At 38.1% G+C, this 72,089-nt stretch overlaps 1 protein-coding gene and 2 long non-coding RNA genes across 4 annotated transcripts; all 3 read right to left on the reverse strand.

The window, feature by feature from the left end:
• Window positions 1-18,677: 18,677 nt before the first annotated feature.
• On the reverse strand, window positions 18,678-20,764 carry LOC26527991. Its single transcript, XR_004364701.2, has 3 exons — window positions 19,762-20,764; window positions 18,949-19,700; window positions 18,678-18,884 (listed from the first exon to the last, which is right to left on the reverse strand). It is a non-coding gene; the product is annotated as an uncharacterized LOC26527991 (long non-coding RNA).
• An 8,492-nt stretch (window positions 20,765-29,256) lies between these two features.
• On the reverse strand, window positions 29,257-55,803 carry LOC6586695 (nuclear nucleic acid-binding protein C1D). Of its 2 annotated transcripts, none has more exons than XM_002012269.3 (2): window positions 55,426-55,751; window positions 29,257-29,511 (listed from the first exon to the last, which is right to left on the reverse strand). In XM_002012269.3, the coding sequence occupies exons 1-2, from the start codon at window positions 55,687-55,689 to the stop codon at window positions 29,275-29,277; spliced, it is 501 nt and encodes a 166-aa protein (XP_002012305.2). In that variant the 5' UTR covers window positions 55,690-55,751; the 3' UTR covers window positions 29,257-29,274. The 2 variants fall into 2 exon arrangements, 1 of the variants encoding a protein (XP_002012305.2); XR_006357411.1 differs by having other exon boundaries at window positions 29,393-29,511; window positions 55,657-55,803.
• Window positions 30,212-31,262, reverse strand: LOC122757387. Its single transcript, XR_006357412.1, has 2 exons — window positions 31,043-31,262; window positions 30,212-30,983 (listed from the first exon to the last, which is right to left on the reverse strand). It is a non-coding gene; the product is annotated as an uncharacterized LOC122757387 (long non-coding RNA).
• Window positions 55,804-72,089: the final 16,286 nt, after the last annotated feature.

Below are 72,089 nucleotides of genomic sequence, written 5' to 3' on the forward strand. Positions count from 1 at the left end.
CCTGTTACATACTTTTAACAAAACCATTATACCCTGATTTCCCATTTTCAATGGGTTCAGGGTATAACAAGTAAGAAGGCTCCAGTCGAGACTGCTCGACTAGGAGATACCCTGAACCCTCCAAACTGATATTCTAATCATTCTGGACTTCTTTTATGCACACATACATACACATGCACGTATAAGCACGCGCTCTGCAAACTGCGCAGCTAGCAGCGCCTGCGCTTGGGCTGCACTGCAGTGTGGGCAATATTATGAGAATTTATTTGTTGAATAATTTCTTTTGTAGACATACGATCCTAATGAAACTTTTAGAGCGTAATCATATGGCTAAAAATTCCAAAGCACAAGTCTCTAGTACTTGAAATGCGTTTTTTACAAATTGGGAGCGAAGGGGGCGTGGTATCCAAAATCTATTAACTTTATATACAACGCAAATTTGAAGTCTCCAAGTCTAAAAGTGTTCAAATTAAGCTGAAAAAACAATGCCAATTTTTCGATTATTCTCGATAAAAAAGTTATCGGACGAGTTATCGAAAAAATAAAGCAAACTTGTACTGCCTATGGTATACACGAGTATGCATGCCAAATTTCAGCTCTCTAGCTCTTATATCTTCTGAGATCCTTTTGCTCATACGGACGGACGGACAGACGGACAGGGCTATATCGACTCAGCTCGTCGACCTGATCAAGAATATATATACTTTATGGGGTCTGAGATGATTCCTTCTGCCTGTTACATACTTTTCACAAAACCATTATACACACACACACACACACACACACACGCACGCACGCACACACACACATATACATATATGCTGCGCCAATATGGGCAAGAGCGATGGCAACGCCGAGCTACAGCCGGGGCATTTGCGCGATCTACAGACTGAGCGCAGTCAGAGTCGGCTGCGCTTTCAGGACTATCTCCGATGACGCCGCGCTCATCATAGCTGGTATGGTACCACTGGAGTACTTGGTCGCCGAAGCCGTGGAGCGGAATTCGCACGCGCCTGCGCGACTCAACGCTATCAGGGCGAACAGCATTGCATGATGGAAAAGAAAGTGGAATAGCTCAGCTAAAGGGCGGTGGACGCACAAGCTCATCCCGGAGCTTGAACCATGGGTCAACCGCAAACACGGCGAGGTAAACTTCTACCTTACGCAGATCCTCTCGGGACATGGATGCTTTCGGAGCTATTTGAAGCGCTTCAGCCACAAGGATTCTGACGAGTGCCCCTGGTGCGAGCGAGGGCATGTGGAAGACGCCAACCACATTCTTTTCGAGTGTGCACGGTTCCTGGAGGAGAGGCGTCGTCTGGAAGAGGCAGTGGGCCGCTCCATCAGAGCGGACAACATTGTCAACGCCATGCTGGAATCGGAGGAAGCTTGGAAACTAACAAGCACCTTCGCGGCCACGGTGATGATGGAGCTCCGCAGAGTCGAGCGACTGAGAAGACGAGCTGTCCCAGGCTAAGGTAGCGCATAGTGCTTGCGAAGCAATGCTTTACGGCCGTCCCGCAAGCACCGCGCGCTATCCTAGCCATCACGCAACTTGCAATTTGTTATATAATTTTGTCAATAAATGAATATCAAAACAAGTAAGAAGACTCTAGTCGAGACTGCTCGACTAGGAGATACCCTGAACCCTCTAATCTGATATTCTAATCAGTCTGCACTTCTTTTCGACACACATACATACACACACACGTATTAGAATGCGCTCTGCTAACTGCGCTTGGGTTGCGCTGTAGTGTAGTAACATTATAAGAATTTATTTGTTGAATAATTTAATTTCTAGATGTACAATCTTAATGAAAGTTTCAGGGCGTAATTATATGGTGAAAATGTATGTACATTCCAAAGCACATGTCTCTAGTACTTGAAATACGCCTTTTACAAAGGTGATGGTGAGGGGGTGGATATAGGGGTGGGGGTAAATTACAACAAAAATCGAAATTATATAAAATACATATAAGTCTACATTTAAAATTTGCAAGCTCTAGCTCTAAAGGTGTAGGAGATATAATTAAATAACTAGCTTTCGATAAGGTTTTTGATCGATAATAAAATATCGGGAGTAGTTATCGATATATAAAGAAAAACTTGATATGCGCGTGATATACACGGACCTAGCAAAAAAAATTTCAAGTCTCTAGCTCTTATATCTTCTGAAATCGACGCGTTCATACGTACGGACGGACGGACGGACGGACGGACGGACGGACGGACGGACGGACGGACAGACAGACGGACAGGGCCAAATCGACTTAGCTCGTCGCCCTGATCAAGAATATATATACTTTGTGGGGTCTGCCACGCCTCCTTCTGCCTGTTACATACTTTTAACAAAACCATTATACCCTGATTTCCCATTTTCAATGGGTTCAGGGTATAAAAAAAAAAAAAAAACACACACACACACTGCGAGTACACCTTCAGTCGGGCGGGATACGGATCTGTTATCGACATTATTTTTGTCACTTCATCCCTCTTTCGGGGAGCAACATGGAGCCATTGCGATAGCTATACGGGCAGCGATCATACGGCACTTCTATTCACAATAGGTGAGCCACCTGCCAGGGCATCAACCTTGTGAAGGGAGTCGTATCGGCTAGATACTTTTGATCCCGCGGTCTTTTCAGAGGCCATTCAGTCTCTGGGCACTGTTGAGCTATCGAGATTTTTCGAATAGCTTTAAATTATTAAACGATTGAATTTACTTAGTGATTAGTTTATTAGCGATTATTTGAGTTTACAGAGTTTATGTGATAGACGCGAGCAAGCGACTAGGCTGTCGTGCTGTCCGCTACTATGTTTGTAATAGTCAATCTAACACAGCATCTGCTCTAAACAAGAGTTAATTGCATACTAACTACAATGTACGCGAGCCGGCGGATTAAGCTGAGCCGGTGCGTGGGTGAAAGAGACAACGCAAAAGGGAGAGCGTGATCTCCGTTACAAATTCTCTTACATGATAACATACTCTATGAACTGCCGCTCTTAATTACAATGAAGCGATGATTGCTGAGCCCAACAGGCACAATTGGTAATGCTGAGGCCAGAGCATGCCAAATGGTAGCCCAAATACAGAGTGCCTGCAATAGCAGCATGTTACGCCGCAAGCAGATCACGCGACAACAAGAGCCTACGTATTGGTGGAATGCACAAATAGGTGACATTCGACGCAAATGCATCCAGGCGAGAAGAAGCTATCAACGGGCTCGGGGTAGGTCTACGTTTTTCGAAAAACAATTTGCTTACCAGGCAGCCAGAAGACAGTTGAAGAAGGCCATTCGGGCAAGCAAAAGAAAATGCTTTCTAGAGTTGTGCGACTCAGCCGAATATGACCCTTGGGGCAGGGCATATAAGATAGTAGTTAAAAGACTATACGCAGGTAAACAGGTGCAGCCGACGGATCGTCTGGAGCTTAAATCGATTGTGGAAACGCTCTTTCCAAAAAGAGTCTACTAATCAGGGCTCAACGAGCACTCAAATTGCTTTAGTTACAGACGAAGAAATCCTAGTAGCTCTCAGAGGTCCTAGAACCAACACAGCTCCAGGGCCGGACGGGATCCAATTCGTGCGCTAAAGCTAGCCCTCGCCTTGCACCCTAGTACGGTCGCCGAATTATCCAACGAATGTCTAATTCAAGAGACGTTCCCGGCAAAATGGAAAGCCCAGAACCTGGTGTTGCTACCCAAGGCTGGCAAACCACCAGATGAGCCATCTTCATACAGACCGATCTGCCTCTTAGACACCATAGGAAAGGTGTTTGAGAAATTGATCTGCTCTAGACTGGAGACTGCTATTGATAGCGCCGGAGGCCTTTCACCAAATCAATTTGGATTCCGGAAGGCCCGGTCAACAACGGATGCTCTAGAAAAAGTTTTTGGCCTGGCAACTTCCGCCATCCAAGGCACCAGATGGAGGCACGTGACGAAGTAATACTGCATCATCGCGACCCTGGACGTTAAGAACGCCTTCAACACAGCTAGTTGGGATATGATACTGAATGCGCTGTCACAATATAATATCCCTAAATATCTAAAAGAGATAATAAAGAGCTACATCACAAGAAGAACACTGGTATACAACACGAGTGAGGGTCCCCAAACTCATACAGTGTCAGCTCAGTGCTGGGGCCTCTCCTATGGAATATCATGTACACAGCGTACTGCGCTTGGACCCAGTAGCGACGACCTGAATGAGGTCTGTTGAAATAATGCATTACATACGAGAAAAAAGTAATGCATTACCTATGAACATTTTTTTCAGCGCATTTGTAATGTACATAATAACAAGTAAGAAAGCTCTAGTCGAGACTACTCGACTACGAGATCCCCTGAACCCTTGGAGTAATAGCTATTTCAATAATTTTTCGCGTCTTTCAGCTTACACAAGAAACACGCACACACACACACACACACACACGCACGCACGCACACACAGGCATACATAAACACACATACATACACACACATATACACACACACACACACACACACACATACACAAACAATTACATACATATACACACACAAGCAACAACACGCATGGGCGGCAGTGACCGCTTACTATGAGAATTTAATTGCTTAATAACTTTTTTTGTGGACGTACGATCTTCAATGGGAAATCAGGGTATAATGGTTTTGTTGAAATGTATGTAACAGGCAGAAGGAGGCGTGGCAGACCCCACAAAGTATATATATTCTTGATCAGGGCGACGAGCTGAGTCGATTTGGCCCTGTCCGTCGGTCTGTCTGTCCGTCTGTTCAATTTTTTTTTAAATGACCGTATATACAGCGCGGACGTCGAGTTTACTTTTAAAATTCGATAAATCATCCCGTTATGTTTTTATCTAGTAAAAACATTCAAGTTCAAGTCAGATACCACTATAGGTAATTGTGAAAGATTTTTCATTTTTGTAAATTTCTCAAATATTCAATATAATATGTAGACCATATGCTGAAAGTTTCATTAAATTCCGTTAAGTCAAAAATTAATAAAAAATAATCAAATATTTGGCCAATTAACAAACGCTCGTGCAGCAGCTACAACAGCATCGTATGCGTGTGCACACATACATTCAAACTTCTTCTAGAAACATTCTTTGAATCACATCAGCTGTTAGTTTCGTTTAGTTTTGGTAGATGGCGCTGCAGCAGTGAATCTATTTGAGCACTGACCATAGAAATGCAATTTCGTTTTGCTTAACGAATTAATTAATTCAACAGACTGGTCTATTTTATATGAGTCGGTTGATATTAATTTAGCAGCATCGTTTTTATACCCTGAACCCATTGAAAATGGGAAATCAGGGTATAATGGTTTTGTTAAAAGTATGTAACAGGCAGAAGGAGGCGTGGCAGACCCCACAAAGTATATATATTCTTGATCAGGGCGACGAGCTAAGTCGATTTGGCCCTGTCCGTCTGTCTGTCCGTCCGTCCGTCCGTCCGTATGTATGAACGCGTCGATTTCAGAAGATATAAGAGCTAGAGACTTGAAATTTTTTTTTCCTAGGTCCGTGTATATCACGCGCATATCAAGTTTTTCTTTATATATCGATAACTACTCCCGATATTTTATTATCGATCAAAAACCTTATCGAAAGCTAGTTATTTAATTATATCTCCTACACCTTTAGAGCTAGAGCTTGCAAATTTTAAATGTAGTCTTATATGTATTTTATATAATTTCGATTTTTGTTGTAATTTACCCCCCACCCCTATATCCACCCCCTCACCATCACCTTTGTAAAAGGCGTATTTCAAGTACTAGAGACATGTGCTTTGGAATGTACATACATTTTCACCATATAATTACGCCCTGAAACTTTCATTAAGATTGTACGTATAGAAATTAAATTATTCAACAAATAAATTCTTATAATGTTACTACACTACAGCGCAACCCAAGCGCAGTTAGCAGAGCGCATTCTAATACGTGTGTGTGTATGTATGTGTGTCGAAAAGAAGTGCAGACTGATTAGAATATCAGATTAGAGGGTTCAGGGTATCTCCTAGTCGAGCAGTCTCGACTAGAGTCTTCTTACTTGTTATACCCTGAACCCATTGAAAATGGGAAATCAGGGTATAATGGTTTTGTTAAAAGTATGTAACAGGCAGAAGGAGGCGTGGCAGACCCCACAAAGTATATATATTCTTGATCAGGGCGACGAGCTAAGTCGATTTGGCCCTGTCCGTCTGTCTGTCCGTCCGTCCGTCCGTCCGTCCGTATGTATGAACGCGTCGATTTCAGAAGATATAAGAGCTAGAGACTTGAAATTTTTTTTGCTAGGTCCGTGTATATCACGCGCATATCAAGTTTTTCTTTATATATCGATAACTACTCCCGATATTTTATTATCGATCAAAAACCTTATCGAAAGCTAGTTATTTAATTATATCTCCTACACCTTTAGAGCTAGAGCTTGCAAATTTTAAATGTAGACTTATATGTATTTTATATAATTTCGATTTTTGTTGTAATTTACCCCCCACCCCTATATCCACCCCCTCACCATCACCTTTGTAAAAGGCGTATTTCAAGTACTAGAGACATGTGCTTTGGAATGTACATACATTTTCACCATATAATTACGCCCTGAAACTTTCATTAAGATTGTACATCTAGAAATTAAATTATTCAACAAATAAATTCTTATAATGTTACTACACTACAGCGCAACCCAAGCGCAGTTAGCAGAGCGCATTCTAATACGTGTGTGTGTATGTATGTGTGTCGAAAAGAAGTGCAGACTGATTAGAATATCAGATTAGAGGGTTCAGGGTATCTCCTAGTCGAGCAGTCTCGACTAGAGTCTTCTTACTTGTTATACCCTGAACCCATTGAAAATGGGAAATCAGGGTATAATGGTTTTGTTAAAAGTATGTAACAGGCAGAAGGAGGCGTGGCAGACCCCACAAAGTATACATATTCTTGATCAGGGCGACGAGCTAAGTCGATTTGGCCCTGTCCGTCTGTCTGTCCGTCCGTCCGTCCGTCCGTCCGTCCGTCCGTCCGTCCGTCCGTCCGTATGTATGAACGCGTCGATTTCAGAAGATATAAGAGCTAGAGACTTGAAATTTTTTTTCCTAGGTCCGTGTATATCACGCGCATATCAAGTTTTTCTTTATATATCGATAACTACTCCCGATATTTTATTATCGATCAAATACCTTATCGAAAGCTAGTTATTTAATTATATCTCCTACACCTTTAGAGCTAGAGCTTGCAAATTTTAAATGTAGACTTATATGTATTTTATATAATTTCGATTTTTGTTGTAATTTACCCCCCACCCCTATATCCACCCCCTCACCCTCACCTTTGTAAAAGGCGTATTTCAAGTACTAGAGACATGTGCTTTGGAATGTACATACATTTTCACCATATAATTACGCCCTGAAACTTTCATTAAGATTGTACGTATAGAAATTAAATTATTCAACAAATAAATTCTTATAATGTTGCCCACACTACAGCGCAGCCCAAGCGCAGTCGCTGCTTACTGCGCAGTTAGCAGAGCGCGTTCTAATACGTGCGTGTGTATGTATGTGTGCCGAAAAGAAGTGCAGAGTGAATATCAGATTAGAGGGTTCAGGGTATCTCCTAGTCGAGCAGTCTCGACTAGAGTCTTCTTACTTGTTATAACCTGAACCCATTTTCAATGGGAAATCAGGGTATAATGGTTTTGTTGAAATGTATGTAACAGGCAGAAGGAGGCGTGGCAGACCCCACAAAGTATATATATTCTTGATCAGGGCGACGAGCTGAGTTGATTTGGCCTTGTCCGTCTGTCTGTCCGTCTGTCCGTCCGTCCGTCTGTCCGTATGTATGAACGCGTCGATTTCAGAAGATATAAGAGCTAGAGACTTCAAATTTTTTTTACAATGTTCGTTTATCATTAAAAATCGATAACTCATCCCGATCTTTTTTTATCGATAAAAAACCATATCGAAATCCAGTTATAAAATTATATCTTCTACACCTTTATTGCTAGAGTCTCCAAATTTTTAATGTATGCCTATATGCAATTTATACAATTTCGGTTTTTGTAAAAATTTACCCCCACCCTTAAATTCACCCCCTCACCCTCACTTTTGTAAAAAGCGTATTTCAATAACTAGAGACTTGTGCTTTAGCAATTACATGCATATCCATGTCATAATCATAATCTGAAAGTTTCATGAAGATCGTACGTCCACAAAAAAGTTATTAAGCAATTAAGTTCTCATAGTAAGCGCTCACTGCCGCCCATGCGTGTTTATGCTTGTGTGTGTATATGTATGTAATTGTGTGTGTGTGTATGTGTGTATGTATGTGTGTGTATGTATGCCTGTGTGTGCGTGCGTGTGTGTGTGTGTGTGTGTGCGTTTTATTGTGTAAGCTTAAAGACGCGAAAAATTATTGAAATAGCTATTACTCCAAGGGTTCAGGGGATCTCGTAGTCTAGTAGTCTCGACTAGAGCTTTCTTACTTGTTTTAATTCTTTTTATTATTTATTTATTTTTTTATTATTATTATTTTTTTTTTTTATTATTTTAAGAAATATTTTAATTATGTTAGATATAGTTAATAAATCTACATTTTAATATTTTATTTTTTAAGTTTTCTTACTAACACTTTCTTTTCATAGCTTCAATAGTATCACTGACCATATTTGGCTGTGAGACGTGGGCATAGCCGGCCGGACTGGCAAATAAAATACCCCCATCGGGTTGGTGTTACTATTGAAATTATATCCTGTACTTTGTATAGGCTTTTTTTAAATTAAAATTGACTCTCGTTTGTGTCAATAGCTTTAAGAAATAAATAAATAAATAGCCGGCATGGTGGCTCTGGAGGACTTAGTCGCCGAAACCGTGGAACGGAATGCACACGAGCCTCTGCGACGCAACAATATCAGAACAAACAGCAAAAAAAAAAAAAAAAGACACACACACACATACACACGCATATACACACACGCACATACACGCACACAAGCAGCCACGCCTAAACACGCATGATTTGCAGTGTGTGCTTACTATGAGAACTTAATTGTTTAATAACTTTTCTTGTGAACATACATACGATCTTTATGAAACTTTTAGATGCATGGATATGCATGCATTTTCAAAAGAACAAGTTTCTAGTATTTGAAATACGCCTTTTACAAATATGTGGGTGAGGGAGTGGATATAGGGGTGGGGGGTAAATTTTAACAAAAACCGAAATTGTATAAATTACATAAAAATTACTAAATTAAAAATTTGGACACTTTAGCTTTAAAGTTGTAGGAGATATAATTTTATTACTGATTTTCGATAAAGGTTTTATCGATAAAAATATCGGGAGGAATTATCGATTTTTAAAGCAAAACTCGATATCCGCGTGATATACACGGACATTTTACAAAAAAATTGAGGTCTCAAGCTCTTGCATCGTCTAAAATCGACGCGTTCAAACCAGTGAATCAAAATGCTATGCTACAACGGAGTATTTTTTTTTTTTTTGCTCTCGCTATTGCTCTAATTGCGAACGGCTACGTAGTATAGCAGAGAGCACAAAAACAAAACTAATGCTCTTCTGCTCTGCTCCATAGCGTAGAACCACTAACCAGAGAACACATAGACTAGACAACTAGTGGAAAGCTTTTTGCACGCTTTTTTTGAGGCTTTAGAACCCCAGACAGCTTTGGACTCGCTCGGCTCCTTACTTTTAGGTTCGAGCTACGAAAAAATACGAACGCACAATCATTTCGCTTCATGCGCTCGACCGAGATGGTCAACTTTTAAACAAAAGATCCCTCTATGCTTAATGTTTCCCTTGCTCTCTCTCTCTCTCTCGATGCTCTCTGCTCTCTCGAATGTGTATATGTATGTACGCATGAGAGGCTCACATTGTGAGCACAAGCAGCAGCTCACGAAAATTGAAATTTCGTCGCAGCAAGAACCCATGCCTTCCCTTCTGTGTGAAGAGTATACCGAACTTTTCAAAGCGTTTGCCATGCGTTTTCGTTATTATTTGTGGGAAGGGTATGAAAGCGTTGGTGCGCATAATGAAAATGTTTTCGCGACGAGCATGCACACACACACTGTCCCTTGCTACATGTACTATGTACTGCATGTGAGCACAAGTAGCGCTCACAAGAATTGAAATTTCTTCGCAGCAAGAACCCATGTCTTCCCTTCTGAGTGAAGAGTATTCCGAACTCTTCATGCCGTTTGCCATGCGTTTGCGTTATTATTTGTGGGAAGAGTATGAAAGCGTTGGTGCGCATAATGAAAATGTTTTCGCGACGAGCATGCACACACACACTTACAGTATGCTACATGTACTATGAGCATTTGTATGCCTGTGTGCGAAGCTCTTGCCGCCTGTAGCAATTTTACAGTCCAGCATTTGCATTTGGTCGATCTTGTGAAGTCCTCACATACATATGTATGTATGTATGTATATACATTTGATTGTGTGTACGCATGGGACATGAACATTGGCGTGTGCCTACCTCAACTTTTAATGGTGTGAACGATTTAGGGTTTTAATTGAAGATGCGCGCTTGTATTTAAGTACCTTTTATTTTCTATTACCAATTCATAAAAACAGTTGTTTTAAATAGGAATCTGTTTAATATTATTTCACTAATTTAATAAATATAAAAATAGAAAACATTAAATTTAATATAAAGAAATCAATAAAAACAAGGATAATTTAATAAAATTAACAAGATAATTCAAAAAATTTATAATTCAATAACATTAACAAGATAAATTAATAATAAAATTAGAAATATAAATTTCTATGTGTGTTTGCACGCACAAGCCAGTTACGTTCAAAAATTATGACTTGGCGACGATGTGTTCGTCGTCATTTCCTCCATTGCCATACTGTTGAGAGTTTACAATGATAATGTCAGATTTTAAGATTATTGTTATTATTTGTACTGTGCATAATGAGTATGTTTTTACTTACATGCATACACATCCAATTACATATGTATGTACATATGTATGTGCGAATCTCTAGTCATGCCTCCTGTGCAAAATTTAAGTACGTATGTATGTATATTATGTATGTGCATGCATACATATGTATGTATGTATGTATTTTCATAATACGTGAACATTGGCGAATGCCTGCCAAGGGCTTTTAATTGTGCGAGCGATTTCGAATTAAATCTGGAATGCTAACCGACCTTTTATTATCACTTCACTGTTTTCTACTGTTGAGAATTGTGCCAAAATTAATATAAAATCAAATTCCCTATTGATGTATTATTTTTAATTTTCTTTTACTTATGCTGGTATTACCAACAATTTTCTCAGTTTGCCATTTACAATTCTTTCTAATTAGAATTAAGACAAACTGATTAAGAATAGATTTTCTATGCTCAAAACAAGGGTGGGTGGGAGAAAACCATTCATTATCTAAAGATGATTTTGCTGTAGCGTGCATGCAGTACAGAACAATTTTCTCTTTAATGCGAGCGATGTATGGTTTCTTTTCGAAAATTTTTCTAAATGATTCGAAATGCAGCTTTATCAAATTGTAAAAATGGTCAGAAGGGGTCTTTAATTTAAGATATCTATTTATAAAATGAAAATTTTTATTGAGTATCAAATACTCAGAAGAACACTGCATTTCGTCTGATGATTTTAGAAGATTTGTACAAACTTCGCAATCAGTGTTTTGCAACAGTTTGTGTAGAAGATACCCAGCAAAATATCGCAATGCATTTTCATTAAAATCATTTTGAATATTGGCAATGGTTGTATCTAATGACAATTCTATTTCTAAATCATCATCTAAGGGTTCAATTTCTGTTGGAGTGTGACATGAATTACATTGTTCATGAAAAACAGATAATTGGGACCCGCTATCTTTTATAATATTGGCCAACATCAAATCTTCGTCTGGAATACAATTTCCAGATACCGAAGCTGATGTCAACATTTTCATGGATAGCATTTTAGATATTATTGTATTGAATTCGAATACTGTTGGATTACTATTTGTTCCTCCCCGACATCTAATCAAATAAAATAAATTCTCCAACGGGTCCTGATTTAATTTGGATGTGGCAACAAAGAAAATATCAGTGTTGTTATTCCAAATATCTTCCGCCAAAGCAATTACCGATGAGATTGTAATCAACATCCCATTAATGCAATATACTTTGTGTGGATAATGCAGATTTAGGAAATAATCACGCATTTCCTGAAGATACTCATGGACATTATTATTCTCCCTAAGGGCACATTTATAAGGGCTGCTATCAAATAATACATGACTATTTAAGCAATCAAAAAGATTATTAATTTTATCTATAAATATTGCCGTTGCAACTGCACTATCTTTGCAATCGGCAAACCCACCTGTTTTATACAACTGTGCGTATCGCAGCAGCTACACTGTGGCTAAAGATTTGTGTGGCAAATTTCACTCTCATTTTTTCAAAGCAATTCGGACTGACATGTTTTAAGGTCAATTTCGGACATAAACGTGTTAAATTCTTGGTCTCAGTTTCATATAATCTTCTAATTATTCCCCATGAAACCTTCTGGTGCTAAAATATTATTCTTTATAAGAATATTTCTAAGGGATTTTACAAGATGCGGTGCATCGAATATCGCAAAATTTTTTTCACCATTAACCTCAAAGCTATGATTGTTTAAATCAATAACCCATCTATTAAACACTGCTCTATTATTGGATCCCTGATCGCAAACAACGGCTTTGACATTAAGCCCCAATGCTTGCGATAGTCCAATATTTTCTTCAAATTTCTTTTTTAGGTCAGTATGATTTATGCCACGGGCTGAAACCGTATAGCTTAAAACATACTTCCAATTGTCAAACAGCCCCCTAACAAGGAAAACACAGACTTGCTGTCCTAAAAACTTAGTCCTTTTTATGCCATCGTTTTCAAATCCCTGTATCTCGTCAAGAGATGAATTATACTGAAGACCTCTCTTTACTTTAATTTCATCGCAAACTAATACGGTATATTTTTCCTTGGCGCCCATTTTTCCGACAATGTCCTTCAAGTTTTCTAATAGCTCTGGATTAAATCCAGGAACTAAATTTTTTAAAATCGCCCAGCGATTTAATTGTTTCTTACACGGGAGTCTTAAATTAAGAACATCCCTAAGGTAATCATATGCCCTAGCTGAGTAGAAATGCATATTTTGCGAAATAACTCTCTCAGCGCTGTTATAAACCTGATTTTTTAAAAAGCATTTTACATAAGACCTTTGATTGGTCTGAAAAATGAGGTAAATTGTTAATTGTCGTGAAGATATTAACATGCTTTTTCTCCTTTCTGGCTCTTTGGTAAATGTTTCTTTGCCTATGAGCATTTCTTAAAAATGAATACCTTTTTTTCAAATTATAATTCTCTTTCTGAACATTCTGAAGTGCTACTTTCATTTCATAATATTTTTTACGATAATATACCTCATTTTGCTCTCTTTTCAAACAATTTGAACAAATTGAAGACCTACCAGCGCTTAAATCTTGCCACAATTGATTTTGTAAACTATTGTCAAAGCTCAGAAAATTCTCTAAATTTTCTTCCCCGTCACTTTGAGTTTGAATGTTGCTGCTCTGATGCTGCTGTTCTGTATCAGATGGCTTCATAAAGTCATCCACTACTTTATTTAAGCATTTCTTTTGATAGCTATAAGGAGTAATAGCTTCCTCCTGTATGTCCAATGAATAAATGTCATCACTTACGTCAGCATTCTTATTTGAAATCAAATTTGAATTGCCCAAATGTAAAGTTGGAACTACATTGGCTCTTAAATAACGTTTCCCAATATTTTTTCGTTCAAAATGCCTGTTGCATATTCCAGCCCTTTTCCGGTCGAAATTATTAGGTAAATTGCATGCTATAATCCACTTGTTTAAATAAAATTCTTTAGACGGAAACGCAAATAAGCTAACCGGAAAATGAATGGAACTGTTCCTATAAATCGCGCCACACGTTTCAATAATGCATTTCCCGCCATTTCTCTGTGAACATTTTTTGACACCAACGGTTGATTTTTTTATAGCACTTGTTTCAGCCATAGTTTTAAAAAAAAACTTATATAAATTTTGGCAGAATTAACAATAGAAAACACTGAAGTGATAATAAAAGGTCGGTTAGCACTCCCCTTTGCAGATTTAATTCGAAATCGCTCGCACAATTAAAAGCCCGTGGCAGCCACACGCCAATGTTCACGTATTATGAACATACACACTTACAATATACCACAGGCAGTAAGAAATTCTTACTAAGAATTGTTTCCCACACTAACACATACATAATGGCAAATACATATAAAACGGGACTACAACGGACATTTGACGAACGTATTGAGAGAGAATTGAGTTTCGCGACGCATGCAGACAAAAGCCCATACTATAAATGTGTGTGTGCATGCTCGTCGCGAAAATGTATTCTTTATGTGTACAACAGGCAGCAAAAGCTTCCCTCACTGTCATACATGTACTAAGTGTGCAATTGTGTGTGCATGCTCGTCGCGAAATCATATTCTTTGTGCGCATCAAAACTTGCATACCCTTCCCACGAATATCCATCGAAACGCTACATTTTGTTTGCATAGGAGTGGCAAACGCTTTTAAAATTTCGGTGTAACCTTCACTCAAAAGGGGGATCGTCGCGAACAAATTTCATTTTTGTGCGATGCTGAGCTTGATGATTTGAGAGCCCATAGAGAGAGAGAGAGAAGGACAAAAAACGCAGAGGGCATCGAACTGGCCGGCGAGTAACTCATACACATACATATGTATGTACATACATGTATGTACATATATGTGTGTGGTATAGTGACTGGGTAACTCGCGCTTATCTTTAAGCACCTGATTTTATTTCAATGACTGTGGGTTTGCCTATCAGAATGCATTTTTATACCCTGAACCCATTTTCAATGGGAAATCAGGGTATAATGGTTTTGTTGAAATGTATGTAACAGGCAGAAGGAGGCGTGGCAGACCCTACAAAGTATATATATTCTTGATCAGGGCGACGAGCTGAGTTGATTTGGCCCTGTCCGTCTGTCTGTCCGTCTGTCCGTCCGTCCGTCTGTCCGTCTGTCCGTATGTATGAACGCGTCGATTTCAGAAGATATAAGAGCTAGAGACTTCAATTTTTTTTTTAAATGTTCGTAATTACAGCGCGCATATCAAGTTTATCATTAAAAATCGATAACTCATCCCGATCTTTTTTTATCGATAAAAAACCTTATCGAAAACCAGTTATAAAATTATATCTTCTACACCTTTATTGCTAGAGTCTCCAAATTTTTAATGTATGCCTATATGCAATTTATACAATTTCGGTTTTTGTTAAAATTTACCCCCACCCCTAAATTCACCCCCCTCACCCTCACTTTTGTAAAAAGCGTATTTCAAATACTAGAGACTTGTGCTTTGGCAATTACATGCATATCCATGTCATAATCATAATCTGAAAGTTTCATGAAGATCGTACGTCCAAAAAAAGTTATTAAGCAATTAAGTTCTCATAGTAAGCGCTCACTGCCGCCCATGCGTGTTTATGCTTGTGTGTGTATATGTATGTAATTGTTTGTGTATGTGTGTGTGTGTGTGTGTGTGTGTGTGTGTGTGTGTGTGTGTGTATGTGTTTGTATGTGTGTGTATGTATGCCTGTGTGTGCGTGCGTGCGTGCGTGTGTGTGTGTGTGTGTGCGTGTTTCTTGTGTAAGCTGAAAGACGCGAAAAATTATTGAAATAGCTATTACTCCAAGGGTTCAGGGGATCTCGTAGTCGAGTAGTCTCGACTAGAGCTTTCTTACTTGTTAAAGATAAAACTCAGTGGGAAAAATGGGATAAAATTTTCGATCCCCTGTACCCGTTCATATATGTACATACATATACAGGTGCATGCAAGTAAAAAACGTATCAAAAGTAATGGGAAGTGCACCTGTCACTTTAGTTAGTCCGCTATTTAAATATAAGCGCGCCTCTTCAATTAAAACCCAAAATCGTTCACACCATTAAAAGTTGAGGTAGGCACACGCCAATGTTCATCTCCCAAGCATGCAAACAAAGATATACACACACGCACATGTAAAGGCACATAGGCATACAAATGCTTCTACAAGTGATATCCCATAATTGTGAACAGCACATCCCATGCGTACACACAATCAAATGTATATACATACATACATACATATGTATGTGAGGACTTCACAAGATCGACCAAATGCAAATGCTGGACTGTAAAATTGCTACAGGCGGCAAGAGCTTCGCACACAGGCATACAAATGCTCATAGTACATGTAGCAAGCGAGAGTGTGTATGCATGCTAATCGCGAAAATATTTTCATTATGCGCACCAACGCTTTCATACCCTTCCCACAAATAATAACGAAAACGCATGACAAACGGCTTGAAGAGTTCGGAATACACTTCACGTAAGGGAAGAAACGGCAGTCTAACGCGAAGAAATTTCGATTTTCGTGAGCTGCTGCTTGTGCTCACATGCATACATACATATACATATTGAGAGAGCAGAGAGCAGAGAGAGCGAGAGAGCATCTTTTATTCAACATTTGACCATTTCGGTCGAGCGCATGAAGCGGAATGATTGTACTTTCGCATATTTTCGTAGCCCGAACCTAAAAAGTAAAGAGCCGAGCAAATACGAAATTGATAGGCCCTAGGAGACACATTTTTCGGTGTTGAAAAACTTTGTACTACATGTCTAGTCTATGTGTTCTCTGGTCAGTGGTATGGTATACACGAGTATGCATGCCAAATTTCAGCTCTCTAGCTCTTATAAGTTCTGAGATCGACGCACTCATAGGGACTGACGGACAGACGGACAGGGCTATATCGACTCAGCTCGTCGTGCTGATCAAGAATATATATACTTTATGGGGTCTGCGATGACTCCTTCTGCCCGTTACATACTTTTTCACACAACCATTATACCCTGATTTATTTGGAAGCGCCAGAGCATCTTTTTACCCTATTATCTCCCTGGAAGCAAACTTTACATAACAGGTTTAACATTAACTACTAATTTAAACATATATATTTAAGTAAAATTAGTTACTAGTAGCGATAAGTTTTTCGAACTGTCGTCTTTTTAATCGGCAAATGGGTCTCGAGTTTGGCAGCTTTCTTGCCAGCCGGTTGGCGTGGGTCTTAAGGCGGTCATTGTAACGACTCGAGTGGAAAGAGATCTGCTCTTCCACTGTATCCAGCTAGAGATCTCTATGCAGGCAAGAGTTTTGTACGAACGAGGGGCATCCAGTGATTTGGCGAAAGGCCTTGTTTTGTACTGTCTGAATCTTTTGCAGGTTACTCTTGGCGGCGACTCCTCAAACTTGCACACCGTACCTCCAGATTGGCGTGATTATGTGTGTTAGTATCTTGCGCTTATTTGCTAGGGACAGCTTGCTTTTGCTGTGTAGCAACCAAGACATCTGCTTGAGGCAGGCGCAACAGGTGCCAGGTGCCAGGTGCAACAATATCAAGCGCATACGACAAGAAATGGCGGAGCTTTCAGATATAAATGAAAGTTTGGGAAGCACTAGTGACGGCTCGTCTACTAGCGAAGTTGAGTTCGATTTATGGACCCACCACAAGGCACTGGCCCACAAAACCAGTAAGAAAGACGGTAACCATTTTCAAATTCAAGACGGACTCAGTGTTTTTTTAAATGCTCCTGTTTTTGAATTGAAGCGTAATGTCGTCAACGCCTGGGAGGAGATGCGTACTGTATACCCTAAGCTATATGTTATAGCTTGTCGGTATTGTTTCTTAATAGGCACTTCGGTACCAGCGGAACGTCTTTTTTCCAAGGCGGGTGCCACATTAACCGAAAAAAGGAACAGGTTAACAACAGAGCACCTTTCACAACTACTATTTCTTAACTCAATTTTAAATAAATAAACGTTTATATTCTTTACTGTTCTTGTTGCTATTGTTGCGTCTAACAGGAGTTCATAAAAAATAAATTAAGCGCATTCAAAAAAATCATTTGAATAATCGATTTTTCCATTTTTCCGCGATTAATTGCAATTAATCTTTAAAGCACCTAAAATAAATCATATGATTAAATAATCGAATAATGATTTTTTTTGCCATCACTACGCATAGGTTGCCACAAGGGTGCTACTGCTACGGAGCATTTGCATCTCTTTTCTCTTTTCCTTTTCTGTTGCTTTCGTAGCTGCTCTCATACCCAGTGGCGGAAATGCCCATTATTTTGTCCATTACTCATGGATTACTTGTCGCCTGTGTGCATGAAAAGATCGATTACAAGCTGCCTTACTTTTTAAGGAATGGCCGCTTTTTCTCCCGGGTGCATGAAATTATTGAATTTTGTAATGCAGAAAGTAATGAGGTGACGAAGTTTCCTTCGGCTCTCCATTACCCATGCGTATACTTTTTAAATATTGTAATGTAGAAATTCCGCAACCTGAAGAAAACGCCTTATACATTTTCAAAATCGCTTATGGGTTAGTAATCTGCGTACATTACAACACAATATACCTGCAACCCATTTTCCCACTATATAAAATGGCTTACTTCTTAATGCAATGTAATTGGAGAAATAATTGATTACTAATTGAAAGATAGAAATGCTTGAGTAATGCAGTATTTTTTGTTTTAATTTTTAAAAATTATTATTTATTATTTCTTAATATCTATAAATAAATGTATAGTCTTAAACTATGTATTATTACTATTTTATTATATCTATCTACATCTAAATCTAAAGCTATGTCTTATTATCTAGTTTGTCCTTATTATCGAACTTCTGATTTGCCAGTCGACCTTTCTGGACGCGAAAGCAGTTTCTTATTGTACTTATATAGGTCTTCTTAGTGGACCCTTCGGTTTTTATAGCATCTGTAAATTAAACAATATTAATTTTTTTGTCATTAAAAATACATGTAAGATGATGTATACATACCAGATACTTCCCTTTAAATTTACGTCCGCACGGCTCAACAATAGCAGAAAAGTGACGCGCCGCGGCGGGTAAAACGAAAACAGAAATCATCACACATATGCATTTTTGAACTTGTATTTACACTCATTAACACTATACACACAAAAGGAATAGGCATAGACAAAAAAACCAAACGAAAGAAGGCACGCATTCCATGCAAAAAACGGTAAAGTCCAAAACGAAATTCGGCGATTTCGTCGCGACGCAACGAAAGACGAAAATCGTTTGTTGGTTAGCGGGGAAGGGGCATACAGTAACGAAGTTGACAAGAGCTCGATTCTGTCGTATGAGTAGCACTTTTTATTTTGTACATTACAAATGCGCTGAAAAAAATGTTCATAGGTAATGCATTACTTTTTTGTCGTATGTATTGCATTATTTCAACAGACCTCATTCAGGTCGTCGCCACTGGGTATTTGCTTCCATAGCAGCTGTGTACGAAATATTGCCCTTTAAGACGTTAATTTCAAATTATAAGAATTCATTTATTTTCACATTGTGCTATAAAATATATACGATTCAAGCATTTAAAAAAAAAAAATAAATTTCAAACAAGCAGTAATTTGTATTTCTAATTCTGATTGTTTTCCTCGTCTTCAAATGAAGGGAAGCTGTCGATGGCACCGTCTAAATGGGATGAGTTTAGTCTGACAAGTAAAATATTTTCCAAAGTGTCGTGGTTTAACCTATTCCGATTGTCGTTCTATTGTGACCTAAATAAATAAAATAAAAATATATGAACATATGCCTTGCAGCAAAAACAATCCTATTTACTTGTGTTGGCGGAATGGCGAAGCATACTTTGCTCAGTGCATACAGTTCAGGATCAGTCGACTTTCTTTCTCTCCAGAATTTCAATACATTAACATTTGCTTTCATGTAAGGAAGCTTCAGTGTTTCGATTTTGGAATTAAGTTTCGGGTTATTGGTTTTAATTTTATCCCATAAAGTCTTCAAGAAGTGTACAGCATTTTTTTTCTGAGCCCCGGAGAGAATTTGTTGGAACCTCGGATCTAAGTATAGTCATGCATCAAATCCCACATTCGATATAAGTTTTTCCGTTCGAGTATCTAATACTAATTTTAAAACTAATTGAATGTTCGCCGTCTGACCGTGATAATAAAATTTGATTTGTAGTCAGCTTACATGTGAGCCACAAAGCGTAAAAATTGCCGAAGTGCAATTGCTCTTCTTGGAATCTTACAATAGTTTTTTGCAGTGGATTCATTATACAGGTGTAGCAATCTATAAACTCCCACAACAAAGAGCTAGCGTCGAAATTTTCATCATCCGTTTTATTTTCGATTGCTTCAATGTTACACAAAACGTCCTTTGCTATGTTCAGTCGATCGATCATTTTATATGTTGATCCCCATCTTGTGGGACAATCCAATTGAGGCAGTTTTAGTTTACGAAAGTCAAATACCTCACGATAACCATTTGATAACTTATGAATGTATTTCGTTATGTTGCGACATTGAAGTAAATAGCTTTTAATTTCTGCATTTTTTAAAACATCAAGTGCACAAAGTTGTGCAGTACATGACGAGCAAAACTGTAACACGAACTCAATCTTGCAACTTCAAGAGTCTATATTTTTGCTTCTACTCTATGGATGTTTAAGATCTTAATTTTATTTTGTTAGTATGATATTTAGCCGTGTTACCTGAAAATTTGAAATCATTCGCTTGGCTGGAATAATTATAAGAATTAAAAATGTAACAAGTAAGAAAGCTCTAGTCGAGACTACTCGACTACGAGATCCCCTGAACCCTTGGAGTAATAGCTATTTGAATAATTTTTCGCGTCTTTCAGCTTACACAAGAAACACGCACACACACACACACACACGCACGCACGCACGCACACACAGGCATAAATACACACACATACATACACACATACACACACACACACACACACACACACACATACATACACAAACAATTACATACATATACACACACAAACATAAACACGCATGGGCGGCAGTGAGCGCTTACTATGAGAACTTAATTGCTTAATAACTTTTTTGTGGACGTACGATCTTCATGAAACTTTCAGATTATGATTATGACATGGATATGCATGTAATTGCCAAAGCACAAGTCTCTAGTATTTGAAATACGCTTTTTACTAAAGTGAGGGTGAGGGGGTGAATTTAAGGGTGGGGGGTAAATTTTAACAAAAACCGAAATTGTATAAATTGCATATAGGCATACATTAAAAATTTGGAGACTCTAGCAATAAAGGTGTAGAAGATATAATTTTATAACTGGTTTTCGATAAGGTTTTTTATCGATAAAAAAATATCGGGATGAGTTATCGATTTTTAATGATAAACTTGATATGCGCGCTGTAATTACGAACATTTAAAAAAAAATTGAAGTCTCTAGCTCTTATATCTTCTGAAATCGACGCGTTCATACATACGGACAGACGGACAGACGGACGGACGGACAGACGGACAGACAGACGGACAGGGCCAAATCAACTCAGCTCGTCGCCCTGATCAAGAATATATATACTTTGTAGGGTCTGCCACGCCTCCTTCTGCCTGTTACATACATTTCAACAAAACCATTATACCCTGATTTCCCATTGAAAATGGGTTCAGGGTATAAAAATAGTCAAATGTTACAGTTTTGCACCCGAGTCATTTTTCAAGAAATATGTTTATTAATAATTAATGCATAGCTCTTTTGACTTTTTTTGGTCATTAATGTCATTTGCCATCATTTTTGTGTACCGTCGCACCATTTCAGCAAGAATCGCGCACCAAATGTCCTTGTTCCTATCCCATAGCTCTATCATTCCACTTGGAGCCACCTATAATTCGCAGGCTGCAATTTCAAATGTCTCCATATATTTTCAATGATATTCATGTCTGAAGAATATTCAAGACACTCAAGGGACTTGAATCCTTGCCATATTGTCCACTTTTTGACCAAATTAGACGTGTTCTTTGAGTCATTGTTCTGCATTTTTCAGTAGTAAAACCCATATGTTCACCTAATTCTCCCAAATTTTGTTGTAAAGTGATCAGATACTATCCCGAAACGTTATGCCATCGATTAAAACCAAGAGTCCAGCACAATCTTTGTTTATTCTCCCCTAAACCAAAAGAGAGCAGCCACCGCGCTTGACAGTTTGCCTTACTGTACTGTTACAGTCAACATACTGCACTGTGGGAGCTTTCAGCTAATGCCAGAATTGTCCATATGACTCCAAATGGTTGTTTATTGTTTTATCTGACCGTATTAACAGTTTCAAGTAGATGATTAACTAAAGTAACAAGTGCACTTTCTATTACTTTTATAGGTATTTTTTAATTGCATGATTTTTATGACATCTAACAGATGCACTCTTTAAAATGGGTCCATTTAGCCAGTATATGTATGTATGTACATGCATATGCTTCTTATTTTAATTTAATTTTAATTTATAAGGAACACTTTATTTTATATCAGTATTTACACAAGTGTGAGTGATTTACATGTGAAAGTTAAGAGTACAGGCCATAAACCTTTTCTGCTTAAATGTTAATATTATTTGTTCAGGAAATTTAATTACATTTAGAAACATTATTTTTGAAGGAAAAGTATAAACAAAAACCTCGTAAATTGACTTAAAGACTAAAAACTTAAAATTAAAATTAAGACTAATTGCTTATTGCTTATAAGGGTTCATTACTGTTTTGTAAATGTAGGTAAGATGAATAACTACAACGGGTTACAAAATTTGTGTGCAACTTAGTCAATCTATCTGACGCTAGTTCGACTCTGGCAATATAGTGTAGCTCCGCAGTAGGGTAATGCCACGGGAGATTAAATATTCTTTTTAATATTTTGTTTTGCAAGACTTGGATTTTACAGATATGAGTCTTAGCTATATCAGCCCAAACCGGAGCCCCGTAAAAAATTGTGGACTGGAAAATTGATCTAAATAGGTACATTTTATTTTCTAAACTTAGTCGAGAGTTCCTATTTATGAATGGATATAACACTTTAATTAATATATTTGTTTTTTTAATAATAAATTGGACGTGATCAGAAAAAGTTAATTTTTTGTCTAACAAGACACCAAGATATTTAACATTGTTCTCCCAGTTAATGTCTACTTGGCTTAGATTAATAGGATGTAGAGGAATATAATTATTTTTCCTATTTCTTGTAAAGTATATTGCTTGGGTTTTTTCCGGATTTATAAGAATTTTCCACTTAGTAAAGTACGCAACTAGAACGTTAAAGGCTGCTTGGAGAGAATCTGAGATATCGGTTGCCAGTTTACCAGAGCAAAGGATTGCCGTATCATCAGCGAAAATGGATGCCGTGCATCCACTTAAAGCAGGGAAGTCGGATGTATAGATATTATATAATATTGGGGAGAGGCAGGATCCTTGCGGGCAACCTGCAGGAATATAACTTGCACGTGAATGAGCATCGCCTATGTACACTGTAAAGAATCTGTCTTTCAAGAAACTGCGTATTATTTTAATAATCTGCAATGGGAAATGTAAGAGGTTCATTTTGTACACAAGTCCTTCATGCCATACAGAGTCAAAGGCCGCTTTAATGTCTAGCAAGACCATACCCGTAGATTTGGAACTACTAAAATTGGCCTTGACAATTTTTTTAATTCTACCCAGAGGTTGAATGGTATTGTGTTCACGACGGAAGCCATACTGAAGAGGCGAAAGGACATTATTACTTTCAGTAAAGTCAACTAATCTTTTCTTAATGACTTTCTCTAGGATTTTACTGACTGATGAAAGCAGACTTATTGGTCTATATGATGTAGGGCATTCAGAAGGCTTGTTTGCCTTTAAGATGGGAATGACTTTAGAGATCTTCCATTTATGTGGAAAATATCCGAGGCGTAGGCACTCATTAATAAGGAATGAAAGAAATTTGACTCCTTTACGAGGGAGGGCTTTTAGGCACACATTTTCAATGTTATCCAGACCTGGAGTCTTCTTGGATTTAAGCTCTTTTAAAATCGAAGATACCTCATGGACATTTGTCAGGTATGATTCGTCGTGGTCAACAGGCAGGGAGTCCAAAAACCCCGTGAAACTGTTGACCTCAGAGCTAGTGGATGGATCACCGAGGTTAGCTGAGTGCGAATGGTTCAAGGCGAACAATGATGCTAATAGTTCGACTTTCTTATCGGCACTTACGAAATTTTGCTGATTGTGTGTGAGTGTGGGTATTCCACTGTATTTCTTCTTGATGACTTTTGAAAGCTTCCAAAAGGGGGAAGAATTTTTTTCTAGCGAGGATAAGAGATTATTCCAGTTCTCGTTTCTGAGTTTGGATAATTCAATATTAACTAGTTGGCTGAACCATCTAACTAGAGTCAGATCACATATATTTCTGCGTCTCAACCAATTTCGACGGTGCCTGTTTCTAAGTTTTATTAGAGAGATTATATTAGGAGGTAGAGCTTTGGGAGAAGATTTGATTTCTCTTTTAGGAATACTGTGCTCTTTAGCTGCAACGATCACTAAGCTAAACAAATTTATTAAATTGTCTATGTCGTCCTGCGAACTAGCGGGGAAGGAGTCGCAGTCTGGTAATAGTCGGTTGATTGTTCTACCAAACACAGTCCAGTTTGCGTTTTTGATATCATAGAAGAATTTTTTAACTTTAGTGTAATTTGAGTGCAGTATTGTTTGGACAGGGAGATGATCCGAGCCTAGATCATTTATTGCTATAGTATTGGATAACAGTTGACAGTTGTTTGAAACAAATAAGTCTAGCGTAGACGATTGATATCTAGCACTCGCTGGTACATAAGAGTGTTCATTAGGGAAATGAACTGCAAGTCCACGAGATAATGAGAAGTTGTACAGCAATGATCCCCAGACATTTGCTCGGTTACAGCCCCAGAGCCTGTGTCGGCTATTAAAATCTCCTCCTAACACTAAGTTTCCAGGAGTGCGGGTTAATAGTCGCAAATCATTTGTAAAGATTTGTTTTTGAAGGGGGTCCGCTCGACCACCACCAAAATAACAGCAAAACAGTGAAGTGCAGGTAGTTCCGTTAATGGTAATATTTATGCCAATAGATTCGATTAAATTTGTGTTAGGGAGGGGAAGCAGGGTATGGCGAATAGATTTTTTAATAATAATGGCAACCCCTCCTCCTCTTCTACTAGATCTGTCACATCTGTAACAAAAGTAATTATTGTTTTTAATTGATAATGAGCTGTTAAGCCAGGATTCAGTTAGTAGACAGATATCTACATTTTCTCTATTTAAGAAAGCAAAAAGCTCATCTTTCTTATTTTTAACGCCTCTAGCGTTCCAATGCTTCTTATTAAAAAGGTAAATTTCACCTGTATATGTGCAGGTACAAGGGATCGAAAATCGCATTCCAATTTGGCCACTGGGATTGATCAGGTACTACATTTCTAGCAAAAATCATTCTGATAGGCAAACCCACGATCATTGAAATAAAATCATCTACTTAAATATAAGCGCGCCTCTTCCGGTCAAACCCAAAATCGTTCACACAATTCTAAGTTGTCGTAGGCACACGTCAATGCTCATGTCGCATGCATATACTTATAAACATACACACACGCACATACATACAAAGGCACTGAACTGCTTCTACAATGATAACCCCATCATTTGTGAGCATCGCGGCCCCTGCGTACACAGAATCAAACATATTTATGTAAGTGTGAGCACTTCACAAGATCGACTAAATGCAAATGCTAGGATTTCAAATTGCTATAGCCAGCAAGGGCTTTGCACACAGGCATACAAATGCTCATAGTACATGTAGCATACTGTAAGTGTGTGTGTGCATGCTCGTCGCGAAAACATTTTCATTATGCGCACCAACGCTTTCATACTCTTCCCACAAATAATAACGCAAACGCATGGCAAACGGCTTGAAGAGTTCGGAATACTCTTCACTCAGAAGGGAAGGCATGGGTTCTTGCTGCGACGAAATTTCAATTTTCGTGAGCTGCTGCTTGTAATCACATGCATACATACATATACATATTTGAGAGAGCAGAGAGCAGAGAGAGAGAGAGAGAGAGAGAGAGAGCAAGAAAAAATTGAGCATAGTAGCTTCTTTTGTTCAATATTTGACCATCTCGAGCGCATGAAGCGAAATGATTGTGCTTTCGTATATTTTCGTAGCCCAAACCTAAAAGTGAAGAGCCGATCAAATAGGAAGTGGTCTGGGAGATAACTCCCGAAAAAAGTGTGCAAAACGCTTTACACTACTTGTCCGGTCTATGTGTTCTGCGTTTTCTAAGAATCTCGATTGCGATTGATTTGTCTTTGCATTGTTTTTGAATTTCCAGCCGCTACTCTGCCTTTTTTTTTGCTACATGGCGTCATAACAATAATCTGATTTCGTTTTAACACTACCAACATTACCAGAACACATACGTCGACTAGACATCTAGTAAAATTTTTGTCAAAGACGACGTATGTACATACATATGTACAAATTAATGTTTTTCTCATTCCCGCGTCGTCGCTGAAGTTCGTAAGAATTCCCAGGTGTCTTCTTAGGATGTTTACGGTGGTGGCTTGACTTCACTTCAATCACTGGCCTTGTGGCTCAGCAATATGTTGAATATATGAAAACGATTATTTACGGCTGTCGCCGGAGTAGTATAGTTTATTTTGAACTTTGTCAGTAAACATCAAATACAAAACTGAATTCAGACAAAAGCAGAATATTATGCTAAACCTAAAGCTGAATCCATACGCTGCAAAACTACAGAGCTACAGCCGGCAGCCGACTCAGCAAAAATGATAACGCAAACACTTGCAACATAGTCAAGTATCATGTTACCATGGTTGGTCAAGCCACTGAACTCATGCGTCAGCGGAATGTATTTAGAGCGATGGATTCGTATGAATAATATTACATAGTTATACAACATTGCTATAAGTTATTGTGTGCGATACTTATGTGTTAACTTACATATTTGCTCGGTCTTTTGAGGCTCGAGCAGTGAAAATAAGGCGCTACGAGCGCTGGCACATTTAAGCTGTTTCAGGACAATGGCCCTAAGCTTAAGGCCACAAAACCGAGTCCTGTCTACATTTCAGTTACCCAAAACTTTTGGAAACACCTCCCCAGCCCCCAGACCTGACCTCTATAAAAAAATTTTGGAGCCAGGTAGACTGCCGAGATCACAAAACATCGATATCTTCAATATTTTACTTAAAGACATGGCTACAGGAAGAGTGGGCCAAAATCGGCTCCAAGGACACAACAAAAATTGTAAACACTTTATAAAAACATCTAAGGGACACTCTAAAATATAATTAAATTTAAAATTTATTAATTTCAACTATTATTACTTGTTTTATGGGCGGTTGAAGTTGAAAAACAAGTAAGAACGTTGCAGTCGGGGGTTACCGACTGCGGAATACTCATTCACATCCCATCAACAATTTAGTAGTTAAGTTTCACTCTAATAGTGTAGAAAACACCGATTTGCCACGCCCCTACTGGTCAGTTCTTAGAACGTGACACCGGTACCCTAACTGCAAAGTTTGAATGCTTACCCTCAAAAAATGTTAAAATTACAGGGTATTTTTCGATATGCCACGCCCCTAAAAAGGCGTAAAAATTATTTTTGGGTCATCTATAGAGGAGGTTACTGGTAACTTAACTATCTAAATTTGAAGCTCTTAGCTATTATACTTTAGGAGATATCAACTTTTGCGGTTTGCCACGCCGCGTCCGTGGCGGACATATATCCGACAAAACTTTTTGGTCTTGGGTGATCAGCCCGAGTATATATACAAAATTGGAGGTCTCTGGCATCAATAGTGTCCAAAATATAGCAGAATTTAAAAAATCACTACATCTTCATTGCATTGCGTCTGAGCGAAACAGATTCTAAAGAAAACAAGTAAGAAGACTCTAGTCGAGACTGCTCGACTAGGAGATACCCTGAACCCTCTAAGCTGATATTCTAATCAGTCTGCACTTCTTTTCGACGTACATACATACACACGCACGTATTAGTACGCGCTCTGCTAACTGCGCAGTAAGCAGCGACTACGCTTGGGCTGCGCTGCAGTGTGGGCAACATTATAAGAATTTATTTGTTAAATAATTTAATTTCTAGACGTACAATCTTAATGAAACTTTCAGGGCGTAATTATATGGTGAAAATGTATGTACATTCCAAAGCACACGTCTCTAGTACTTGAAATACGCCTTTTACCAAGGTGAGGGTGAGGGGGTGGATATAAGGGTGGGAGGTAAACTGCAACAAAAACCGAAATTATATAAAATACATATAAGTCTACATTTAAAATCTGGAAGCTCTAGCTCGAAAGGAGTAGGAGATATAATTAAATAGCTAGCTTTCGATAAGGTTTTTAATCGATAATAAAATATCGGGAGTAGTTATCGGTATATAAAGAAAAACTTGATATGCGCGTGATATACACGGGCCTAGGAAAAAAAATTTCAAGTCTGTAGCTCTTATATCTTCTGAGATTGACGCGTTCATACATACGGACGGACGGACGGACAGACAGACGGACAGGGCCAAATCGACTCAGCTCGTCGCCCTGATCAAGAATATATATACTTTGTGGAGTCTGCCACGCCTCCTTCTGCCTGTTACATACTTTTAACAAAACCATTATACCCTGATTTCCCATTGAAAATGGGTTCAGGGTATAAAAAACGAGGAACTCTCATTTGCAAGCTCTGCACACGAATGAGTCATTGCATTACGTCTGACCGAAACAGATTCTAAAGAAAACAAAGAGTGTCGCTCAGAGCGAGTCGTGTCTGCACAATTTTTTCGGTTATGATGCGAAGCAGAGCATAAACGAAAAAACGATCAACTCTCATTTGCGAACTCAGAAAAAACCCTAATATTAACGTTAGACTCTGTATGTAAATGTCACAATTTGGCATTTCAAATGTCGATTGCCACGCCCCTAGTGGGCGGATCCGGAAAATTTAAACACTTTATAAATCGGAGATATACGCAAGGAAGTGTTCCGAATTTCAAGTCTCTAGCTTCAATAACGCAAATTTCGTTCATACGGACAAGACGGACATGCACAAAACCAATATACTCATTTCATTTTCGTAAATAAGTATAAAAATGAGAATTACACATGGTAAAACTATTTAAATAATTTTAAAAAATTGTACAAATTTTGTCTTCATATTTTTTTTTTTATTAAATTTACATATGTTTGCATTATATATATTTTGTATAGTACGAGGTATATATGTATATATTTCGTCCCATGTATTAACAGTTCAAAATGATTTATTGCGTTGATTCATTGTTTCTTTGCTTTTTAATTCCTGCATCTCCTACACTACTCTTATAATGAGCTTCGGTCACCATAACACCATCCATATCCACAAAGCGTGTATGTATTCCAGCAGCAATAAAACGTTTTGTTGCAGTTATATCCAAACGATGTGCAGATAAAGAACAGGTAATTTGCATTTCACGAGCTAGCAATTCCTTCGCTCGACTCAAATCGTGTAAAATATAATGCTACGAATATAAATAAATGGTTTTGGTAATAAATATATAAATAAATAAATATATGTATACATATATAAGTTAAGCGCTCCCATACTAAAGTACTAGTGATTGGGGGACGCTGTGTTGGGTTCTTGTGAATATATAACAACTTTGTGTTCAATGAAATAATATATTTTATATAATTTGGAACAATAGGTCTAAACTCTCTCTAGTCCGAATATAAACAGAACTAAATCTGTTCAACTGGTTGAATGTCTGACTGGACTCTCCAGCCTCCTTAGATTGTCGAAAGTCTTAACTCTTCCCCATCTAAATATCTGCGTCCCGCAGATCAGGGTGCATATGTCCATTATAATGATATTCATCCAATATAAATTGTCCAATATAATGGTATTTATCCAATATAAATTGCCCAATATAATGATATTTATCCAATATAAATTTACTATCCATATTCGATAGTTCCAGAGTCCATAAATTAGCAACTAGGAAGGATATACTACGTGTAAAATGCTGTGAATGCTATGGGTGGTAAGGAAGTTAAGGAAGTTAAAAGAGGATTATTACAATTTAATTAATTAAAATGTGCATTTTCCTTTTTTTTTTCTATTTTCTTAAGTGTGATTTATGAAGAATTTTTCCAGTTTTTGTTTTGATTGTCACATTTCGGTTTTCCTTTACTTCGTCTTTTGCAAATCTTTTTTTGACCTTAGTCTCAATTTGATTGTTTCTTTTATATTATTTCATTGAATTACTAATTGTATTGAATTACGTGTGTTATGTGTATTACTACGTGTGTTATTGCGTTGTCTGTTATATAATTGCTTGAATTACCAATTACTAGTTGTGTTATCTTTTGTTACCGAACCGGCAAACAGTTTTTATTATTTTATATGGCTTGGGAAGCCCTCAGGATCCTTTTTGGTGTAAGACCTACTTAGGCGAGGGTGGTTCCACAATCATCTGGTCTCTCTCTTACTTTCATTTCATTTATTTATTTATTTTACTTTTTTCTTTTATATATTGTTGCCAGACTTATTCTTTTCCGAAAGGGAAGCCCAAAGTATTCCTCTTTGGTTCTAAGACCTACTAGGGTAAGGGTTATTCCACGATCGAATAGAAGGTCTGCTACAATTCATGTTTTTATTTTTGCATATTTATGCTTTGCTTGTTGATTAGAGATTTCCAGACAACCGCCTTTTAATTTTGTTATATAGTTAATGCTTTAAACTTAACTTTGACCACTAGGTTTCTTTTAATTTATACGGAAACCCATCATTCAACACTCGTGGAAATTGTGACGTTTATTTTTTATGACATTTGTCTTACGGCATGGATTTGACCACCATTATGCCTGCAAATTTCTTGTATTTTCGTTTTAAGAGTCGTCTCGGCACGGATTTGAACCTAGGTATTGCCAATACCACCATTTAGCCACGATTTCTTTTATGTTATAGAATTCTCTAGTGCACCAACACTTGCTAGAAAGTATGTTATTATTTATTGTATTATGTTATGGCAAGGATTTTCACCCCATTACTTTGCAAATCGCAGAAGTACTTCGTAATTTTGCCAACAATTGCCCAATTGGATTGGAACAATTTATTTGTACTTGCTTTTTTAATAAGTTATTTTTATAGAATTATTGACACGTCACCATTTCCCTTTATTTCCGTGAAGAATGTGGGTCCCTGCTCGGGCGCCAGTTAAGCGCTCCCACACTAGAGTACTAGTGATTGGGGACGCTGTGTTGGGTTCTTGTGAATATATAACAACTTTGTGTTCAATGAAATAATATATTTTATATAATTTGGAACAATAGGTCTAAACTCTCTCTAGTCCGAATATAAACTGAACCAGAGAACTGCAACAAGCCACCGGTACTCAAGGTGCACCGGGTAAATGTTGGGTGATTTTGACACCCGGGTGTTTTCAAACACCGTACAAATGAGTACAATCGCTCGCCTCACAAAAATATTTGAGTGTTTGTGCACACTAGCTGCAAAAGTGAGTAGGTATTTCTTTTGCATATGTGTGTGTGACATATGCCGACGCTTGAGCGTCGAAAGAAAGTTGGGTGAAAAGAGATACACAAAAATTGAAGCATACAATGTGTGTGTGTGTTGAGGTTTCTTTTGTGCATGCCTTCGGTTGAGATGTGTTTTTTTTTTTACGTTTGTACTTGTTTACGTACGTGCTGATGGAAATGCGTGCACAATAGGAACAAATAGAAAACCAAAAACAATATTGAAATCAAAAATAACTTTTTTACATTCATTTAATATATTAAATAAACATTATAATGCTGCAGTGCATTCATTTAATTAACAAAATGAAACACGAAGTAAACTAGGAAGCTAAGAAAGGAGCACATACCATGGTACCTGTAAAGCACTTGGGTGTCATACATGTGTTTTGTCTACTTGTGTTTGTTACTCATTGCTCTTTTCACACTTTCGCTTTTTTTCTACGTTCGCTGTAAGTGTAAGTGGGACCGGCAAGCGTTGACGAAAAATACTTGGGTGACAAGCAAAAAGAAAACGACACATTGTTGTGAGTGACAGCAAGATATTGCCTACATGAGCAGCACTCATACAATTTTTATAAGTGTGTGTTTATGATTTGCTGAACCAGTGTTGATTAGCACCGGCACACAAATTTTATTGAGTGTGAGTAAGGTGGCAAAAATTGGCACACTTGCAGCTCTCTGAACTGAACTAAATCTGTTCTACTGGTTAGGTTCTCCTCTTGAATGTCTGACTGGAATCTCCAGCCTCCTTAGATTGTCGGAAGTTTTAACTTGTATGTATGCATGTGAGCACAAGCAGCAGCTCACGAAAATTGAAATTTCTTCGAGTTAGACTGCCGTTTCTTCTCTTCTGTGTGAAGCGTATACTGAACTCTTCAAACCGTTTGCCAAGCTTCGTATTTGCGTGTTCGTTATTATTTGTGGGAAGGGTATGATAGCATTTGTGCTCATAATGAAAATGTTTTCGCGATGCTCACAAATTATGGGGTAATCATTGTAAAAGCATTTGTGTGCCTATGTGCCTTTATACGTTTTAAAAGTTTTTTTAATTGCATACAGCTGTATACGAATGTACATATATGAACGGGTGTTAGGGATCGAAAATCGCATCCCACTTTGCCCACTGAGCTTAATCAGGTACTACATTTCTTTAAACTTAATCAGGTAAATAATTTCTTTATCTTTCTGATAGGCAAACCCACAATCATTGAAATGAAATCAGATGCGATAAGCGGGAATTACCCGCCAGTCACTATACCACACACGTATAAGTTAAGACTTACGACAATCTAAGGAGGCTGGAGAGTCCAGTCAGACATTCAAGGGGAGAACCTAACCAGTAGAACAGATTTAGTTCAGTTTATATTCGGACTAGAGAGAGTTTAGACCTATTGTTCCAAATTATATAAAATATATTATTTCATTGAACACAAAGTTGTTATATATTCACAAGAACCCAACACAGCGTCCCCAATCACTAGTACTCTAGTGTGGGAGCGCTTAACTTATATATATTCAACTGAGTTGGTCGTCCTAATCAAAAATACGCATATATATATATTTATATATATTATGCTTAAGTTTTTTATACCCAAAACCCATTGAAAATGGGAAATCAGGGTTGCATTTCCGTTCTTGCCTTCCATCATTACTGCGCGTACCAACGAGTTCACGATGTCGTTTAATTCTCTTTACCAAGCTTTTTCTTGCTTAATTGTCTTTGACCAAGTGATTTCTCTCTCCTGTCAAAATCTCTAATTCTGGTCTGGGCGTCTCTCTCTCTCTCTCACCCAACGACACCCGGGATCATCCAGTGGAGACGAGCTAAATGAGGTTGGTCGAAATAATGCATTTAATACGTGACGTAAAGTAATACATTAACTATAAGATTTTTTTCAGCGCATTTGTATGACCGAAATTAAAACGACTACTTGTTCGAAAAAATCGTGCTGTTGTCAACTTCGTTTTTGTATGCCCTTCCCCTCTAATCAACCAACGATTTTCGTCTTCGTTTTGTTTTTTTGTCTATGCCTATTCCTTTTGTGCGTATAGTGTTACTGTGTGAAAATACAAGTCCATAATTGTATACACATGTGACACGCCACTTTTCAGATTTTATTGTGCTATGTGGACGTAATTTTGAAGGCAAGTATTTCGCAGTGAGCTATTAATATAAATATGCTCTATCTGGTATGTATAAATCACCTTAATTTTATTTTTATACCCTGAACCCATTTTCAATGGGAAATCAGGGTATGGTTTTGTTGAAATGTATGTAACTGGCAGAAGGAGGCGTGGCAGACTCCGTAAAGTATATATATTCTTGATCAGGTCGACGAGCTGAGTCGATTTTGCCCTGTCCGTCTGTCTGTCCGTATGTATGAATGCGTCGATTTCAATTTTTTTTAAATGTCCGTATTTACAGTGCGGATATCGAGTTTATCATTAAAAATCGATAAATCATCCCGATCTTTGTTTATCGATAAAAATCCTTATCGAAAATCAGTTATCAAATTATATCTCCTACATCTTTGGAGCTACAGTCTCCAAATTTTGAGTGTATATTTATAAGTTATTAAACAATTAAGTTCTCAGTAAGCGCACACTGCAGCCCATGCATGTTTATGCGTGGGTGCTTATGTGTGTATGTGCTTGTGTGTGTGCGTGTTTCTTGTGTAAGCAGAAATACGCAAAAAATGATTGAAATAGCTATTGCTCGAAGGGTTCAGGAGATCTCGTAGTCGAGCATTCTCGACTAGAGCTTTCTTACTTGTTAACTAATAATTTTGAATTAACAGATGCTATTAAAAGCGAAGAGTGGACCAAAAAGAGATACATCACAACTATTAGGAACTGCTTTCGGGTTCAGAAAGGTCGTCTGGCGAAGCAAAAATTTGACCACAAAAAAATAAAACAATTAATTAACATGTAGTTATGTAAATATAGACTAAGTGAATTTAGATTTTAAGAATGTAAATAATATTTACCTAATACGACATAATAAATTATAATTATTATTAATTTAAATAAAAAATGCGTTTTTCCTGAATCGTTAGTATATTTCAATTAGTTATCAATTATTTCTGCAATTACATTGCACAGATGTAAGCCATATTATACAGTGGGAAAATTGGTTGCGGGTACATTGTGATTTAATGTACACACATTGCTAACCCATAAGCGATTTTGAAATTGTATAATGCGTTTTTTTCGAGACTGCCTCCCATTTTCAATGGGTTCAGGGTATAATAACGTATGTTCTGAAATGAATCAAGACTTCAAAACAAACATAACAGAAGTTGTTCAGGAAACAATAAAATCAATTGTACTAGCCCCAAAATTGATTTACTCTTCGATTATTTCATAATCATTCACGGCTTCCAAATAGTCCATGATGAATTCCCCGTACCATGCACTATGGGTCAAAAGCCCGATTTTTTTGAAAAAAGTCTTATTTTCAAGCTAAATAAATTTACATAATTTTAATGTCAACGCATTAGGAATACCCTAAATGTAAATGTTACATACCCAGAATTTTAACAGAGGCACGATCTGCTAAAAAAAAAACAGCAGTTAAACAGAGCTGTTATGCATGATAACATGCATAAAAATACATTTTTTTTTAAACTTTATGTGAATTTCAATCGCCGATTGAAATAAAAATAATAGCAATTAAATTAAAATTTTTGGTGGAAAATATGGAATTGGGCTTGTTCTTTGTGTTTACGTATTAGCGTTGTCCAAAATCTGTATGTGATGTGAATTAGTTTTAAGATCTTGAATTCGGCCAAATGTGGAGTTGTTTTTATGTAACGCTCTAACATTTTGGTCCTTCGGCGCTCTCTGTGTTTTCCTCCACCCGTGGTAAGAGACACAGAGAAAGGAACCAGCGTCTTAATGCTGATAGTTTAAAAAAAAACACTCAGCTTAGGACAAAATATATTATATAGATTATACAGATATATAGTATATTACTCTGTTTTCCCCCGCCAGAGGTAAGAGACAGAGTATATATACATATACATGAAAAGTGGTGCTCAAATTAAAAAAAAAGAAAATTTGTAGTGCTGGTGGGTCTGCATTCCCAAAAAGTGGATCAGACAGAGAAAAAAAAAACCCTATGTGTTTCTGCTCTCTCGCGCTAAGTACGGAGAGACGGAGAAAAAATCAGCAACAAAAAGTCGAAGTGATTTTGTTTTCTCGCGCAAAGTGCGGAGAGACAGAGAGAAAAAACAAGTAAGAACGTTGCAGTCGGACGTTACCGACTGCGGAATACTCATTCACATCCCATCAGCAATTTAGTAGTTAAGTTTCGCTCTAATACTGTAGAAAATACAGTTTTTTCCGATTTGCCACGCCCCTATTGGGCGTAGACACATCATTTTTGGTCAATTCTTAGGAAGAGATAACGGTACCCTAACTGCAAAGTTTGAATGCTTACCCTCAAAAAAAGTGAAAATTACAGGGTATTTTTCGATATGCCACGCCCCTAAAAAGGCGTAAAAATTATTTTTGGGTCATCGATAGAGGAGTTTACTGGTAACTTAACTATTTAAATTTGGAACTTCTAGCTATTATACTTTAGGAGATATAAACTTTCGCGATTTGCCGCGACGCCTGTGGGCGGACATATATCCGACAAAACTTTCTGGTTGGGTGATTAGCCCGAGTATATAAACAAAATTTGGGGCCTCTGGCATCAATAGTGTCCAAAATATAGCAGAATTTAAAAAATCAAATAAAAATATCCTCCATAGCTCGTCATCTTGGGTGGTCGACGCGGACCTACATACCAAATTTCTGCATTCTAGCTCTTCAACTAACATGATTTCTGGTATATCGGAAAATGCAACAACAAACAGCAAATTTCGACGAAAGAGGGCGACTCTCATTAAAACCGTCAGTGGCCAACGGGAAGACGAATCTCATCTAAATCTTCATGATGAGGGCTGAGAAAGAAGAAAATAAAGAAGATGTAAAGCAGGTTAGAGCAGTTACAGTTCACAAAAGTTCTGAAGAAGAAGCAGAGTTTGAAAGCAAAGTCGAACAGCTAAAACTATATTTGGTAGAAGTATATCAGAACATTGCAAAAGGAAACGTAGGAATCTTCGATATTCGATAGTTCAGGAGATAAAAAACGAATATGTGTCAAACAAAATGTTTGACGAAGAAATGAATGAACTAGAATTTTATGTGCAAAATGCAATCAGTGCGTCAGAGGCCAAAAATAGTATCCCAATTTGACCCATAATCCAAGAAAAGATGGATAACCTTCCGGGACAACCAAAAATTCAGGTCCCAATATTTTTTGTAGATGCCAAAGATTGGGATTTATTCGCTGAATTATTTGGCGACTTTATTGATAGAAGAGAAGATTTACTCCTATCAAATTCAGTTATTTAAAATTCTCATTACGAGGAGAAGCAAAGAGCATGGTTGCTCATTTGTTAACGGGGTCCGCAGATGTAAGGCTCAACTTTCAGAAGAAGTTGATAAAATTTTTGCACATATAATACTAAGAAAATGTAGTAAAGAGGCTTTTCAATTATACGAAAGCCAAATAAAAAAGTCAAAAGAAAGACCAATTACTGACTGACGTAATGGACTACTTAGATCAGCGACATTCTTAATTATCCGCTTCGAATAAGGAAGGGGAGAAAGTATATAACTCTGCTTACAATTGTCCAATATGCAAAGTAGTAGGTCATAGTACCACGCCTCATCATACCATGTTACATATAAATGCAGAAAGAGTTAATACGGTAGTAACAAAAGAAGAGGCCTTATTAGCCACAGCGGTAATTAAAGTTAAAGCAATAAAGAGGAATCATATTAACTTAAGAGCCTTAATAGATAGCGGATCTCAAAATGGTATATCTGAGGAAGCCGCTAAATTTACCCAGAACGAAAAATGAGACAGAAATAAGTGATATCTCATCAGAAAATACTTGTAGATCGAAATACAAAGTTAAACTAATAATAAAATAATAAAATAAAATAAAAATACCTAGATCGATTCTGGGAGTTAGAAACCGATGAAGAAGAAGATGTCAGAGAGATAGAACTTTCCGAGAAAATTTTTCTGAGTACAATAAGAAGAGATTCAATGGGTCGATATATTGTAACAATTCCGTTCAAAGAAGAAAATGAATTAGGAAAATCAAAGCCACAAGCTATAGCTCGGTTTCTTGGCTTAGAGAAAAAGCTGCAAAAAAATGAAAAACTAAGAAGAGACTACACAAATTTAATAAACGAATACTTGCAGTTAGGACATTTGATTTCTAAAAATAAAGAAGGAAAATATTATTTGCCACATCGGGCAGTGTTAAGAGATAGTAGTCTGACAACGAAACTAAGGGTAGTTTTCGACGCATCCGCAAAAACAACAAATAAGAAAAGTAAATAACATTATGTGGACGGGAGCTCAAAAGTTCAAAAAGATATTTTTGACATTATATTAAAATGGCGACGCTGGGAATATGTAGTATCATATATGTAGTATCATATGCATAGGCAAGTAAAAATAGTAAAACATTACCAGGAATTTCAATATATTGTCTGGAGAGATTCTCCAAGTAAAAAATTAAATTAAAAATAAAAGCGACTAGAGTTCATTTAGACATAGCCAATAATTGCGATAACGCAACCATTAAAGAAATAATTTAAACTGATTTCTATATGGACGATCTTATGACAGGCGTTGAATCCATATAAAACTGTAAAGTAATTGTTGAATGTGCTTCCAGTGAACTAGCAAAAGTAGGATTTAATCTGAGAAAATGAATTTCAAACAAACCAGAAATAATTGAAGAAATAGACAGAAATGAGGAAAATAAGGTGTTAAGAATGAGTCGATAAAAACAATAGGGAACATTAAAATGAATATAAGTATAGTTTCACTGACAACAATATTAAAACAATAAATAAATGAACAGTCTTATCAACACTTGCTTAAATATGTGATCCCTTAGGGTGGTTATCTCCAATCACCATAATAGGCAAACTGTTTATGCAAAAGCTATGGCCAATTGATAAGAAATGGGATGAAGAACTATCCGAAGAAGAAATCAAAGAATGGAAAGTGTATCAAGATACTTTGAAACATCTACAAAATATAAGAATAACAAGTATGAAAAGTCTAGTCGAGAGTGCACGACTGAACCCAACTAATAACAAGTAAGAAAGCTCTAGTCGAGACTGCTCGACTACGAGATCCCCTGAACCCTTGGAGCAATAGATATTTCAATAATTTTTCGCGTCATTCAGCTTACACAAGAAACACGCACACACACACACACACGCACGTACGCACACACGGACATACATACACACACACGCATACACACACGCATACACACACGCATACACACACACATACACACACACGCATACACACACAAACGCATACATACACACACATACAGAAACACATACACACACAAGCACCCACGCATAAACACGCATGGGCTGCAGTGTGCGCTTACTATGATAACTTAATTGTTTAATAACTTTTTTTATGGACGTACGATCGTCATAAAACTTTCAGATTATGATTATAACATGAATATGCATGTAATTAACAAAGCACAAGTCTCTTGTATTTGAAATACGCTTTTTACAAAAGTGAGGGTGAGGGGGTGAATTTAGAGGTGGGGGTACATTTTAACAAAAACCGAAATTGTATAAATTGCATATAAGCATACATAAATTTGGAGACTCTAGTAATAAAGGTGTAGGAGATATAATTTTATAACTGGTTTTCGATAAGGTTTTTTATCGATAAAAAAAGATCGGGATGAGTTATCGATTTTTAATGATAAACTTGATATGCGCGCTGTAATTACGAACATTTTAAAAAAAATTTGAAGTCTCTAGCTCTTATATCTTCTGAAATCGACGCGTTCATACATAGGGACAGACGGACAGACGGACGGACAGACAGATGGACAGGGCCAAATCAACTCAGCTCGTCACCCTGATCAAGAATATATATATTGTGGGGTCTGCCACGCCTCCTTCTGCCTGTTACACACATTTCAACAAAACCATTATACCCTGATTTCCCAGGGTATAAAATGTCCATTCAGTATGGCTAAAATTTCAATTTCGATGTATTTCAAAATATAAATGAAATACAAAACTCATTTAATAAAATATAAAAAATAAATTGAAACAATTAAAAAACTAACATCTGCTGCATCGCTCGGGATTCGAACCCGTGACTTCTCGACCGAGCGTCACGCAGCTACGCACTACGCCACCCCACTCCTGCTAGTGGCGCTGGCAAAACTCAAATAGATTCACTGCTGCAGCGCCATCTACCAAAACTAAAACAAACTAACAGCTGATGTGAATGTTCTGGAAGAAGTTTGAAAGTATGTGTGCACACGTATACGATACTGTTGTTGCTGCTCTACGTGCGTTTGTTAATTGGCCAAATATTTTATTATTTTTTATTAATTTTTGATTGAACGGAATTTAATGAAACTTTCAGCATATGATCTACATATTATATTGAATATTTGAGAAATTTAAAAAAATGAAAAATCATTCACAATTAGCTATAGGGCCATCTGACTTGAACTTGACTGTTTTTATTCGATAAAAACATAACGGGATGATTTATCGAATTTTAAAAGCAAACTCGACATCCGCGCTGTATATACGGTCATTTAAAAAATAAAATTCAAGTCTCTAGCTCTTATATCTTCGGAAATCGACGCGTTCAAACATACTGACAGACGAACAGACGGACGGACGGACAGACGCACAGACAGACAGACGGACAGGGCCAAATCAACTCAGCTCATCTGCCACGCCTCCTTCTGCCTGTTACATACATTTCAACAAAACAATTATACCCTGATTTCCCATTGAAAATGGGTTCAGGGTATAAAACTATAAGAATGAAATCTTAGCGTGGAGTCATTCCAGTCAACGTCAGAAATGGAATCATGTAAAATCAGAAGATAATCCAGCAGAAGATAATATAGCATCTAGAGCAATCAATACTTATAAATTAGTAGAATGCGAAATTTGGTGGAATGGGCCAAAGTGGTTAGCCAAATCAAAGAACAATTGGCCAAAAGAAGAAGAAAACTCAGAAAAGAATACAATAGGTGAATTGATCAAACGATATTCTTGTATGCAAAAATTACAAATAGTAGTAGCATAACCAAACAAGTAAGAAGAAAGAAAGCTCTAGCGAGACTGCTCGACTATGAGATCCCCTGAACCCTTCGAACAATATCTGTTTTAATAATTTTTCGCGTCTTTCTGCTTACACAAGAAACACGCACACGCACACATACATACAAACATACAGAGACACATACACATACACACACAAGCACCCACGCCTAAACTCTCATGGGCTGCAGTGTGCGCTTACTATGAGAAATTAATTGTCTAATAACTTTTTTTGTGGACATACGATCTTCCTGAAACTTTTAGATCGTAATTATAACAGTAATATGCGTGCACTTGCCAAAGCACAAGTCTCTAGTATTTGAAATACGCCCTTGAGGGGTTTGATTTAGGGGTGGGGGGTAACTTTCAACAAAAAGTCTCTAGCTCTTCTATCTTCTGAAATCCACGCGTCCATACATATGGACAGACGGACAGGGCCAAATCGACTCAGCTCGTCGCCTTGATCAAGAATATATATACTTTGTGGGGTCTGCCACGCCTCCTTCTGCCTGTTACATACATTTAAGAAAAGCCATTATACACTGATTTCCCATTGAAAATGGGTTCAGGGTATAAAAAGAGTTATAGGAGATAGCAATTTAACCTTTGAAGAAATGACAGCACTATTATGTCAGAACTAATGTGTGCAGCGACTTTAGAAGAACTTACTAAAGTGAACTTACTAAAGTGAAATCTTCGACCGACCTCTGACTACGAAGAAACACACGATTTTGGTAATGTTTGCTCCTGGGCTGACAGGTGCTACATTCTAGGACCTCAGTAAGCAGGAGTGACATCCTGCGGAAATGGCTCCTAGGTCAATGCTGCAGCTGCCCCCGTCCCGTTAAAACCTTAGCAGGCCTCCAAGTACGTTCGAAGATCGTCACCAACTGAATTTTCATTGGTGGTACAGGGTAAGTTAATATACATCCTTAATTTGTGCAAGATCCTGGCTCTGAACATTGGCTCCCATAAGGACCAACGTCAGCCCTCACATGGCCTCCCTGCTATGCACAGACAACCATGAGGATCGCTTGAGTGACTGTACACCCGATCTAAGATAGCGGCTTGGAGTCGGGACCCTTAAACATGGAAACTCGAAAGACCCCTATATAAAAAAAAAAAATAAATAATCAGTGGAACACCACAAGAAAATAGAGAAGCCCGTTTCACGGACCCAAGACTGGGCTTTGGCAAAAATTCAAAAATTGAAAGGACCCTGTAGCACAGGCGCCAAGAAGTGTGGAGGAAACTCCAAGGGACAACAAAATCTGTGGCAAAAATTCACCAGAAAAGGGGCTTCGAAACATAGAGCGGAAAATACTCCTTCGGCACCCGCAGAGAAGCCGAAAGTAGTAGCACAACCAACAAGAAAAGAGAATAAAAACCTCCCCGAAAAGAAGCAGTCCTCATAAAACCTGAAAGTGGACAAAGCTACGTAGATCTAACAGGACAAAAAGGCAAATGTGAGAGGTATAAGGAAAACCCGATCCGGGAGTTTCCTTGTAAAACTGAGCAAAGGGGAAAAGTTACAACCGGAGCTGATTGAAAAACTAAAGGCTACCGTTAAGAAAACAGCTACGGTAGCCGAGTTAAAGCCTACAGCGACAGTGGAGATCCGAGATCTTGACTCACTAACTGTAGAGTGTCAGGTAGCTGAGGAAGTGCAACAAGTCCTTGATAATTTATCAGCGGACTTGCGCATAAAAGTCACTGCCTCAAACAGTCGAAGGCAAGTAAGGGCTTTTGTAACTTTAGAAAGCCAATTAGCGGAGCCGTTGCTGAGCTCAGACATTAAAATTGGCTTTGTCAGGGCTAGGCCCAGGATGTGTAAACCCATCCGCAGATGCTACATATGCTTCGGGGTCGGTCACCTGCAGACCAACTGCACAGGACCGGACCGAAGTGGTGGTGGCATCTGAATTAAATGTGGTGAATCTTGTGACCTGATGAAAGACTGCAAAAAAAAAAAACACCAAAATGCTGCATTTGCACGGATGCAGGGCGCACTTTTGTTGATCATAGTGGACAACGGCCACTAGAAAGCAAGATGGGAAACTGCTACGTCTACGCACGCTTCAGAGAAGTCGCAGTAGGTAGTTGCTACCTAACTGGATGCAATCGAGGATCTGCTCGTGGATCGTGGATCATTGTGGCTGGCGATCTGAATGCACGAGCAGTAGACCGGGGAATGTCCTCTACTAACTCTAGAGGAAGGAAAATCATGGATATGGCCACTAGGTCCGGGTTAGTGGTAGCAAACCGCGGAAGCAGAGCTAGCTTCCATAGGCCGGGATGTGAAGGCATAATACCTGACGTAACCTTTGGATCCGAACACATCGTAGATCGGATAAAGGACTGGAAGATACTCGATGACTTCACGGGCAGTGATCACGAGTATATATCATATGATATCCAGAATACCAGTCAGCAAAACCCTCCATCATGCCCAAGAAAGACTTCCCACAGATGGGGCATAAGCAAGGTGGATACAGGCAAATTACTAGCTGAACTAGATAGACGAGAACGACAGTTCGACGGCACATTGACGTCGAAGCAAGTGGTTGAAAGAAGCCTAACAGCTATGGAAAGAGCGTGTAACGTTTCGATGCCAAAAACGCACAGCAAACAAGCAGGTAAACGACAAACGTACTGGTGGAACCACGATATTGCAGAAAAAAGGAAAGTATGCATACAATGTAGAAGAAGGCTAACAAAGGCACGACGCTCTGGATATTTTATGACGGAAGCGCTAGCAGCTAAGATTGCGGAAAAAGAACTGTCAATTGCCGGAGTACCTGATGAATATGCTCAAGAGCTATTTGCAGGATCGAATAATCCTGTACTCCATACAGACTGGTACGAAACGGTATAGAGTGACTGGAGGAGCTGCACAGGGGTCAATCCTGGGACCAGACCTGTGGAATATCAGCTATGACGACATCCTAAGAGTGGAAATGCCTAAAGACACATTCCTTATTGGTTATGCCGATGATATTGCAGCCGTTATTACTGCCAGAAACACCGTAGAGGTGATCCGCCCAAACATATGGCTCAGATCTCGAGGATTGGAACTTGCCACCCATAAAACAGAGTTACTTCTGTTCACGGGGAAGCAGATCCCAAGCGAAATAGAGATGCGAGTAAGCGCAAACCTTATAAGGACTCAGAGGACAGTGAACTATCTATAGGCGTTACTAGACATTAAATTACCTTCTGAGAACAGCTGAAGCATGCCACGTGGAAAACAGCGACAGCAACGAGGTCTTTGAGTAGACTGATGGCAAACATTGACGACCTGACGGCAGGAAAGCGAAGACTTCTCATTTATTTATTTATTTCTTAAAGCTATTGACAAAAACGAGAGTCAATTTAAATTAAAAAAGCCTAAACAAAGTACAGGATATAATTTCAATAGTAACACCGACCCGATAGGGGTAGTTAATTTGCCAGTCTGGCCAGCTATGCCCACGTCTCACAGCCAAATATGGTCAGTGATACTAATGAAGCTATAAAAAGAAAGTCTTAGTAAGACTACGAGATCACCTGAACCCTTCGAGCAATAACTATTTCAATCATTTTTCGCGTCTTTCTGCTTACACAAGAAACACGCACACACACCCACACACACACATACACGCACAAAAGCAGCCACGTATGAACACGGATGGGCTGTGGACATACGATCTTCATAACACTTTAAGATCGCGATTATAACAATGAAATGCGTGCACTTGCCAAATTACAAGTCTCTAGTATTTGAAATACGTCTTTTTCAAGCATGAGGGTGAGGGGGTGGATATAGGGGTGAGGTCTCTGGCATCAATAGTGTCCACAATATGACAGAATATAAAAAAACACTATATCTTCAGTTCTGATTTGCCACGCCGCTAATAGGAGTAGACTTATAATTTTGTCTTTAGACTTAATAGAATCATAACATTAGCTGACGTGCAAAATTTCAGCATTCTAGGTTTACAACTTTAAGAGATACAGTTTTATCCGATTTGCCACGCCCTTAATAGGCGGAGATATATCCGCCATAGCTCGTGATCTTGGGTGGTCGACGCGGACTTACGTACCGAATTTCAGCATTTTAGCTCTTCAACTAACATGATTTCTGGCATATCGTAAAACGCATTTTCCGATTTGCCACGCCCCTAGTAGGCGGATCGGGAAAGTTTTAACACTTTATAAATCGGAGATATACACGAGTATTTGTTCCAAATTTCAAGTCTCTAGCTTCAATAGCGCCAAAAAAGATTGCGTTCATACGGAACAAACTACACTTGCTCGCAGAACTCTGCGTACACTTGAAAACAAACCCCTATTTTTAAGTTTACATGTATATTGTATTTAATATAGAAGACTTTAGGCAATACTTCTATTCTACTATTTAAAAATATAAATTAAATAGAAAACTCATTTATGAAAATATAAAAATATTTTGAAACAATTAAAAAAAAAATAACATCAGTTGCATCGATCGGAATTCGAACCGCGACTTCTCGATCGAGCGTCATGCAGCTAACACACTAGGCCACCCCACTCCTGCTAGTGGCGCTGGCAAAACTCAAATAGATTCACTGCTGCTGCGCCATCTACCAAAACTAAACGAAACTAACAGCTGATGTCATTCAACGAATGTTTCTAGAAGTTTGAATGTATGTGTGCACACGCATACGATGCTGTTGTAGCTGCTGCACGTGCGTTTGTTAATTGGTCAAATACTTGATTATTTTTTATTAATTTTTGACTGAACGGAATTTAATGAAACTTTCAGCATATGATCTACAAATTATATTGAATATTTGAGAAATTTAAAAAAATGAAAAATCATTCACAATTAGCTATAGTGGCATCTGATTTGAACTTGAATGTTTTTACTCGATAAAAACATAACGAGATTATTTATCGAATTTTAAAAGCAAACTCGACGTCCGCGCTGTATATACGGTCATTTAAAAAAAATTCAAGTCTCTAGCTCTTATATCTTCGGAAATCGACGCGTTCAAACATACGGACAGACGGACAGGGCCAAATCGACTCAGCTCGTCGCCCTGATCAAGAATATATATACTTTGTGGGGTCTGCCACGCCTCCTTCTGCCTGTTACATACATTTCAACAAAACCATTATACCCTGATTTCCCATTTTCAATGGGTTCAGGAACGTTTCAGAACGTGCAGAACGTTTCTCCAAAACTGTTTCTGAGGAAACCGTTCGACGTACTTGGAAAAAAGCGGGCTATCATGGCCGCGTTGTACGTAGGAAGCCACATGTATCAGAGGTGAACAGGAAAAAGCGTATGGACTTCGCCAATGAGCACATTTCCAAGCCTTTTAGCTTCTGGAAAAGGGTAATTTTCTCAGATGAGAGCAAGTTCTGCCCTAAAAGGGAAGAAAATAGTATGGAGAAAAAGCGGAAAAGCCATGGATAGAGAGAGTTCTCAGTGAGAGTTAACAGACGTGTTTACTATTGTGCTCTTCAATTATTCTTGTTTTCTAAGTTAAATATTCTTATTAAATTTCACATAATTGCGGTTCGGTTGTATATAGCAAATATCTATATTTTCCTGTGTAAGGTTTGGACCGTTGTTCACTGTGTTTTTAATAATTTGCTTTTTTAATTTGTGAAGCTTTGTGTGCAGTGTCGGTTGATTAGTTTCATTATTTGCATTTTTGCTTTAGTGTTTCTGTTTGTTGGCGCTCTCCCCAGTTCACTCTTTCTAAGTTAGTGTGAGTGTGTGCATAAGTTGCTCTCACTATCTACTGTTGTTGTATTTGCCTCTCTTGAATCTTTGATTTTTGTGCTGTGCAAGTATACTCTCTCGCTGAGGACTTTTGATCTGCTCTGTAACGGCTGTTTTTGTTGTTGACTCGCTCTCTCAACATATATTTTCGTTGTGCTCTGTAACGGCTGTTTGTTGTTGGACTCGCTCTCAACACATTAATACCTCTCTTGGTTTTTACATTTCTGTTTACATTCAGTAATTTTGTGATCTATCCCAATTGCCAATATGAGTTGCTGCAAAAAAGCTTGCACTTTTAGGCAAACAGTTGATTCTGCACAAGCGCAATTTATAAGTTGCTGGCTGTGTGATAACATGATGCATACTAAGTGTGCAGGTCTTACTGCAGGTCTTATATGACAAGATTATGTCTACTACTAAAGCTGGTAGTGGAGGCATACGCTGGTCTTGTCCGATTTGCTTGGAATAACAGATAAACTTTTCTAAAATGTATAGTGCTGTGAGGGCTCAATTTTTAAAACTGAAGAAGATTTCTATGCAGTTGACCAGTGACATGGCTGCTGCTGAAGAAATATTAAATCAGTATGGCTTTGAAAGTCCTCTCTCTCAATTGGAGACTCCTTTGTTGTCGGTAGCTCCTTCTGTAATAGTACCGTCTCCTAATTCACTTGCTCCTCCCTCACCTTGCGCTTCTGTTTTGTCGTCGGCTCCCAATTCTCTAGATCCTCCTTCACCTTGTCCCATATCTGTTTCTCCTATTGAGGCTTCTATTGAAACTCAAGCCCCTGTCCCAAATTTGGTTACTACTTCTATTGTTGCTCAAACAAAGAGTGACAATATGTCAGCCTCTCCTAGCATTACCTTATCTGTTGTCTCTCCTAGAAAGCAAGTTTTCTTATATAGGCTTTCATCTGACACTACCATTGAGGCAGTATCGGCTTTTATCTCAAATAAGATTCCGGCTAATGTTTTTATATCGAAGTTTAGTTTCGCGACACCGCGTGAAATTGCTTCGTTCAAAATCAATGTGCCTGTAGAATACTTTAAAACCCTTTGTGATCCTAATTTCTGGCCACCTCATATAGTTGTTCATGAATTTAAACCCAAAAATCGTAACAGATCGATGCCTATTTCAGTAAATTTAGCTTCGGTGCAATCTTCATCAAACGTTGTACCAAAAAACTAAATTACTTACAAACCTCTTCTCAGCTGTCCCTGATTTATCAAAATGTACGTGGCTTAAACTCAAAACTTAAAAGTCTTTTCTTGCATAGTTTCAGCGTACAATATGATATTATCGCTTTCACTGAAACATGGGTAAGTAATAATATTCATAATAGTGAAATTCTTTCAAGTAATTTCACTATTTATAGACTCGGCCGTTCGTCGCGCAGAGGTGGTGGGGTGTTAATTGCGGTTAAGTCCATTATCCACTCTGAATTGTTTACCTTTTCGTCCCTTCATGATGTGGAGATTATAGCGGTTAAATTAACTCTCCCATCGTGCTCATTATACATCACATGTTCTTATATCCCTCCCTCTTCTGATGTACAAGTTTATGCTCACCACATAAATTGTATTAAACAAGTTAATGAACATGTAAATGATAGAGATTGTCTTCTTGTGTTGGGGGATTTTAATATTCCGAACACTTCTTGGTCTTCAACTTGTAATGCAAATTACTTTATTCCGACAATTGATCACTATCTTTTTGATGAATTGTTTAACCTGTCTATGTTTCAGATGAACTCTATTTCAAACCATCTTAATCGCACTCTTGATCTTGTGTTTGTTAATCATGATTCGCTCATTAATGTCGCGAGATCAACTCCTACCTGAGGATATATATCACCCCACTTTAGAGGTTTTATTAACTATCAATAATCCTCCCTCTACTACTCCAATACCTTCTAAACTTAGTCGCTGTTATCGTAAATGCAATTTCGTTTTGCTTAACGAACTAATTAATTCAACAGACTGGTCTATTTTATATGAGTCGGTTGATATTAATTTAGCAGCATCGTTCTATTCTGGATGTTTGTGTCCCTCTCCGCCGTATTTCGCCAGTTTCAAATAAGCCACCTTAGTTCACCAAAACTCTTTCGAACTTGAGAAACATTAAAACTAAATGTTTTAAAAATTACAAAAAGTCTGGTTTAAGTATTGACTGGTCCAAATATTACATTGCCAAGTCAAACTTCAATCTTTTAAATTCTAGCTGTTATGAGAATTATCTTACACGTTGCAAACGTCAGTTTACTCGAGATCCCAAACAATTTTTCTCATTTGTAAACTCGAAGCGTAAATCCTCTGGTTTGCCGTCCTCATTTGTCCTTGGAGGTGAAAAAACTTGCAATGATCAGGATTCCTCTGATCTATTTGCTGATTTTTTTCAATCCACTTATTCTTCTGCTGATCTCTACAGCAACTCATATCCATATTCTCTTCCTGAATATGGATCTATAAATACTCCCAAAGTTACTGCATCCTCTCTGGCTGCATCCATTAGGACATTGAAATCATCTTTCTCTCCTGGTGCCGATAATATTCCTAGTTGTGTAATTAAAGAGTGCAGTGTTTCTCTTCAGTCACAATTACTCAAATTGTTTAACTTGTCCTTGGATACTTCTGTGTTACCTTCAATTTGGAAAGAATCTTTCATCATTCCCTTATATAAAAAAGGTGGAAGATCTGATATTTCCAATTATAGAGGCATCGCGAAATTATCTGCTATTCCGAAGTCATTTGAGAAAATCATAACATCGGCCTTGCAGCATTTTTGCAAATCGATTATTCAACCATCTCAACATGGTTTTGTTCAAAATCGATCAACGTCCTCTAATTTACTTGAGTTCACTTCGCTTGTTAATGACAGCTTTTCCAAAAAAAAAAATTCAAACCGATGTTATTTATACGGACTTCAGTAAAGCATTTGACTCAGTACATCATCACATACTAATTCTTAAGCTTGAACGCTTAGGACTTTCACCCATTCTTGTCTCTTGGATTTCATCCTATTTAACGGGTAGAACCCAAAGAGTCTTGCTGAGAACAGCTATGTCTAAACTTATCTTTGTTTCGTCTGGTGTACCTCAGGGTAGCCATTTGGGCCCATTGCTCTTTTCCCTTTTTATAAATGACCTTCCTAGTTGTATTTCGTATTCCACTATATTTATGTATGCTGATGATGTAAAACTTTGCCTTCCATACTCCAGGGCAAATGGACATCTTCACCTTCAAGATGACCTAAATGCATTTCAACTTTGGTGTGTGGCAAACCAGCTTGACCTAAATTGCTCAAAGTGTATGACAATGACCTTCAGTCGTACCGTTCCTCTAATTGTTGATTATAAAATTAGCAATATTTCCTTACGATGCATCTTTACAGTCAAAGATCTTGGTGTGTTCTTTGACTGTAAACATAACTTTAATCTTCATATTTCTACCATTATTAATGAAGCCAAAAGTGTGCTTGGCTTTATTAAACGTTGGTCTAAGGAATTTAAAGATCCTTTTACTACCAAGCGCTTATTTACTTCGCTTGTGCGTCCTATCTTAGAGTATTGCTCTGTTGTATGGTCTCCGCAACATAAACTGTATCAGGATCGCATCGAATCGGTCCAAAAACAGTTTCTTCTCTTTGCCTTAAGAGACCTTAGATGGGACAGTAATTTACGATTACCGTCTTATCATAGTAGGCTCCAGCTAATTAATCTTCCATCGCTAACCAATCGTAGAACAATTTTAGGAATTGTTTTTCTGCATAAATTGATTAGTGGTGATATTGATTCGTCCTCTTTGTTGGGTCGTCTAAATTTTTCGGTTCCGTCCCGAGCAACTAAACACTATCGTCCGCTTCATTTACCTGTGTGCACTAGGGATTATTCTTTGCACAGTGCGTTTCATGTTTTTTGTGTTAGTTAATCACTCACAATGCCCACGCATAAGCATTGGCATACGTTTTTGCTGCTAATGTTGTGTTAGTGATTTCTCAATTCTATTCTTATATTCTGTTTTTGGCTCTTCCCTTACTCTTTTCTTTTTATTATTTCTTATTCTTTAATTATAATTTAATTTTTTAATTCTTTTTATTATTTATTTATTTTATTATTATTATTATTTTTTTTTTTTTAATATTTTAAGAATTATTTTAATTATGTTAGATATCTATATATATAAAAGAGAGTTGTGTAAAAGTGTCTTAGCACTTATAGCTCAAGATCTGCTGGACCAATTTTCATGGTTGTTGATTTGTTGGATTTGTCTTCGCCACGAGGCGGATCAGTAGATCTTTAAAATACTGAAAAAATTTGACGAATACTTGAAAAACGCGGTTTTTTCCCTAAAGATTCAAATTTCCATTTATACTCAGTAGCCTTGAAAACAGTGACAGTTTCGGTCCTGTATAGAAGTAAATAAACAAATGTAGTCAGTCAGTCTACGGCACAGCCTCGAGCAGACCTGACTATTCTCAAAAAAAAAAAAAAAAAAAAAAAAACAAAAAAAAAAAAAAAAAAAAAAAAAAAAAAAGACTTCAAAAAATAAAAAATAAATAAACAAACAAAAAAAAATTTTTTTCCAAATCAAAAAGAAAAATATTTCAAATCAAAAATCTGCAAAAATTCAAAAAAATCAAAAGACCTGACTGTTCAAAAAATAAATAAAAAATTCAAAATTCGAAATTTAAAAAAAATAAGTTAATTATTAAAAAGTGTATTTTTGGCTTTTTATATTTTTGGACTTTTAAACTTTATAAATATTTCAAATCAAAAATCTGCAAAAATTAACAAAAAAAATCAAAAGATTAAAACCTGACTAATCAAAAATAAATAAAAAAATTCAAAATTCGAAATTAAAAAAAAAATAAAAAGTTAATTATTAAAAAGTGTATTTTTGGCTTTTTATATTTTTGGACTTTTAAACTTTATAAATAATAATTGTGCGCGTGCGTACAAAAGCTAAATATCTCGAATGTTCAGGTATTTGTTTGTCTCAAACATAAATTTGTGTAAATTATTTATATTTATATTTCTCGATTGTTTTATATGGTTTTGTGCGAGGGCAGTATTACTATTAATAAAAATACCGCGTCCTAGAAGATCTAATCTTTCCCGGCGGACCCATAATGCAATTAGGCAACGGAATATCGCGAGTCAATTATCTGACGAAGATCGAGAAATCGCCCGAGAAAGGCTCCGCGTTAGTACCCAGCAAAGAAGGGCCTTAATTCGTGCTTCTCAAAGAGTGGCAGCCCGTGAAATGGCAATAAGAAATGGTTCAAGGATTGATTTGAATCGAGAAGCGTTTCGATATGATTGCACCATTGACTATAGCTTGAATCGTTTAGTTTGCATTGGTCCAATGGACGTTGTTTGCCAGCATTGTGGCGCATTGAAGTTTGCTGGTGAAACGCCCGGTTTGTGCTGCCTTAGTGGTAAAGTGACATTGCCATTAGTGGTCCCGCCACCAGAGCCATTGCGTTCCCTACTTTTCTAGCGAGCACTCAAAAATACAATGCCTGTTTCCAATTCGGGGCAGAGACAAATCCAACAAATCAAAAACCATGAAAATTGGTGCAGCAGATCTCGAATTATAAGTTTTGTAACAAACTCTACTTTGTTTTATATATATAGAGACTGTTAGGCGGTACGAAGTTCGCCGGGACAACTAGTAGTTAATAAATCTACATTTTAATATTTTATTTTTTAAGTTTTCTTACTAACACTTTCTTTTCATAGCTTCAATAGTATCACTGACCATATTTGGCTGTGAGACGTGGGCATAGCCGGCCGGACTGGCAAATAAAATACCCCCATCGGGTTGGTGTTACTATTGAAATTATATCCTGTAATTTGTATAGGCTTTTTTAAATTAAAATTGACTCTCGTTTTTGTCAATAGCTTTAAGAAATAAATTAATAAGGAAAATTTATTGCCTACAGTAAAGCATGGTGGAAGTGGTGTAATGGTGTGCACCTGGAGGGCGAATTTTGCTTCCAACAGGACAATGATCCGAAGCATACAGCCCACAATGTAAAGCTCTGGCTACTTTACAATGTAAAAAGCCAACTCCGAACGCCTCCCCAGTCCCCAGACCTCAATCCTATTGAGCATCTATGGGACTTACTCGAGCGTAGGATTCGGCAGCGCACCATAAGGTCTAAGAACATGCTGAAGGAGGTCATGATGGAAGAATTCGGCAAAATAACTGCAGAGGACACTAAAAAGCTGGTTGAGTCAATGCCTCGCCCTCTGACTGAGGTGTTAAAACGAAAAGGGTATCCTACAAGATACTAAGAACTAACAAATTCCAGCGCCGTACGCAACAAACTTAAACTGTACGCAGACTTTTGAGGTGTCATTTTTTGGTAATGTGTTTTGTTTATAATTTTTTTTAATATTAGGTTTAGTTTTAATAATAAAATGAAAACATAATTATGTTAATAAATAAATGAAAATTGTTTTACAAAAAGAAGTATTGCCTAAAGTCTTCTATATTAAATACAATACACATGTAAACTTAAAATTAGGGGTTTGTTTGCAAGTGTACGCAGAGTTCTGCGAGCAAGTGTATGTACAGTTTGACACGAAAGTGTTTTCTCATGGGAAAAAAAAGCATTTTTGTTCTTTGACATTAAAAAAAAACTACTAAATGTGATATTTTAAATTTTTTAAAAATTACATTATGTTTTTCAATTTGTTGTCTTACAAAAATAATTTTTTAAAAATTAAAAAAATATTAACATAGGCTTAAATAACAATAACAACATAAAAAATATTCAAATTCAACTGACACGAAAGTGTACACATGCTATTCTTTATTTCTTCTTACTGCTAAATTCACATTTACCGTTGTTTTCGGCGATTTCAATGTGCACAGCTGTGGCTAATGCTATGTTCTGAACAATTTCGTCATATTTTGTAAGAATCGATTCAATCTTCAAAAAATTTAAACCAATTAAGAAGGCCAGGGAAGCGATTGTCATTTGATATGATTCAATTTGTTTATTATAACCACTCCATAGGAAAATCAGTGGCGGAGATCGCAGAATTGTTTATAATATCGAAGAGGACCATTTACAATATTTTAAGCCGCGCAGAAAACAATGAAACACTGGAGCCAAAGCATTCAACTGGACGACCTCGGGCGTTAACAGATAGGGCCGAGCGTATTCTGGCCAGGAAAGTTAATGATAACCCAACAATTTCGACCAGAACGCTTGCCAGGGAACTGCAGGAAGAATGTCGTATTGACATATCCCGCGAAAGCTTCCGCAGAGCCCTAAAAAGGAACGAGTTTGCATCCCGAGTTGCGCGGAAAAAACCATTGTTGTCGTCGGATCATGAGAAAAGACTTCTAATATTCGCCAGGATGCATGTGGGACATGTGGATTCATATTGGGATTAAACCATATTTTGTGACGAGACGAAGATGATGTTGTATTACAACGATGGAGATTTTACGCACGAATCTAGTGTCCAGTGCCCGCAAGTTTGGATTTTTTAGGGATGGTAAACCAACATTTAGGTTTTACCAAGATAATGACCCCAAACACAAACATAGTCAGGTGCTGGCTTGTCTACAATTGTGCAAAGGTGTTGGATATTCCTGCACAAAGTCCCGACCTTAATCCCATAGAGAATCTGTGGGCTGATCTCAAAAAAAGGACAGCCAAGCGAGGTCCAACAAACAAAAGCGATTTGAATGGGAGAAGACACCGGTGAAATATGTCCAAAAACTAATCAATTCCATGAGTAGACGGTTGGAAGCGGTCATTGAAGCCAATGGGGGTCATACTAAATACTAATTTTGATACTTAATATAGTAAATAGTGCCTTATTTTGAATACTTTACTTATGTGCAAACACTTTCGTGTCAGTTGAATTTGAATATATTTTATGTTGTTAATGTTATTTAAGCCTATGTTAATAGTTTTTTAATTTTTTTAAAGTTATTTTTGTAAGACAACAAATTAAAAAACATAATGTAATTTTTTAAAAATTTGAAATATCACATTTAGTAGTTTTTTTTAATGTCAAAGAACAAAAATGCTATTTTTTCAGTGTTTAAAAAACTGCGAACAGTTTTCGAAGTTCTGTTATTGCTTGAACTGTTGCTGCGAGCATTTTCGACAGTCGCAGTCGCAGCAAAAGCAAAAACATTTTTTGATCAGCAGCGCAGCGCTTCGGGAATCGACAGCTTCGGCAGTTTTGAGAATGCTAGAACTGTTGCTGCGAGCATTTTCGACAGTCGCAGTCGCAGCAAAAGCAAAAAACAATTCTTGATCAGCAGCGCAGCGCTTCGAACTGCGTTCACTGGCGACAGTCGCAGTCGCAGCTAGAGAAAAACTGTCGACTGTCGACTGCCGAACAGCACAGCAGACAGCTTCCACAGTTTTTGCTTTGCTTTGTGCGTCATGAACGAAATGAATGAAAATTAACAACATTTTAATTATTTATTTATAATAGCGTTATTTATTTCTTTATTTTTGATTTGATTTTTCGTCGGTTGCCTTGAATCCGTCACAAATTGGGTTTAAAATATTTCGCATACTATCAGAATTTAACACATTGTACGGTATGGAGTCCTCCATAACGAGCCCAATGTATGACCTTATTAGTTTCTTTTTGTTCATTTCAATTTTAATTTTTTACAGTTACAAAAGTTACCAAAACAAAGCAAAGCAAAAACTGTGGAAGCTGTCTGCTGTGCTGTTCGGCAGTCGACAGATTTTCTCTAGCTGCGACTGCGACTGTCGCCAGTGAACGCAGTTCGAAGCGCTGCGCTGCTGATCAAGAATTGTTTTTTGCTTTTGCTGCGACTGTATGTATGTATGTCAAACTGTATGTATGTGTTCTCTGGTAAGTGTTAATAATCTTGCAATCATCAATACTTCCATTCGATTCTACAGTAAGTCGCACGATTTACATAGAAAAATAATGAATGAAGATACCTTATTTATATCAGATCCTTGTAGTTTAAGATACATCCAAAATAAGGTGCTGTTTAAATAAGTCAAAAATGTGTCAAGTTTTATTTGCTCCTCAATAGTCAACTTTGGACTATTATGCGCTTTTACAGCATAGGTCAAATCGTTTTCTAAATTATCGAGACTTATCGAAAAGTCTTTTAAGGTCTCAAATAGTTTATCGTCGTTAGGGTGTCCATAACAAATATTATTTACGTTTTCAAAGTTTGGAGTATTTATCCCTTCCATTATGTGAGACCACACGCAGAAGCCTTTTAATTCTCCAACAAAATACAACCAAACAATGTAACCAATAGTGATTACTCATTTTCATTACGATGTGTCAGCGTTAATAATAAAAGTTCTTCCGTCACGGTATCGTCAATGAGAATATGAAAATAAAGAACACTTTTTAATAAAGTGAATCTATTGTAAAAGAAATTCAAATATACTTACATACATATGCATGTACTTATGTATGTATGAAACAGCACCAAGCACACAACATTAGAGGGCTGCAGCACTCACAACATAGCAAAATAGAGTCCATTCGTATTTGCTCGGCTTAGTCGCTTGAGGCTCAAGCAGTGAAAAAATCTCACGTAAAGATTAGTGCGTTTCTAGCGCTCAAGCAACAAGTACGCATTTTGATATGAAGCATAACTACGTGCTTATTTTTTCTCATTCTCTCCCTCTATCTATGCTCTTTCCCTTTATAGAGTATACCGAACTCTTGAAAGGGTTGACATTATCCTAGCAATCTTCAATCAATCTTCAATTCTTCTTCGCTCATTAGAATATTGTGCCATTGCCACTCAACTCAATATGCGCATGCTTAATTCGAGTACGCTTTTTGGCGATCATGCAGCCCTCTGGTATACACATATGTATCTTTTTTAAAAGGTACATTACTTCTGTATATGTACATATATGCACAGGTGCAGGGATCGAAAATCAGGTACTAGGCAAACCCACGAAATAAAGTCATGTACTTGAATATAAACGCGATTCTGGAATTCGACCCAAAAATCGTTCGTTATGTAAGTTAAGTTTCGTGACGCCATATCACTCTAGCTATTCTGCTTGTTACTATTCGTTGTTATTTTAAACATCGTCTCATTTGGTTCACCTGCCAAATACGGACTGCCATTCGTCAGGCGGCGGCCTCTATTTTTCGCGATTACGAAGTCGACGTCGACGTCGTAGCAGCAGAGCGGCAGCGGCCGCTGTCGCTGCCGAGATATGTTGGGAAGCAGAGGCGTCAAGTTGGTGGTAGGGGAGAAGAGGAGGTGCTATGCATTGACTGGTGTTAACTTGTATATGTATGTAATTCGTGGTAGGCACACGCCATTGTTCATGTCTCATGCATACCTAATAATTTGTGAGCATCGCGTCCCCTGCGTACACACAATCAAATGTATGTACTCATGTATGTGTGTGTGCAGTTCACAAGATCTACAAAATGCAAATATTGGGATTTAAAATTTATACAGGCAGCAAGAGTTTCAGACACTGACAAATAAATGCTCATACATGTAGCAAGAAAGTGCAAGTGTGTGTGTGTGTGAGTATGCTCATTGCGGAAACCTTTTCGTCATGCGTATCAACGCTTTAATACCCTTCCCACAAATGCGCAATGCAATGAATATTAATATGATTAATTAAATTTTAAGTGGCAGGTAAATACATATACATACATATGTATGTATTTTGTAAAACTTTACAGATACGGTTTGTTACGGTTGAAGAAATGTTGTTATGACTACGTGCTGCCAAAAATATACATATACATATGTATGTATGTATGCATGTATTTAAATATTATTGGCAATGTGAAAGCATACGATAAAGATAATAATTGTCCCAATTTTATTAAATACTGAGCTTTTTGTAAAAATAAAGCCATTAAATCAAAGCAAAACAAGTAAGAAGACTCTAGTCGAGGCTGCTCAACTAGGAGATACCCTGAACCCTCTAATCTGATATTCTAATCAGTCTGCAATTCTTTTGGACACACATACATACACACGTACATATTAGAACGCGCTCTGCTTACTGCGCAGTAAGCAGCGACTGTGCGTGGGCTGCGCCGCGGTGTGGGCAACATTATAAAAATTTATTTGTTGAATAATTTAATTTCTAGACGTACAATCTTAATGCAACTTTCAGAGCGTAATCATAGGGTGAAAATGTATGTACATTCCAAAGCACAAATCTCTAGTACTTGAAATACGGCTTTTACAAAGGTGTGGGTAAAGGGGTGGATATAGGGGTGGGAGGTAAATTACAACAAAAATCGAAATTATAGAAAATACATATAAGTCTACATTTAAAATTTGCAAGCTCTAGCTCTAAAGGTGTAGGAGATATAATTAAATAACTAGCTTTCGATAAGGTGTTTGATCGATAATAAAATATCGGGAGTAGTTATCGATATATAAAGAAAAGAAAATTTCAAGTCTCCAGTTCTTATAACTTCTGAGATCGACGCGTTCATACATACGGACGGACGGACGGACAGACAGACGGACAGGGCCAAATCGACTCAGCTCGTCGCCCTGATCAAGAATATATATACTTTGTGGGGTCTGCCACGCCTCCTTCTGCCTGTTACATACTTTTAACAAAACCATTATACCCTGATTTCCCATTGAAAATGGGTTCAGGGCATAAAAAGTAAGAAGGCTCTAGTCGAGACTGCTCGACTAGGAGATACCCTGGACGCTCTAAACTGATATTCTTCACATTTTGCGCATCTTTTATGCACACATGCATACACACGCACGTCTAATCACGCGCTTTGCTCACTGCGCAGTTAGCAGCGACTGCGCTTGGGCTGCGTTGCTGTGTGAGCATTATTAAGAGAATTTAATTGTTGTTGTTGATGGACAATCTGTATGAAACTTTTAGGACGTGATAATATGGCTAAAATGTGTGTACATTCCAACGCACAAGTCTCTAGTACTTGAAATGCGTTTTTTACAAATTGGGGGCGAAGGGGGCGTGGTAAAAAATCTTTGTATTCATCAAACGTATATACACAGTAAATCTGAAGTCTCTAGGTGTTCTAAGTGCTCAAATTAGGCTGGAAAAACTAAATCAATTTTTCGATTATTTTCGATAATGAGTTATCCAAAAATATGATAAACTTGTATTGCGTATTGTCACTAACCAGAGAACACATAGACTAGACATCTAGAACAAATTTTTTCAACGACGAAAAAATGCCACACACTTGCAGTCCTTTGCTTGAGCATTTGTGAACCTATTTCAGGTTTGCTATCAAAATTCCGACAAGGAAAGTTCCGTTGTGATTAGCAGCAAGACGCTCGATCAAGAAGTTTCGGGTTCGACTCCAGAGCGCGCCAATTGTGTTTATCCTAAGTATTTTATTATCCCAAATGCATAATTGTATATAAATATAAATATATTACACTTTGTAACTAAATGAGCTTTTTATTTCATTTATATTTTTAAATATATCCAAATTGAAGCTTGGAACCACACTAAATGTGTGTTTTCATTAGTTTGGTTCAGGGTAGTATCTAATCGAGCACTCTCGACTAAGGCTGCAAACATAGTGCGCGCTGAGATGAAGACGAAAAACTATGCAGAACAAATTATATAAATTCGCTCGCTCGCAAGCATAGTGCGCGCTGAGACGATGACAAAGATAAAGACGAAACGCAAGCAATCAGCTTCAAACGCTGTTGTACTGATTTTGAAGACGAATCGCTTGCTATTTTACCGACCCAATTGAATCTTCATCAAATCAATATTCTAATAATGCTTTATCCTCAAATGAACCGAGCACTTTTGTTACATCAGGAAATATTATTACTTATATACACTGCGCGTCATCAGGTTAACGCCACCGTCCCCTTACACTCATTATACCCTGAACCCATTTTCAATGGGAAATCAGGGTATAATGGTTTTGTTGAAATGTATGTAACAGGCAGAAGGAGGCGTGGCAGACCCCACAAAGTATATATATTCTTGATCAGGGCGATGAGCTGAGTTGATTTGGCCCTGTCCGTCTGTCTGTCCGTCCGTCTGTCCGTCTGTCCGTATGTATGAACGCGTCGATTTCAGAAGATATAAGAGCTAGAGACTTCAAATTTTTTTACAATGTTCGTAATTACAGCGCGCATATCAAGTTTATCATTAAAAATCGATAACTCATCCCGATCTTTTTTATCGATAAAAAACCACATCGAAAACCAGTTATAAAATTATATCTTCTACACCTTTATTGCTAGAGTCTCCAAATTTTTAATGTATGCCTATGTGCAATTTATACAATTTCGGTTTTTGTAAAAATTTACCCCCCACCCTTAAATTCACCCCCTCACCCTCACTTTTGTAAAAAGCGTATTTCAAATACAAGAGACTTGTGCTTTGGCAATTACATGCATATCCATGTCATAATCATAATCTGAAAGTTTCTTGAAGATCGTACGTCCACAAAAAAGTTATTAAGCAATTAAGTTCTCATAGTAAGCGCTCACTGCCGCCCATGCGTGTTTATGCTTGTGTGTGTATATGTATGTAATTGTTTGTTTGTGTATGTGTGTGTGTGTGTGTGTATGTGTGTATGTATGTGTGTGTATGTATGCCTGTGTGTGCGTGCGTGCGTGCGTGTGTGTGTGGGTGTGCGTGTTTCTTGTGTAAGCTGAAAGACGCGAAAAATTATTGAAATAGCTATTACTCCAAGGGTTCAGGGGATCTCGTAGTCGAGTAGTCTCGACTAGAGCTTTCTTACTTGTTTTCTTTTACGTTTTTCTCTTTGCCTATTGTACGCAACTTCTTCATTTTTGTTTTGATTTCATTATCATCATATGAGATGTCTCTCATACCAAAAAAAAGCGCGAGTGACAACTCGTTATGTTTTATTTTCTATTCTTCTTTATTTTCGCAAAGAATGCTTGCACTTATTTTGCGTCATCAGATTAGCGCCCCCAAATGCAATTGTAATTATCTTGCTTATTTTGGCAATTACGCTCACCAAATTTTTTGTGAAGCTCAAAGTATTCAATATATTTATAGTATGGGTAAAGAAACAGTTTTATCTTTGGTTGAAAATCAAAGATTGAGGCATAGTTTAAATCTGGACTATGCTACCATAAAATTGCTGAAAAAACAGGAAAAACCAGAAAACTAATTGGCAATTTTTTTACAAATAGGGAAAACTATGGAACAAGTAAGAAAGCTCTAGTCGAGACTACTCGACTACGAGATCCCCTGAACCTTTGGAGTAATAGCTATTTCAATAATTTTTCGCGTCTTTCAGCTTACACAAGAAACACGCACACACAGGCATACATACACACACATACATACACACATACACACACACATACACACACACACACATACACAAACAATTACATACATATACACACACAAGCATAAACACGCATGGGCGGCAGTGAGCGCTTACTATGAGAACTTAATTGCTTAATAACTTTTTTGTGGACGTACGATCTTCATGAAACTTTCAGATTATGATTATGACATGGATATGCATGTAATTGTCAAAGCACAAGTCTCTTGTATTTGAAATACGCTTTTTACAAAAGTGAGGGTGAGGGGGTGAATTTAAGGGGCGGGGGTAAATTTTAACAAAAACCGAAATTGTATAAATTGCATATAGGCATACATTAAAAATTTGGAGACTCTAGCAATAAAGGTGTAGAAGATATAATTTTATAACTGGTTTTCGATAAGGTTTTTTATCGATAAAAAAAGATCGGGATGAGTTATCGATTTTTAATGATAAACTTGATATGCGCGCTGTAATTACGAACATTTTTAAAAAAATTTGAAGTCTCTAGCTCTTATATCTTCTGAAATCGACGCGTTCATACATACGGACAGACGGACAGACGGACGGACGGACAGACGGACAGACGGACAGACAGACGGACAGGGCCAAATCAACTCAGCTCGTCGCCCTGATCAAGAATATATATACTTTGTGGGGTCTGCCACGCCTCCTTCTGCCTGTTACATACATTTCAACAAAACCATTATACCCTGATTTCCCATTGAAAATGGGTTCAGGGTATAAAAAACTATATAAGGGGCAATAATCAAGTGATTTCAGAAGGAAATAGTTCGAGAAGCTTCGAATTCCCACGAATCGACCACCAAGATTAGGGATAAAATCGGTGTTAAGACGTACTTATCAACGGTCCAAAGAGCAATTTAGGAAGTTAATTACTTAAAGAAACAGAATGTAAAAAAAAAGACACCAGTCGATATGCTGAGAAAAGAAATACGCATTAATTTTGGCCGGGCGAACATGACGTGGTCTATCCAATGGCAGCATGTTGTCTTTTGTGATGGGAAAAATTGAATTTGGAAGGAACTGATGGCTATAATTATTATATCCATGACCTCCTCATAGAAGAACATTATTTGGAACGGTCTCCAAGCCGCTGCGGCGGGGCGGTGGTGTAGCATTGATGTAGGTATCAATATGCACATGCAAGCTTCAATTTTGGACATCGCGCATGAATGCATAGGATTATAACACCGTGTTTAAAACTGCTGTTCCGCATTTCTATAACCTGTCTGAAAACCGGCATTAGATTTTCCAGCATGATAATGCTCCAATTCAGACCGCCTGGATTCAGGGCCAAAAAACTGATCTCATGGAGTGGCCACCATACTCACTCGACCTTAATATCATTGGAAACGTCTGGGGATGGTTGGTCAGGAAAGTATATGAGTCCGGAAAGCATTATAGTACAAAGACAGAGTTAATCGAAGGTACTGAACACGCTTGGTCAACCATATACTTGAATAATATTGAACAACTTTATAATTCCATTCCTAATCGAGTTTTTGAAATAATTTCAAACAAAAAACGGCACTACGCACTGCTGATATTACTTAAAAATAATAATAGCATAAAATAGAGGTGTTAGTTTTGGTCATTGACTTAAATAAATTGAATTTAGCGCAGGGGGCGCTAATCTGATGACCAAATTTTTGTTACATTTTTTTGTACATTTTACAAAAAAAATTTTACAAATGATTCCCTATTGTTACAGTAGCCATTGTTTTTTTATTTTAAAGAGAAATAGATGAAATAGATTATGATGAAATTAAAGATGAAGCTGTGTGAGGGCTAAAATTATCAGGCACTCATGCTACAAATTTAAAACGGCACTTAACTACAAAACATGCTGAAATTTTTAAAGAATGGGACAATAGCGAGGACACCGATGTACCACAAAGTGAAAAAAAGAAAAGTTACATATCACACGAGTGAAAATTCCATTATTTCATCAATAATTAAAATAGTCACCATGGATGGAAAACCATTTCTGTTCCTCGACAGTGATGGGTTTAGGGAAATAATGGATCCCATTTACAACTCATTTGGCATGAACCCAATAACGTCCCGAAATATAATGAATTTTGTATCTGTAAAAGAGCAGTCTATCTATAAAACAACATAAGGGCTCTAGTAGAGGGAAAGCTGGTGTCTGCAGTGTTGGCTTACTATGGGAAGTTAATTGTTTAATAACTTTTTTTGGATGGACTATCTTCATGAAACTGTCAGATTATGAATATAATATAAATATGTGAAATAAATCTATATATATAAAAGAGAGTTGTGTAAAAGTGTCTTAGCACTTATAACTCGAGATCTGCTGGACCAATTTTCATGGTTTTTGATTTGTTGGATTTGTCTCCGCCACGAGTAGGTCAGTAGATCTTTAAAATACTGAAATTTGATGAATACTTGAAAACGCGGTTTTTTCCCTAAAGATTCAAATTTCCATTTATACTCAGTAGCCTTGACAACAGTGACAGTTTCGGTCCTGTATAAAAGTAAATAAACAAATGTAGTCAGTCAGTCTACGGCACAGCCTCGAGCAGACCTGACTATTCAAAAAAAAAAAAAAAAAAAACAAACAAAGACTATTCCAAAAAAAAAAAAAAAAAGACTATTAAAAAAAAATCAACAAAAAAAAAAAAAAAAAAAAAAAAAATTTTTTTCCAAATCAAAAAGAAAAATATTTCAAATCAAAAATCTGCAAAAATTAAAAAAAAAACAAAAGATTAAAACCTGACTGTTCAAAAAATAAATAAAAAATTTATTATTAAAAAGTGTATTTTTGACTTTTTATATTTTTGGACTTTTAAACTTTACAAATAATAATTGTGCGCACAAAAGCTAAATATCTCGAATGTTCAGGTATTTGTTTGTCTCAAACATAAATTTGTGTAAATTTTTTATATTTATATTTCTCGATTGTTTTATATGGTTTTGTGCGAGGGCAGTATTATTATATATTATTATTATTATTATTATATATACTATTAATAAAAATGCCGCGTCCTAGAAGATCTAATCTTTCCCGGCGGACCCATAATGCAATTAGGCAACGGAATATCGCGAGTCAATTATCTGACGAAGAGCGAGAAATCGCCCGAGAAAGGCTCCGCGTTAGTACCCAGCAAAGAAGGGCCTTAATTCGTGCTTCTCAAAGAGTGGCAGCCCGTGAAATGGCAATAAGAAATGGTTCAAGGACTGATTTGAATCGAGAAGCGTTTCGATATGATTGCACCATTGACTATAGCTTGAATCGTTTAGTTTGCATTGGTCCAATGGACATTGTTTGCCAGCATTGTGGCGCATTGAAGTTTGCTGGTGAAACGCCCGGTTTGTGCTGCCTTAGTGGTAAAGTGACATTGCCATTAGTGGTCCCGCCACCAGAGCCATTGCGTTCCCTACTTTTCTAGCGAACACTCAAAAATACAATGCCTGTTTCCAATTCGGGGCAGAGACAAATCCAACAAATCAAAAACCATGAAAATTGGTGCAGCAGATCTCGAATTATAAGTTTTGTAACAAACTCTACTTTGTTTTATATATATAAGGACTGTTAGGCGGTACGAAGTTCGCCGGGACAACTAGTATAAATATAAATATATGAAATACGCCTTTTTCAAAGGCGATGGTGAGGGGGTGAATATAGGGGTGGGGGGTAAGTTTTGACAAAAAACGATATTATATAAATATACATACATATAAAATTTGGAGACTCTAGCTCTAAAGGTGTAGGAGATATAATTAAGTAACTAGTTTTCGAGAAGGGTTTTGATCGATAATAAAATATCGGGAATAGTTATCGATATTTAAAACAAAACTTGATATGCGCGTGCTATACACGGAGCTAGGAAAAAATTTCACGTCTTTAGCTCTTATATCTTCTGAGATCGACGCGTTCAAACATACGGACAGACGCACGGACGGAAATACGGATAGAGCTAAATCGACTCAGCTCGTTGCCCTGATCAAAAATATATATACTTTGTGGGGTCTGCCACGCCTCCTTCTGCCTGTTACATACATTTCAACAAAACCATTATACCCTGATTTCCCATTGAAAATGGGTTCAGGGTATAAAAATAACATCGAAGCGGTTTCGAACCTTCCCTACTCTAACATAACTTGCGTTGCCTTTAACACACGCGCTACTGCTTTGGTTGATCAGCCAGTTGCTAAAATAGAAAACACTAGTCCATTCTGATGTATGTGGTCCGATCACACCATCAACGATTGATAATAACAAGTAAGAACGTTGCAGTCGGGCAATACCGACTGCGGAATACTCATTCACATCCCATCAGTAATTTAGGGTGTCCCTCCAAAAGGAGTCTGGTCCGTCGAAAAAAAGGTCCAGAATATAAAGCAACTTGCGGCCTCTCAAGAATAAGCACGAACGAGGTGCTGGCGGTGTTTAAATTTGTACTACTTTATTAAATTTAACATCAACGCAAGCGCAGCTGGCACAGTAGTGAGCGCACCTATGCGCATCTAAGCGCGAGCAGCGGGAGAGCGATCGTTTGGAGAGCGACATTGCTAGCGCGTACAACAACAACTACTTTGTACAGTGGTTTAATTTCAATTTTTAACCTATACAATTTCAATAATTCAATTTCTTCATCTATACAAATTCCATAATAGAGAGGGCATATATCCAAATGCCTCAACATCGGCCGCGTTGAAAGGCCGCAGGGCTTCAATAACATGGGGTGTTAGTTGATTGGCAGTGGGGTAACGCGATGAATTGTCCTTTTATATGTGCCATTTTTTGTCTTAACGACAATTACGCGCACCCTACCATCTCCTCCGGCTATGGCTTCTGTTACCACGCCTAGCATCGTTGCTGTGGAGTAGCGTTGTCCTCTCCCACGAGCACGACTGCTCCCACCTGTACGTTCTGCCTCTCCTTCGTCCACTTTGACTTTTGCTGCAGGCCGAGCAGGTAGTTCCTTGACCAGTCGATCCAAAACCGACGCTTGATGCTTGATGTCAGCTACCATCCTTTTAAGCATGTCAGCTTGACAGTCCAACGCGTCAGTCTTGGGGTCCAGCGTGCGTGCAGCACCCACGAAATTGGTGGCGTTGTCGCAATACAGCCTCCGGACAAGCCCACGTCGACCACCGAACCTGGATAAACACATCAGAAATAAATTTGAGGTTAAATCGGTAACTAATTCTAGATGCACAGCCTTCGAGGTAAAACAAACAAATATGGCAATATACATTTGGTGGCGATTTGCCACGAATTCTCAGCGAAACTAGTATTGGACCACAAAAGTCCACTCCACTGATCTCAAACGGCCTATTTCCATGTAAGCGATCAGCGGGAAGATTGCCCATTATTTGGGATAGTAATTTCGGCTTGTAGCGAAAACAATGTACGCAGTTTCGAACTACTGTTGCAGTCAGTAGTAGTTGCTTCTCGAGCATTGACCAGCCAAACCTGCTGACGAAGCAAGTACCAGTGGATTGGCGTGGCAATGAGAGCGATGCAAATGCTCCAAATAAAGCGTCACGAAGGAAGTAATAAAGGGACCCGACTCGTAGCAACAACAACACACGCCTGTCATGCTGATGTGGGTGCAAAAAAGGTGCCAGTTTTTGCAATGACGGTTGCAACACGATTGATTTCTATATTTTCTTCATTTCTTCGCTGAATTCAATGTGTTGAGTTACAGATATGACTGCAAGGAATGCGAAGCTTAACTCAGAAGCTGTAGGAACAAGTGAAGAATGACTCTCTTGTTTTCCATTGATAAAGCGGAACATATATGCAACTATGCGGATTAACTTAGAGAATGACGAAGTTGATTAAATAAGTTGTATGACGGGATTTGTTACCTCATCGACCGCGATTATTGTAATTGCAGCTATACGCTTCTTTAGCAGCTCTAACTCTTTTGATAAGGTGATTTGTGGGTTGGCTGGCCACAACGTGTCAGAAAGCTTTCAAAATCCTGGTCCGCAAAACCACAATGATGTTTTAAGCTCCTCAACTGTCTTTCGTTGGTACATGACGCCAAGATACATTAGTTGTCAACTCTTGGATAGTTGCAACGCGATTAGCAACGAATGTATTCAAGCTAGATGAATGCATGCGCAGCCAATGAAGCACCACCTCAGAGACTGACCAAATGTGACTTGATTAATAGGACAATCAAGTATTTTCTTTACCGCATCCCACAAGGTAGTTAACAAATCTGCAGCACACAACTCCAGCCGCGGAACAGATTTTGTTTTCAAGGGCGCTACCTTAGCCTGGTAGTGATACCCTTATCTGTTTGCATTCTTACGTATAAACAACAACCGTAAGCTCTCGTTGAGGCGTCAGCAAATCCAGGGATTTGACATCCCTTTGATTTAAGTGTGCCAACGTAACGAGGTATATGCAATGAGTTTAGATTTGAGAAACAGCTTGTTACTGCCTCAAATTCTTGCCTCATTTGAATAGGCAATTGGTCATCCCACCCAAGTTTGTGCAACCACATTTCTAAAGGACCTAAAAGGACCTTCGCACGAGTTACGATCGGACTTAACAAACCTAAGGGGTCGTATAACCTTGCCACTAATGGCAAAACGGATCTTTTGGTCGGTTGCACTTCTACTGGACAGCTCATGGAATATCTAAAACTGTCATTCATCCAAATTAATCCCAATTTTTTTTTGTCCTCTTGATGACCAATGACTATATCATTTCTAGCTGGTTGTGCTGCGAGTTGTTTATAATTGGACGACCATTTTGTGAGAGGAAACCCAAACGTTTGAAGAATTGCTATCAAGTCTCGATGCAACAAGCACAACTCTTCAACAAGTTATCAACATAGAAATCTTGGGCTAACGATCTTGCAGCAGATGGATGAGTGGAAGCATGCAAGTCGATCAGATGTTTTAAACATCGAATTGCTAAAAATGAAGCAGTCGCTGTCCCATACGTTACTGTATTTAATCGAAAGATTTGTAACGGATCAGTGGGCGTTTTCCTCCACACAATAAGTTGAAAGCTGCGGTGGGACTCGTCAAGTTCAATTTGACGGTACATTTTAGCGATGTCTGCTGTAGCAGCCCAAGGACGAAGTCGAAATCTTAGCAAAGTCTCCCATAACTGCGGCTGGATGGTCGGACCCACCATGAGTAGATCATTCAGCGACAATTGAGAGGAGGACTTGCTAGAGGCATCAAACACTACTCGAAGTTTAGTGGATGCGCTCTCTCGGAATTTTATTGTCAGTTGGACTCATGTGACCCAAGGCCAAGCACTCTTTCATAAAGTCAATGTACATTGGCCGAATGTCTTCTTGCTTGCTCATTCTTCTTTCCAAGGTCGCTTGGCTGTGTCATAAGACGTACCAAGACAATGTGGGCTTGATTTGAATGGCAGCGACACTCTGAACCGACCCGAGGTAGTTTGGCAAATAGTCTCCACAAATGACTTCTCGCACAATTGTTGCTCTGGGGTACACAAATTCGAATTAATTGTATTTGGCTTTTCTTCCAACTCCCAGAATTTGCGAACTATTGAATCTATAACTATGTCGTCGTTTACTACACTAATGAAAGTCGACGAACTATTAGCTGCATTCAATGTTCGGCAGCGACCAGATACAATCCAACCAAAGGCACTCAATTGGGCTGTTATTAGGTCCCTTTATTTTGCCTTCTCTTAGTATATCAAAAAAGATATCAGCACCGAGCAACAAATCAATACGTTGTGGCTTGTGGAATTGAGGATCAGCTAATTGTACGTTCTCAGGTACCTTGATCTTTTCAGTGTGCTTCTCTGGTTGATACGACGAAATGGAACGTAACACACCAAAGTCTGTTCGGATTTCTAAGTCGACCGTTCGGGACGCTATCGAAGTTTGAACGCTGTGACGAACAGATGACTGACAATTACCAATGCCCAACAATTGAATCCCCTTTCTAATTTCAACTGTTTTGCAAGTTCTTCAGTTATGAAGTTAACTTGCGAGTCGGAATCTAATAAAGCTTTAGCTAAATGATAAGATCCAGATTGATCTTCACAACTGCAGTTGCCAAAAGAACTTGTTCAGGGGCTATCCGTGCGTGATTTACAAGTGAAATCTGTGACGAAGTGACACGAGGGACTGCTGATACAACTGCTGAGCTACTTTGAGCCGCCTCAGAGCTGATTCTATGCAGTATGGTATGGTGCGGCTTAGAGCACACACGACAGTGGGCTGATTTGCAAGCAGCCACTGAGTGTCCTGTTCTCAAACAATTTATGCAGAGCGGATAGCTCTTTGCGAACGTAAAACGTTTCTGGCAGGGTATTGCTGCGAATGAGGAACACGAGTGAATGAAATGATCACTCTTTTTACAAAACACGCATTTCGGACTCTGTGGCTGACTTGGCAAAGCGACAGCCAGTGAAGTTTTCCCAATTCCTTTCCTATTGTCTTGAGCTACCTTACGACTTGGAGCAGATGATTCTTCAGCACTTAAATGCTGATACCGTTTGTTTAAGGCAGCTTCACAGTCTTGCCACAATGGAAGTTTATTGCAATCAAGATTCTTTTCCCACCTAGAGCGCGTGCCAGCGTTCGCTTTCATCATTACTAAATGGATGAGCATGGCATTCGAAATATGCTTATCAGATTCTAGCGATAATAGAGACTCATAAATAGTAGAGACTTTGCATGCGCAAAGATGATGCTGATGGTTCGGACATGTGTGGGAGGTCAAAAAGTTTCGAAATGCTGTTAAAAAATATGAGACACTGACAGCAATACAACCGTGCGAAAGCTCATAGGAGTGCTGAATTGCATTGCTGGTCGCGTGGTGAAATCTGCACAGCAGCAGAAAGGGATTGAAAGCTGCGTGCAAGATGGAGTCAGTTCTGAGGTCTCGGAGTGAGCGGTAGTTAGTTTTGAGCTCTCGAAGTGAGCAGACGCGAAAGGGAAAATCAAATCAAGAAGAAGGTATTAGAATTTAGGTTAAGCTTGGGAATTGTAATAAAGTAAGCTTGTGTATGTAGAAATGGTTGCGTATTTATTTGTAGTTAGTTCATCGAACGTAGCGACTTTTGACACTAATTACAACTAGCTATAAAAACACTAACTGGTAGTTTGAACGTGGCTACGACCCGTTCGCCAGAAGGGTGAATCTCTAGCAGTGAAAATCGCGTAGTGGCCCCACTAACTCCCATAGCACGCCTTCGCAACCGGACCCCAGCAATCTAGAGTGCGCTTGATCGCGCCACTCGATTGCTGCCGCCCTTCCGCGTACAAACGCGTGGGCGTGGTCGGCGAGTTCAGGCCACGTGGTCACCTAACCTCAAATGATACCCTTCCCCTCTCCCATTTCTCCGACACTGTACGTCCCGTAGTAACTTATAAATGTCTTGGCAGACTGAGACTCTGACTCCGGCTAGAAAACAAAAGTAACCTTACAAGTGCCGCCCGAGCAGGGACTGCGGGGCTGGAGAGAGTGTGGTACACGGGCGGCGTAAAAGCCCGCCGGCATACCCAAATAGAGGAGATTGTGAAGTTGTTGGTGGTGGCTATTTTGAGTATAGGCAGTGTGCATGTAAAAGTGACGAAAAATCGAGAACATTGATGGCAAAGTGAAAAAAAAAAAAAACGGAAAACAGTTACGGCGCCGAAAGTACAGTGCGCGCGAAAAATATTGCGCAGAAGCGCAAGTCGAATACGCACATGCACAAGCATGGGCACGCGCGGGGGCAGCATAGCGTGCGTCGCCGAAATCTAGCAAAAGAAGAAGGATGAGCAACGAGTAGTGGTAAGAGCGGAGCGGGTGTATATGCAAGTAAGAAAAAAAAAAGATGGTCAAAGTGAGTGAAATAGGAATATCATTGAGTATTGATGCCACTGCAACTGCGTCGAAAAGCTGATAATAAAGTATAAGAGTGGTTATAAATGAACAAAATTAAAGAAAAGGGTCGCGGTAATAGTGAGAAGAAAAGTGAAAGCATTTCGTGCCGGCTGCAAGTGAATATTCCCGGTGATAAGAAAGCAAAATTGTGAAAGGGTTTTCAATAATGCGCGAGTTACCATCTCAGTCCCCCCTGAGATGTCCCCTACCAAGCCACCTCGGCTTGGTGCCGTTTCGCCATTACTCGTATTCGTGTGGGCAACGCTTGCTGACGAAGTCTCTAGTATTTGAAATACGCCTTTTACAAATGGGTGGGTGAGGGGGTGAATTAGGGGTGGGGGGTGAATTTCGACAAAAACCGAAATTGTATAAAATACATATTAGTATACATAACAAATTTGGACTCTAGCTTTAAAGATGTAGGAGATATAAATTTATTACTGGTTTTCGATAATGTTTTTAATCGATAACAAAATAACGGAGCAATTTATCGATATTTAAAGCGAAACTCGATATGCGCGTGCACGGACCTAGAAATTTCAAGTCTCTAGCTCTTATATCTTCTGAGATCGACGCGTTCAAGCATACGGACAGACGGACAGACGGACGGACGGACAGACGGACAGGGCTAAATCAACTCAGCTCGTCGCCCTGAGAATATATATACTTTATGGGGTCTGCCACGCCTCCTTCTGCCTGTTACATACATTTAACAAAACCATTATACCCTGATTTCCCATTGAAAATGGGTTCAGGGTATAAAAAAAAAGGAAATTAAACGTCAAGGTGCTAAGGTGGAGGGTAAAAGATAAAATGTTAAAAAAAAAGAAGAAGAAATATGAGTGAATAAGTGCAGAAGTTGTATAGTACATATGCACATATCTCGCAGCATGAACATACATTTGTGGCTTGGCCACTGTGCGTGTTCTTGCATGTCGCTGGTATGCAATAGACTTAGCCTATTATGAAATTATTTAGAGGTTCTAGGAATTGTAAATATCGGTGGCGCTCTTTGAGCGAAGCGACGGCGGTGTCGCGCTGTCGCCGAGGGTAGTCCAACTTGCGTTGGAAAAGCGACAGAAGCAAGTACTGATGCGAGAATAGCAAGGTCAGTTGAGTTCAGACAGTGCTACACGGAAGCTTAAATTCGCTGCGTTCTCAGAGGACAAATCGGCCCAACAGAGTAAAGGTGTCTCCGACATATACATAAATAGGAATTCCTACAACAAAAAAGTAATATATATGCATATATGTACATACAAAGTTTATCGCGGTTCGGTGTTCACGTCAGTGCGATCAACAATAACAATAATTCAAAACCAATAAATAACAAGTAAGAAAGCTCTAGTCGAGACTACTCGACTACGAGATCCCCTGAACCCTTGGAGCAATAGATATTTCAATAATTTTTCGCGTCTTTCAGCTTACACAAGAAACACGCACACAC

Source organism: Drosophila mojavensis, unplaced genomic scaffold (genome assembly GCF_018153725.1).
Source record: "Drosophila mojavensis isolate 15081-1352.22 unplaced genomic scaffold, ASM1815372v1 contig_72, whole genome shotgun sequence".
Taxonomy (NCBI): domain Eukaryota; kingdom Metazoa; phylum Arthropoda; class Insecta; order Diptera; family Drosophilidae; genus Drosophila; species Drosophila mojavensis.

What these genes read in the sequence shown, in the direction of transcription:
- LOC6586695 (XM_002012269.3), bottom strand. Translation starts at nt 55,689, where the DNA reads ATGGAAGGGATAAATACTCCAAACTTTGAAAACGTAAATAATATTTGT. An exon ending in AAGGATCTGATATAAATAAG is followed by an intron (nt 29,512 to 55,425) that starts GTATCTTCATTC and finishes TTATATTCGTAG; the next exon opens with CATTATATTTTACACGATTT.